At 45.7% G+C, this 72,089-nt stretch overlaps 2 protein-coding genes across 5 annotated transcripts; one reads left to right on the top strand and one right to left on the bottom strand.

The window, feature by feature from the left end:
* Positions 1-5,784: 5,784 nt before the first annotated feature.
* Positions 5,785-6,591, top strand: LOC132402439 (uncharacterized; the record flags this gene model as incomplete). Its single annotated transcript, XM_059985289.1, has 1 exon — positions 5,785-6,591. A coding segment is annotated over one exon (807 nt), but the record flags the coding sequence as incomplete, so codon positions are not given.
* An 11,798-nt stretch (positions 6,592-18,389) lies between these two features.
* Positions 18,390-53,998, bottom strand: LOC132402595 (uncharacterized). Of its 4 annotated transcripts, none has more exons than XM_059985493.1 (3): positions 53,666-53,998; positions 50,667-50,753; positions 18,390-25,052 (listed from the first exon to the last, which is right to left on the bottom strand). In XM_059985493.1, the coding sequence occupies exon 3, from the start codon at positions 25,032-25,034 to the stop codon at positions 22,929-22,931; it is 2,106 nt and encodes a 701-aa protein (XP_059841476.1). In that variant the 5' UTR covers positions 25,035-25,052; positions 50,667-50,753; positions 53,666-53,998; the 3' UTR covers positions 18,390-22,928. The 4 variants fall into 4 exon arrangements, 3 of the variants coding, with proteins under 3 accessions (XP_059841476.1, XP_059841477.1, XP_059841475.1); XM_059985494.1 differs by having other exon boundaries at positions 53,644-53,702; XR_009514970.1 differs by lacking the exon at positions 18,390-25,052 and adding an exon at positions 37,993-38,434.
* Positions 53,999-72,089: the final 18,091 nt, after the last annotated feature.

Genomic DNA, 72,089 nt, shown 5'->3' on the forward strand with positions numbered 1-72,089 from the left:
CCTCCGACACCCCGATCAGCAATTCCAACACCGCGATAAGCTCCTCCGACACCCCGATCAGCTCCTCCAACACCCCGATCAGCTCCTCCGACACCCCGATCAGCTCCTCCAACACCCCGATCACCCCTATCAGCTCCTCCAACACCTCTATCAGCTCCTCCAACAACCCGATCAGCTCCTCCAACACCCCTATCAGCTCCTCCAACACCCCTATCAGCTCCTCCAACACCCCGATCAGCTCCTCCAACACCCCGATCATCTCCTCCAACACCTCGATCAGCTCCTCCAACACCCCGATCATCTCCTCCAACACCCCGATCAGCTCCTCCAACACCCCGATCAGCTCCACCGACACCCTGATCACCCCGATCAGCTCCTCCAACACCCCGATCAGCTCCTCCGACACCCCGATCAGCTCCTCCAACACCCCGATCGCCCCTATCAGCTCCTCCAACACCTCTATCAGCTCCTCCAACACCCCGATCAGCTCCTCCAACACCCCTATCAGCTCCTCCAACACCCCGATCATCTCCTCCAACACCCCGATCAGCTCCACCGACACCATGATCAACCCGATCATCTCCTCCAACACCTCGATCAGCTCCTCCAACACCCCGATCATCTCCTCCAACACCCCGATCAGCTCCTCCAACACCCCGATCAGCTCCTCCAACACCCCGATCATCTCCTCCAACACCCCGATCAGCTCCACCGACACCCTGATCACCCCGATCAGCTCCTCCAACACCCCGATCAGCTCCTCCGACACCCCGATCAGCTCCTCCAACACCCCGATCGCCCCTATCAGCTCCTCCAACACCTCTATCAGCTCCTCCAACACCCCGATCAGCTCCTCCAACACCCCTATCAGCTCCTCCAACACCCCTATCAGCTCCTCCAACACCCCGATCAGCTCCTCCAACACCCCGATCATCTCCTCCAACACCTCGATCAGCTCCTCCAACACCCCGATCATCTCCTCCAACACCCCGATCAGCCTTATCAGCTCCTCCAAAACCTCTATCAGCTCCTCCAACACCCCGATCAGCTCCTCCAACACCCCTATCAGCTCCTCCAACACCCCGATCAGCTCCTCCAACACCCCGATCATCTCCTCCAACACCTCGATCAGCTCCTCCAACACCCCGATCAGCTCCTCCGACACCCCGATCAGCTCCTCCAACACCCCTATCAGCTCCTCCAACACCCCTATCATCCAACACCCCGATCAGCTCCTCCAACACCCCGATCATCTCCACCAACACCTCGATCAGCTCCTCCAACACCCCGATCAGCTCCTCCGACACCCCGAGCAGCTCCTCCAACACCCCTATCAGATCCTCCAACACCCCGATCAGCTCCTCCAACACCCCGATCAGCTCCTCCGACACCCCGATCAGCTCTTCCAACACCCCGATCAGCTCCTCCGACACCCCGATCAGCTCCTCCAACACCCCGATCAGCTCCTCCGACACCCCGATCAGCTCCTCCAACACCCCGATCACCCCTATCAGCTCCTCCAACACCTCTATCAGCTCCTCCAACACCCCGATCAGCTCCTCCAACACCCCTATCAGCTCCTCCAACACCCCTATCAGCTCCTCCAACACCCCGATCAGCTCCTCCAACACCCCGATCATCTCCTCCAACACCTCGATCAGCTCCTCCAACACCCCGATCATCTCCTCCAACACCCCGATCAGCTCCTCCAACACCCCGATCAGCTCCTCCAACAGCCCGATCATCTCCTCCAACACCCCGATCAGCTCCACCGACACCCTGATCACCCCGATCAGCTCCTCCAACACCCCGATCAGCTCCTCCGACAACCCGATCAGCTCCTCCAACACCCCGATCGCCCCTATCAGCTCCTCCAACACCTCTATCAGCTCCTCCAACACCCCGATCAGCTCCTCCAACACCCCTATCAGCTCCTCCAACACCCCTATCAGCTCCTCCAACACCCCGATCATCTCCTCCAACACCCCGATCAGCTCCACCGACACCCTGATCAACCCGATCATCTCCTCCAACACCTCGATCAGCTCCTCCAACACCCCGATCATCTCCTCCAACACCCCGATCAGCTCCTCCAACACCCCGATCAGCTCCTCCAACACCCCGATCATCTCCTCCAACACCCCGATCAGCTCCACCGACACCCTGATCACCCCGATCAGCTCCTCCAACACCCCGATCAGCTCCTCCGACACCCCGATCAGCTCCTCCAACACCCCGATCGCCCCTATCAGCTCCTCCCAACACCTCTATCAGCTCCTCCAACACCCCGATCAGCTCCTCCAACACCCCTATCAGCTCCTCCAACACCCCTATCAGCTCCTCCAACACCCCGATCAGCTCCTCCAACACCCCGATCATCTCCTCCAACACCTCGATCAGCTCCTCCAACACCCCGATCATCTCCTCCAACACCCCGATCAGCCTTATCAGCTCCTCCAAAACCTCTATCAGCTCCTCCAACACCCCGATCAGCTCCTCCAACACCCCTATCAGCTCCTCCAACACCCCGATCAGCTCCTCCAACACCCCGATCATCTCCTCCAACACCTCGATCAGCTCCTCCAACACCCCGATCAGCTCCTCCGACACCCCGATCAGCTCCTCCAACACCCCTATCAGCTCCTCCAACACCCCTATCAGCTCCTCCAACACCCCGATCAGCTCCTCCAACACCCCGATCATCTCCACCAACACCTCGATCAGCTCCTCCAACACCCCGATCAGCTCCTCCGACACCCCGATCAGCTCCTCCAACACCCCTATCAGATCCTCCAACACCCCGATCAGCTCCTCCAACACCCCGATCAGCTCCTCCGACACCCCGATCAGCTCTTCCAACACCCCGATCAGCTCCTCCGACACCCCGATCAGCTCCTCCAACACCCCGATCAGCTCCTCCGACACCCCGATCAGCTCCTCCAACACCCCGATCACCCCTATCAGCTCCTCCAACACCTCTATCAGCTCCTCCAACACCCCGATCAGCTCCTCCAACACCCCTATCAGCTCCTCCAACACCCCTATCAGCTCCTCCAACACCCCGATCAGCTCCTCCAACACCCCGATCATCTCCTCCAACACCTCGATCAGCTCCTCCAACACCCCGATCATCTCCTCCAACACCCCGATCAGCTCCTCCAACACCCCGATCATCTCCTCCAACACCCCGATCAGCTCCTCTGATACCCCGATCAGCTCCTCCAACACACCGATCATCTCCTCCAACACCTCGATCAGCTCCTCCAACACCCCGATCATCTCCACCAACAACCCGATCAGCTCCTCCGACACCCTGATCACCCCGATCAGCTCCTCCAACACCTCTATCAGCTCCTCCAACACCCCGATCAGCTCCTCCAACACCCCGATCAGCTCCTCCGACACCCCGATCAGCTCCTCCGACACCCCGATCAGCTCCTCCGACACTCCGATCACCCCTATCAGCTCCTCCAACACCCCGATCAGCTCCGACACCCTGATCACCCCGATCAGCTCCTCCAACACCTCTATCAGCTCCTCCAACACCTCAATCAGCTCCTCCAACACCCCGATCAGCTCCTCCGACACCCCGATCAGCTCCTCCGATCACCACGATCAGCTCCTCCGACACCCCGATCAACCCGATCATCTCCTCCAACACCTCGATCAGCTCCTCCAACACCCCGATCATCTCCTCCAACACCCCGATCAGCTCCTCCAACACCCCGATCAGCTCCTCCAACACCCCGATCATCTCCTCCAACACCCCGATCAGCTCCACCGACACCCTGATCAACCCGATCAGCTCCTCCAACACCCCGATCAGCTCCTCCGACACCCCGATCAGCTCCTCCAACACCCCGATCGCCCCTATCAGCTCCTCCAACACCTCTATCAGCTCCTCCAACACCCCGATCAGCTCCTCCAACACCCCTATCAGCTCCTCCAACACCCCTATCAGCTCCTCCAACACCCCGATCAGCTCCTCCAACACCCCGATCATCTCCTCCAACACCTCGATCAGCTCCTCCAACACCCCGATCATCTCCTCCAACACCCCGATCAGCCTTATCAGCTCCTCCAAAACCTCTATCAGCTCCTCCAACACCCCGATCAGCTCCTCCAACACCCCTATCAGCTCCTCCAACACCCCGATCAGCTCCTCCAACACCCCGATCATCTCCTCCAACACCTCGATCAGCTCCTCCAACACCCCGATCAGCTCCTCCGACACCCCGATCAGCTCCTCCGACACCCCTATCAGCTCCTCCCACACCCCTATCAGCTCCTCCAACACCCCGATCAGCTCCTCCAACACCCCGATCATCTCCACCAACACCTCGATCAGCTCCTCCAACACCCCGATCAGCTCCTCCGACACCCCGATCAGCTCCTCCAACACCCCTATCAGATCCTCCAACACCCCGATCAGCTCCTCCAACACCCCGATCAGCTCCTCCGACACCCCGATCAGCTCTTCCAACACCCCGATCAGCTCCTCCGACACCCCGATCAGCTCCTCCAACACCCCGATCAGCTCCTCCGACACCCCGATCAGCTCCTCCAACACCCCGATCACCCCTATCAGCTCCTCCAACACCTCTCAGCTCCTCCAACACCCCGATCAGCTCCTCCAACACCCCTATCAGCTCCTCCAACACCCCTATCAGCTCCTCCAACACCCCGATCAGCTCCTCCAACACCCCGATCATCTCCTCCAACACCTCGATCAGCTCCTCCAACACCCCGATCATCTCCTCCAACACCCCGATCAGCTCCTCCAACACCCCGATCAGCTCCTCCAACAGCCCGATCATCTCCTCCAACACCCCGATCAGCTCCACCGACACCCTGATCACCCCGATCAGCTCCTCCAACACCCCGATCAGCTCCTCCGACAACCCGATCAGCTCCTCCAACACCCCGATCGCCCCTATCAGCTCCTCCAACACCTCTATCAGCTCCTCCAACACCCCGATCAGCTCCTCCAACACCCCTATCAGCTCCTCCAACACCCCTATCAGCTCCTCCAACACCCCGATCATCTCCTCCAACACCCCGATCAGCTCCACCGACACCCTGATCAACCCGATCATCTCCTCCAACACCTCGATCAGCTCCTCCAACACCCCGATCATCTCCTCCAACACCCCGATCAGCTCCTCCAACACCCCAATCAGCTCCTCCAACACCCCGATCATCTCCTCCAACACCCCGATCAGCTCCTCCAACACCCCGATCAGCTCCTCCGACACCCCGATCAGCTCCTCCGACACCCCGATCAGCTCCTCCGACACCCCGATCAGCTCCACCAACACCCCGATCACCCCGATCAGCTCCTCCAACACCCCGATCATCTCCCCCAACACCCCGATCATCTCCTCCAACACCTCGATCAGCTCCTCCAACACCCCGATCAGCTCCTCCGACACCCCGATCAGCTCCTCCAACACCCCTATCAGCTCCTCCAACACCCCTATCAGCTCCTCCAACATCCCTATCAGCTCCTCCAACACCCCGATCATCTCCTCCAACACCTCGATCAGCTCCTCCAACACCCCGATCAGCTCCTCCGACACCCCGATCAGCTCCTCCAACACCCCTATCAGCTCCTCCAACACCCCGATCGCCCCTATCAGCTCCTCCCAACACCTCTATCAGCTCCTCCAACACCCCGATCAGCTCCTCCAACACCCCTATCAGCTCCTCCAACACCCCTATCAGCTCCTCCAACACCCCGATCGCCCCTATCAGCTCCTCCCAACACCTCTATCAGCTCCTCCAACACCCCGATCAGCTCCTCCAACACCCCTATCAGCTCCTCCAACACCCCTATCAGCTCCTCCAACACCCCGATCAGCTCCTCCGACACCCCGATCAGCTCCTCCAACACCGCTATCAGCTCCTCCAACACCCCTATCAGCTCCTCCAACACCCCGATCAGCTCCTCCAACACCCCTATCAGCTCCTCCAACACCCCGATCAGCTCCTCCAACACCCCGATCATCTCCTCCAACACCTCGATCAGCTCCTCCAACACCCCGATCAGCTCCTCCGACACCCCGATCAGCTCCTCCAACACCCCTATCAGCTCCTCCAACACCCCTATCAGCTCCTCCAACACCCCGATCAGCTCCTCCAACACCCCGATCATCTCCACCAACACCTCGATCAGCTCCTCCAACACCCCGATCAGCTCCTCCGACACCCCGATCAGCTCCTCCAACACCCCTATCAGATCCTCCAACACCCCGATCAGCTCCTCCAACACCCCGATCAGCTCCTCCGACACCCCGATCAGCTCTTCCAACACCCCGATCAGCTCCTCCGACACCCCGATCAGCTCCTCCGACACCCCGATCAGCTCCTCCGACACCCCGATCAGCTCCTCCAACACCCCGATCACCCCTATCAGCTCCTCCAACACCTCTATCAGCTCCTCCAACACCCCGATCAGCTCCTCCAACACCCCTATCAGCTCCTCCAACACCCCTATCAGCTCCTCCAACACCCCGATCAGCTCCTCCAACACCCCGATCATCTCCTCCAACACCTCGATCAGCTCCTCCAACACCCCGATCATCTCCTCCAACACCCCGATCAGCTCCTACAACACCCCGATCATCTCCTCCAACACCCCGATCAGCTCCTCTGATACCCCGATCAGCTCCTCCAACACACCGATCATCTCCTCCAACACCTCGATCAGCTCCTCCGACACCCCGATCAGCTCCTCCAACACCCCGATCAGCTCCTCCGACACCCCGATCAGCTCCTCCAACACCCCGATCACCCCGATCAGCTCCTCCAACACCCCGATCAGCACCCCCAACACCCCGATCAGCTCCTCCAACACCCCTATCAGCTCCTCCAACACCCCTATCAGCTCCTCCAACACCCCGATCAGCTCCTCCAACACCCCGATCATCTCCTCCAACACCTCGATCAGCTCCTCCAACACCCCGATCATCTCCTCCAACACCCCGATCAGCCCTATCAGCTCCTCCAACACCTCTATCAGCTCCTCCAACACCCCGATCAGCTCCTCCAACACGCCTATCAGCTCCTCCAACACCTCTATCAGCTCCTCCAACACCCCGATCAGCTCCTCCGACACCCCGATCAGCTCCTCCGACACCCCGATCACCCCGATCAGCTCCTCCGACACCACGATCAGCTCCTCTGACACCCCGATCAGCTCCTCCAACACCCCGATCAGCTCCCCCAACACCCCGATCAGCTCCTCCGACACCACGATCAGCTCCTCCGACACCCCGATCAGCTCCTCCGACACCCCGATCAGCTCCTCCGACACCCCGATCAGCTCCACCAACACCCCGATCACCCCGATCAGCTCCTCCAACACCCCGATCATCTCCCCCAACACCCCGATCATCTCCTCCAACACCTCGATCAGCTCCTCCAACACCCCGATCAGCTCCTCCGACACCCCGATCAGCTCCTCCAACACCCCTATCAGCTCCTCCAACACCCCTATCAGCTCCTCCAACAGCCCTATCAGCTCCTCCAACACCCCGATCATCTCCTCCAACACCTCGATCAGCTCCTCCAACACCCCGATCAGCTCCTCCGACACCCCGATCAGCTCCTCCAACACCCCTATCAGCTCCTCCAACACCCCGATCAGCTCCTCCAACACCCCGATCAGCTCCTCCGACACCCCGATCAGCTCCTCCAACACCGCTATCCGCTCCTCCAACACCCCTATCAGCTCCTCCAACACCCCGATCAGCTCCTCCAACACCCCTATCAGCTCCTCCAACACCCCGATCAGCTCCTCCAACACCCCGATCATCTCCTCCAACACCTCGATCAGCTCCTCCAACACCCCGATCAGCTCCTCCGACACCCCGATCAGCTCCTCCAACACCCCTATCAGCTCCTCCAACAACCCTATCAGCTCCTCCAACACCCCGATCAGCTCCTCCAACACCCCGATCATCTCCACCAACACCTCGATCAGCTCCTCCAACACCCCGATCAGCTCCTCCGACACCCCGATCAGCTCCTCCAACACCCCTATCAGATCCTCCAACACCCCGATCAGCTCCTCCAACACCCCGATCAGCTCCTCCGACACCCCGATCAGCTCTTCCAACACCCCGATCAGCTCCTCCGACACCCCGATCAGCTCCTCCGACACCCCGATCAGCTCCTCCGACACCCCGATCAGCTCCTCCAACACCCCGATCACCCCTATCAGCTCCTCCAACACCTCTATCAGCTCCTCCAACACCCCGATCAGCTCCTCCAACACCCCTATCAGCTCCTCCAACACCCCTATCAGCTCCTCCAACACCCCGATCAGCTCCTCCAACACCCCGATCATCTCCTCCAACACCTCGATCAGCTCCTCCAACACCCCGATCATCTCCTCCAACACCCCGATCAGCTCCTACAACACCCCGATCATCTCCTCCAACACCCCGATCAGCTCCTCTGATACCCCGATCAGCTCCTCCAACACACCGATCATCTCCTCCAACACCTCGATCAGCTCCTCCAACACCCCGATCATCTCCACCAACAACCCGATCAGCTCCTCCGACACCCTGATCACCCCGATCAGCTCCTCCAACACCTCTATCAGCTCCTCCAACACCCCGATCAGCTCCTCCAACACCCCGATCAGCTCCTCCGACACCCCGATCAGCTCCTCCAACACCTCAATCAGCTCCTCCAACACCCCGATCAGCTCCTCCGACACCCCGATCAGCTCCTCCGATCACCCCGATCAGCTCCTCCGACACCCCGATCAGCTCCTCCGACACCCCGATCAGCTCCTCCAACACCCCAATCAGCTCCTCCAACACCCCGATCAGCTACTCCGACATCCCTATCACCACGATCAGCTCCTCCGACACCCCGATCAGCTCCTCCGACATCCCTATCACCCCAATCAGCTCCTCTGACACCCCGATCAGCTCCTCCGACACCCCGATCAGCTCCTCCGAAACCCCGATCACCCCGATCAGCTCCTCCGACACCACGATCAGCTCCTCTGACACCCCGATCAGCTCCTCCGACACCCCGATCAGCTCCCCCAACACCCCGTACATCCAGTAGTCCCTAATGCCACTACGATTTTAAGCAGCATTCCACCGGACTCCCAAATTTTTACCATAGTAGATCCGCCGCATGTGTTTTTTGCAATTCCCCTTGCTCCTGAGTCACAGTACCTCTTTACATTTACCTTTCAAGATCAACAGTACACTTGGACTAGGTTACCCCAAGGTTTTGTGCACTCTCCTACTATTTTCTCGCAGATATTGCATAGGCAACTTAGAGATTAACAATTTCCCAGGGGGCTGTACAGTATGTGGATGACCTCCTACTGGCAAGCCCATTGGAGACGTCCAATGTACACAATACCAATACACTTCTGAATGCTCTGCACTCATGGGGGTACATAACCCCACCACAAAAGGTAAAAAGAACCCAATGGCAGGTGAGATTTCTGAGAACTGTTTTGAGTGTAACCGAAAGGCAGCTCACTCCTGAAAGGGTAACCCCGATTCTTGCGACACCCCTCCCCGCCCACTATGCCGAAAGCCATGCGTGCTTTCTTTGGTCTGGTAAACTTTTGTTGGCAGTGGATTCTGAATGTTGCCCTATATACACGGCATTTGAGCCCCCCTGGTGTCTAGTGCGCTTAAAGGGCCCCAAGAACTGACTGAGCAACAGAAAGAGGCCTTTGAGGAATTGAAGAAATCCCTCTCAAGGGCACCTGCTCCTGGCTGCCCACTCTATGACCACCCGTTTCAGCTTTTGGTGAATGTTTTAGGTGGTTGCGCCACTGCAGTCCTCACTCAGACTCATGGGGATAGGAGCAGGCCTGTTGCCTATTACTCCACTAAGTTGGATCCTGTAGCGCAGGTATTGCCCCCCACCCCCCGCCCACAGATGTTCCCGGCCATTTACTCCCAAGTTACAGCTGCTTCCAACATCACTCTCCAGCAGCCGGTTACTGTGTATTCGTCCCATACCATTGTGGCACTGCTGACCTCCCACCAGACCCAGCATCTTACACAGGCCAAACTAAGTCACTATGAAATTGCATTAATAAATAACCCACTCCTCAGCTGTGCATTACTGTATTGCCATCAACCCCACTACATTTTTAGAGATGGCCCCCATTGAGTTGACTGACCCTCCTCATGAATGTCTGCTCCGGAACCATTTTCTCACCTCACTTCACCCCGACCTCTCAGATGCAGCAATTCTAGGGGCACAACTTGCCCTTTACATGGATAGCAGTTCCACAGTCTCTGAGACAAACACGGGAAAGAGAGTAAAATGTGCCCAAGGTAAAACCCCCTTGCCAAGTGGTCCTTTTGAATGCATTCAGCTTGATTTTATTGAATTACTGCATGGACACTGTTATAAGTATTGTTTACTGGTTGTAGATGTGTTCAGTAGATGGATTGAAGCTTTTCCAACTACTAATATTAAAGCTTCCATGCTGGTAAGGGTGTTGCTTACAGAGATTATACCAAGAGTTGGGCTAACCAGACAGATAAGTTCAGACAATAGCTCTCAATTTGTGGGAAAAATAAATAAAGAGCTATGTGAGGAGCTGCACACTGAACAGCAGTTTCACTGTGCCTACTACCCAAAGGCTGCAGGAATAGGAATGGGCTAACGGCACCCTAAAAAAAAGCTAGCTAAGTTAGTGTCTGAAACGGGACTGAGCTGGCTGAAGGTCCTTCAGTTAGCTTTATACCATATGAAAATTACCCCACATTCCACTACAGCACTATCTACAGCTGAAATTGTTTGTGGACGTCCCGTTTGGACCCCATGGGATACCAACATGCAGCCTCCCACCCAAATTGACCTTAATGTCATGCAGGATGAATGCAGAAGCAGTTTTGCCAATTAACGTCCTCTCTAAAGCTTCTCCACTCCCAAGTAACATATACCCCTAAGGATTCTGGGGGGCAAGAAAGTGGCCAAATTTGAAAACTGGAGATTTGGTACTGATCAGGGATTGGGAGTGTCCCAAACGCAGACCCCAGTAGAAAGGACCATTCCAGATACTACTGCAAATGCTGACGGCAATTAAAGTACAAGGGCAGGAATGTTGGATATACCTCAGTGACTGTAAAAGATGGCTCCCTGGCTACAAGTAACCATTTGTGGACTCATTTCTTTATTGTGTGTTGCAATTGATTCCTTAGAGGACAAAATGTTTCATCAAGCACCACCAACAGCTGAATGGTAACCGTACTGCATGTTATCATTTGGTACAGTCGTTTGAAGCATGGTTTGTAGCTAACCCATCAGGGCTATTCTGGATAGAACATGACCTAATAGTGGAGGACAGATCAGGGGCAGAATGTAAAGGGATAGAGGGGAAGTTTCGTAGAGGGGCCAGTGGATATTGTATTGAGAGGATAGGCGTAGGTGGTGACTTCTATGCCGCAAACCCTGACAGTGTGGGGGCCCTCGAGTGGCATGTAACGGGGATGGGGAAGAGTGGGCACCCAGTATATGCTGTCAAAGCACCAGGGATTATCCCTTCTGTTTCACAGGAAAGGGATGAGGATGTGTTTTTGCCAGGGTACCCCGGAAAATACCTTGCCTGGAGAGACATTGTTTGGACTGCCAATATAGGTAGACAATGGAATATTCTCTTCTGAATATATCCAAGAACAATGCGTGCCCCCCTCCAAGGGAATTCAGTATGTATGTGGATATTGTAATGTGACTTATGTGTCAGATGGTTCAGGGACTTTTGAATACTCCTCCCTGTATCCTGAGGAGTACTTATGGTATGATACAATAGTACGTAAGAATTTTTCCTATTGGACCAAACACGGATACGTGTTCTTGTTTAACGGCACCTATACTACAGCCACCACCACTCTCCCTATCCTCTTTGCAGTAGGAACAATTGGACCACTCTCAGTTCCTTGCCCCCAGAATGCCCATGCTCGACAACAACTGATAGCTCGAGCCGTGAGTGAGGAATTCTGTGCTGACTGGAGGAATCTTGTTCGTCTGGGCTCTTCTCTTGGCTATGGGTTTCTGAGCACTCTCTCCCTATGGGGTTCGGCAGGAACCATAGCTGCAAAGAACCGTAACTACCTCATTTGTGGGCTAACGGCTTTGGGAAACAGTACAGTGGAAGGTCTGGAGGCTGTTAATGGAATTGATGGAGTTACGACTTTACGCACAGCAAACCAGGTATGCTGTGAATTATCAGCTGGCCCAGCAGGGAGGAGTCTGTGCCATAGTCAGAGACAAATGCATCACCCATGCTATTGATGTAACCCTTGCCATCCAGTCTATTAAGAAACAATTGGATGACTTCATGCAAGCTTCCAAGGAAGGAGAGGGCTGGATAGGATGGTTCCAGGAGGATCTTGGGGGGCTTATTTACTGCATGGGTTCATTGTTCTCATTGTAATAATTATTGTGTGTTGTGTGATAAAAACTTGCCTAAATGCTGGCTGCAGAATTTTTCCGAAAAAGCTGATGATGCCCTTCTTGACACACATTTAGATGGTTATCATAATATGATAAAAGAGGGTTATGATGGAGTATAGGGATAGGTAATTAGAGGTATTGATTAAAAGAGATTAAAAGACAATGATTAGCTAACGATCAATTACCTTATAGGTACCTTATCTTAGTTGCTGAACAGCCAGAAGGGAACCTTACCCAGCGACAAGTGATGTACTAGACATTGTTCCCTAATAATGTTAGATATAGTTCCAAGTAAGGAATTGTCTGGTCATACAAAGCATTTTGAGGTATAACATAACTAAATAGGGGAAGGATGGCATGGGGGGCGGGTAGAACGTTCGAGAGTAGGCGGAAGTGTCAACATGAGAAACTAAGGTTGCATCGAGGCTAGTTTTGGCAGAAAATATTTATAACTAACCAATGATGATTTTGCATCTAATTGTATATTAGCATTTGATCAAAACTATTTTAAAACTATATTAACTCACGTAATTATAATATTTCTAGTAATGGTCATGTTATAAATTGTGAGGAATTGTGTTCAGGGCAGGGCAGTGTCTGACTGGTTCTTTGGGAGATCAGTCTGTAAGTTCCCCCATTGCATGCTATGAATAAAAAGTAAAGGTTTTATCATTTGTTTAATGGTCTTATTGCATCCTCAGTACTTGCGCCTTTGCATTGGGTCAATCCGTTTTTGACAGCAGTGTTCTATGTTCTGTGACTCAATTCCCTTCAAAACTGCTTTCCCTTATCTACAGTTCTTGCTTTTGAATCTCTACCATCTGAAAAGTGTCTTGACTGTCTTCTGCTCCTCATAATCCTATATACCTCTGACAGATCACCTCCCACCTCCTTCACTCCAGGGAAAAGAAGCTGCTCCTATTCAATCTCTGCCCATCATTGAGTTGTCTGATCCTGATGACCGGCCAGAGAACCTCCTCTGGTTTATTATCATTAATATCACTTTTACTGAGATCCAGTGAGAAACTTTTGTTTGCTTCCCATCAGGACAGTTGGATCAAATCATATCTAAAATAAGCCAGCTAGAAGAGAGGCTGTACTTGACCTGGTTTTGGGAAATGGATCAGGTCAGGTGTCAGATCTCTTGGTGCGAGAGCATTTTGAAGGTAGTGATCACAATTCTATCTCCTTTACCATAGAACTGGAGAGGGATAGGAGCAGATAATTTGGGAAAACAATTAATTGGGGTAGGGGGAAATTATTTTGTAGAAACTTGGGAGCATAAATTGGGAGCTGATGTTTCCAGGGAAATACACAGCAGAAATATAGCAAATATTCAGGAAACATTATCATGGACTTCTGCATAGGTATGTGACATTGAGGTAGAGAAAGGATGGTAGGGTTAAAGAACCATGGTGTAGAAAGTACGTAGAAATCTAGTTAAGAAGAAAAGAAACGCTTACAGAAGGTTCAAGAAAGTAGGAACTGTTGGAGCTCTAGAAAATTACAAGGTTGCTAGGAAGGAGCTTAAGAATGGAATTAGGAGAGCCAGAAGGAGCAATGAGAAGGCCTTGGTGAGCAGGATTAAGGAAAACCCCAAGGAATTCTACAAGTATGTGAAGAGTAAGAGGATAAGCCATGTGAGAATAGGACCAATCAGGTGTGATAGTGGAAATGTGTGCATGGTGTCGGAGGAGGTAGCGGAGGTACATAATAAATACTTTGCTTCAGTATTCACCAGGGAAAAAGACCTTTGCAATTGTGGGGATGGTTTACAGTAGACTGAAACGCTTCAGTACATAGACATTAAGAAAGAGGATGTTCTGGAGCTTTTGAAAAGGATTAAGTTAGGTAAGTCAGCAGGACTGGATGAGATATATCCCAGGCTACTGTGGGAAGTGATGGTGGAGACTGCTGAGCCTCTTGTGCTGATCGTTACATCAATAGAGACAGCAGAAGTACCGGATAATTAGAGGGTTGCAAATGTTGTTCCCTTGTTCAACAATAAGGGAGTACAGCTAACCCGGGAAAATATAGACCAGTGAGTCTGAACAGTGGCGGGCAAGTTGTTGGAGAAGATCCTGATAGGCAGGATTTATGAGCATTTGGAAAGACATAATCTGATTAGGGATAGTCGGCATAGCTGTGTCAAGGGCAGGTCATGACTTATGAGCCTGAACAAATACTTTGAGGATGTAACAATGCATATTAATGAAGGTAGAGTGGTAGAGCTAGTAATTCAGTAAGGAATTTGTTAAGATTCCCCATGCAAGGATCATTCAGAAAGTAAGGAGGCATGGGATCCAAGGAGACCTTGCTTAGTGGATATAGAAATGGCTTGCCACAGAAGGCAAAGGGTGGTTGTAAATGATTCGTATTCTGCATGGAAGTCCGTGACCAGTGGTGTTCTGCAGGGATCTGTTCTGGGACCCCTCCTCTTTGTGATTTTTATAAATGACCTGGATGAAGAAGTAGAAGGGTGGGTTAGTAAGTTGCTGATGACACAAAGGTTGGGGGTGTTGTGGATAGTCTGGAGGGTTGTCAGTGGTTACAGCAGGACATCGGTAGGATGCAGGACTGGGCTGAGAATTCGCAGACAGACTTCAACCCAGATAAGTGTGAAGTGGTTCATTTTGGTAGGTCCAATCTGAAGACAGAATATAATAATGGTAAGACACTTGACAGTGTGGAGGATCTGAAAGATCTTGGGGTCCGTGTCCAAAGGACACTCAAAGCTGCTGTGCAGGTTGACAGTGTTGTTAAGGATGCGTATGCTGTCTTGGACTTCAAAAACCGTGGGATTCAGTTCAAGAGCAAGAGTTAATGTTACACCTATATAGGAACCTGGTCAGACCCCACTATGAGTACTCTGTTCAGTTCTTGTCACCTCATTGCAGGAAGGATGTGGATACGATAGAGACTGTGCAGAGGAGAGATACAAGGATATTGACAGGATTGGAGAATGTATCCTATAGGAATAGTTTTAGTGAACTTGGCCTTTTCTCCTTGGAGTGATGGAGAATGAGAGTTGACCTGCTAGAGGTATATAAGATGATGAGGGGCATTGATCATGTGGATAGCCAGAGACTTTTTCCCAGGGCAGAAATGGCTAACACAAGGGGACATAGTTTTAAGGTGCTTGGAAGTAGGAACCGATGGGATGTCAGGGATAAATTTTTCACACAGAGAGTGGTGGGTGCATGGAATGCAATGCAAGTGGTGGAAGCAGATACGATAGGGTTTTGTAAGAGTCTCATAGATGGGTACATGGAGCTTAGGAAGATAGAAGGCTATGCCCTAGGGAAATCTAGGCAGATTATAGAATAGGTTACATTGTCTTCACAACATTGTGTGCTGAAGGTCCTGTAATATGCAGTAATTTTTTATGTTCTATGTTCTAATGTGATAGACTGAGATAAAAAACTTATCCTTAGTGTATGATAGGCCCCTGAGAAAAGAGAATATCCAGGGTGGGTGTGGACTTTGACTATATTGGTTGTTTTACGAGTCATTGGGAAGCAAACATTGACTCAGCGATCATCCTCTGTCTGAGTAGTGCAAGTGGAGCCAATGAAATATTAAGCAAAATAGTCTTTGAAAACCACAATCTGCAGGTCTATACAGAACTTCTGGTCAATAGAGCTGTCATCCTTCCTACACTACACCTTAAGGTCCTGGATCAATACCATCAAAAATCCTTACGAAAGATTTTGACAATTCACAGGAAGGGCAGACACACCCACACCAAACACAGTAACACCACATACTGGAGGGAGCCAACATGAACATCATCTCCACCATGGTAAAGCAACACCAACTCCAATAGATAGGTCATGTCATCTGGATGCCAAACTCACGTTTCCCCAAACAAATCATTCACTCCCAGTTGAAGGAAGGTCAACAAGTCCATTGTGGGCAAAGGAAACACTTGAAAGATAATATTAAAATCACCCTGCAGAAACTGCATCTAAAAAATGGGAAGAGGGAGCTTCACTACATGGGAACGACCACTGCTGTGTCAGAGAACAACTGACAGCTGGAAAGGGAGAGAATGAACAATCCAAAGATCCAATCAGGAGAAACAAGCCTTATTCCAATGGTCCAATCAGCTGCAGGATCAGGCCACAGTGACAAGGTTTCTTGTGGGTCGGTGCCGCTTGTTTACAAGTACAGAAGGGACAGGCAGGGTGGCCATTGTTGGGAGTTGGCCAGTGGTGAGACTGGGAGTGTCAGGCTTTGGTTCAAAGGAGGCTTTCGCTGGAACGAGGCACTGGCTCTGGGTAAGCTTCTGTTAAGATTCCACTTTTTTCTCTCCTACTGTACCTAGTGTAGTAAATGGCTGTTGTGTGTTCTTCATGTCAGATGTTTGAGTCCTGAGAGAGGCACTTGTAAGGCTTCACCTTGAATATTGTGAACAGTTCTGGGCTCCTCATCCCTGTTATTATTATTACTTATCTTATCTCGGCTCAGGCTGGTAAAACCTGAGGTGCAGATACCGCCAAACACACTCATTTCCCAATCGCAATGAGCTTTTGGACAATTCTAGTCATGTTCAGTATTGTGGCTTCCTGAAGAGAAATATCTGCAAAGGCATATTTGTTTAAAGCTCTTGTGTCATGACTTTGGGGTGATATCAGTTGTAGATACTACTATTGGGGCAGTGCATACCTTGTTCGTGTTCCATAGTCTTCCAATTTCCTTTTTTAATTCAACATATTTCTGTTGTTTTTCACTTATCGATTTTGGTTTGTTATCTGTTTGGAATATTATTATTAAAATAATTATTAATATTGATCTTCAGCCCACGTCAGTATGATCCTCTCTACAATGAGCTCTCATTTTCCACAGTAAGCTTTCGTTAGGCATCTTAGTAAATGTGTCTGAGTACCATGTTTTCATCGGACCCACTCTATCCACAGCACATCACTTCAAAATTCCAATACATTGCTCTATCATCACTTCCCTTTCAGAAAATCATTTTAAACTTCTCTCATAATTTCAAATTTTCCACAGTGCCCCAGCAAGATTTCTTTTATCATTACTGCTAAAACATGTTCCTGGAACTGACATTAAATGAAGTGGTCAGTAATTTCCTGGTGTTTGGAGGTGCCAGAGATTGGTCAGAATATAAACAATATTGACAAATAAATAAAAGAAGGATGTCACCTACGTTTTCACATATCATCCACAAATCTGCTTGTATGAGAATGATTAACAAGTGGATTCTGACTCTGACATGTGAGAAGTAGAAAAATAATTTGAACCATAATTCTTCTTATATATCTTACTTTAAATGCTGCAAGAATAGTATTTATGCCCCAAGAGGACCACAACCTTGTTGATGGATTTGGAGGACAGTGGCCCTCAATGACCCAGAGAGCTCAGTTGGCTGGAGTCAGGGCTTCCAGCTTTGGCTCCTAATTGGATCACCTATACCAATCAGATCAAAGAGTAGAGACCAGACTAAGAGTGGTCCATAGGTCTGCCCAGTTCAGGTATTGAGCTCAGGGCTAACAACTCTGACTGGCAAAACAAAATTGTTACAGAAACAGCAATAAAGAATCCTTCTACATCAGAATGCAATGATATCCCTGAGTCTCCATTCAGGACTTGTGTGACTGACAGTAGTGAGATCTGAGAAGAAGCTACAGACAAGAAGGAAGCACTGAACACTGCCAGAGATTGAGGAATTTCATTGCTGCCCTCAATGCCAGTGGCGTAATGGACAGTAGGTAGGTAATAATATTTCTGGGGACTTCAACGTCTTCTGAATGCTTTGTGGTTCATAATCTGTTGTCCTCAGATTTGTAAATGGTTCCAAAATCAAAACAAAAAAAGTATCAAAATTCTCATTGCCTGAGAATATTCAACTATGAGGTCAAACACATGATCACATTTAAAATGAGAATAGTTTATCGAAAAGCAGATGCATTATATTCAATATTTGCTGTATTATTTTAAATGAAATACAATAAAGCTTCATCCAAGACAAGGGTGCCCATTGGGTGACATGGTCTCAATTAAAGCAATCATGCAAGATCAGTTCCCATTCCACTGAGGTTGTGTGAGACTTGAACTAGAGGTCGTAGAGTAAGGTTGAAAGGTGAAATATTTGAGTGGGAACTTCTTCACTGAGTAGTGCAAGTATGGAATGGGACATCAGTGGAAGTGATCGCTGTGGGTTTGTATCATAAGCAGTTATGGACGTTCGACCTTAGACTCCAATATCCAAATGGTTGATAATCAGTAACATTAATTACTAATGGTTCTCCCACCTCTGACCCAGGGATACACAACCACCAGATCCAGCCAGATCAATAAGCATTTTCCCCTTCTCTTTGTCCAGGATCTGATCCAGTAAAACATTCCCAAGCCACCTTGGTGACCCTCCCAGTGGGGATATTCATCCTTGTCTTGTATCTTATCAAAACAGTAAGTACTGATGTTAATGGGGACAGTTACATCAAGAATTGAATTTCTCACTGGAGGCTGAGTCTCTAGGAGGTACAGCAGTGTGCCATGGAGATTACAGTTTGGCTCACCCTTGTTTAATGAAGATTTCAACAACATGCATACATTGAAGGTAATTTCAGCTGTTTCTCTTCAACTCAGACTGCAAACATAAATATTCAAAATAGTAATCAAGAAGAATGAATCAAAGTATTTTGGTGTGTGACTTATTTAAAAAGCTATTAATTTTTAACATAGAAATGAATAAAACTTAACCAGAGAAATTCTGCAGGTGCTGGAAGTTCAAACCTAATGCACAGCAACACTGAATGTTGGAGGAACTGAGAAGGTCAGGGAGCATCTATGGAAATGAATGAACTGTCGACTGTTTAGTCTGAGACCTCTCTTCAGGACTGGAAAGGAAGGGGGCAGACACTAGAATAAAAAGGTGGAGGAAAAGGATGGAGCATAGTTTGAAGGTGACAGGTTAAGCCAGGTGGGTAGGAAAGGAGAGAAGAGTGGACTATAGGAGAATAAAAGGAAGGAAGAGGGGGCCCATAAGGAGAGGTACAAGGCCAGAAGAAGAGTGAAGAAGGGATGGAAGTTTTTTTAAACCAAACAATTCTTTCTCTCCCCCTTCTATTCCCCACTCTGGCCTATCACCTCCTCCTTCCCATTCTCCTATGGACCTCTCTCCTCTCCTGTCACATTCCAGTACCCAAACAGCATACCCACAATGCTTGGCAGAGCAACACAGAACACAGCAATTGATGAAGTAACAACAGGACAAGACCCTTTCCTCTCTCCCACCTGTCCACCACCTCCACACACATACACAGCCTCCAGTGCATTCACAGACACTGGACCATCAACTCTTCAGTGGACTATCACAGAGTCACAGACTCAGGCCTCCATCGGAGGATACATGATGATAATGATCAGTTGATAAAAAGGGGCAGAACAATGACTGATGGAACATAATCCCAACGGGTGTGATGTGCGGAGGAGAACGAATAGGAGCGGGACAACAAATGAGCGGTACATTTTAAGAGATACTGGCGATGGACAATTAAATGCTGGCACCTGTAAAGTCCACAAGCCTTGAATATATATGAATATTAAAAATAGTTTGTTCCAGAGTGAATGTTGATGCCTGATCCTGGTAAACTACAGTGTCAATGGACACCATTAACCAGTGCAGAGAAGCTGCTGGGCATGTCCAACAGTGTACAAACATTCCCAGATGATCTGAACAATGCACACAAGTCCAGGAGAATCAGATTGCTGCAGATCCTCCTAATGGAGGAGTCTAAGATCAGACAAACAACCTCAGAATAGAAGGATGTCCCACTTAGAAAAGAGATGAGGAGGAACATATTCAGCCAGAGGGTGGTGAATCTGGAATTAATTGTCACAGATGGCTGTGGAGGCCTAATCACTGTGAATATTTAAAATGGAGATTGATAGGTTCTTACCCCTTAGTAAGGGGTCAAAACTCTCAGGGACAAGTCATGAGAATGGGGTTGAGAGGAATAATCAATAAATTAGCCATGATGGAATGGTGGAGAAGACTTGATGGGCTGAATGGCCTAACTCTGTTCCTACGTCTTATGGTCTTTTGTGGTTAAAAGGAAGCAGGTCTGAGTGGAGTCTTGCACAATGTTTCAATGTCATTTAAAGTTTCCCACTCACACTAAAGCCGAGGGACCCAATTACATCCAGTCCATTGTCTATTCAATGACCTGGAAGCAGATGATCCCTATCATTATATTATTATTCTGTCAATCAGGTATGACATCACGGTGAGGAAGAGAAACAGAGTTCTTTCTATCTATATAGTCTATCATCACTGAATGCACCATCTTCTCCCCTTAATGGCTGCCATGTCACATGATAAAATAGGCCGTAATCAGCATGGTTTCCTCAAGGGAAAATGTAGCCTGACAAATCTTGGATTTCTTTGTAGAAATAAGCTGCAGGATAGACATAGGAGAATCAGTTGATGTTGTGTACTTGGATTTTCAGAAGGCATTTAACAAGGTGCCACACATAAAGTTGCTGAACAAGCTACAAGCCCATGGTATTACAGGAAAGATTCTAGCATGGAACAAGCAGTGGCTGACAGTCAGGAGGCAAATAATGGGAAGAAAATTAGTATTTTCTGACTGACTACCAGTAAGTAGTGGTGTTCCACAAGGTCTATGTTGTGACTGATTCTTATATGTCAATGAGTTACATGATGGAATTGATGGCTTTCTTGCAAATTTTGCAGGCAATATGAACATAGGTGCAGGGGCAGGTAGTTTTGAGGAAATAGGGAGACCACAAAAGGACTTAGATTAAGAGAATGGGCAACGAAGTGGCAGATGGAATACAGTGTTGGGAAGTGCCCGGTCAAGGACTTTGTAAAAGAAATGAAATGGTTAACTGTTTTCTAAATGGAGGGAAAATACAAAAGTATGATGCTGAAAGAGATTTGGGAGTCCCTGTTGTTGAGGAGGATGGACATAAGGGATACTCTGTTCTGGCTCCTTAAGCCCTTTCCTCTTCTTGACTGTCACCCAGCTGCCTGTGTCCTGCACCTTGAGTGTAACTACCTCTCTATGTGATTTCCCTATCACCCCTTCAGCCTCCCAAATGTTGAGAGTTTATAAAGCACTGGTGAGGCTTTACCTGGAGTATTGTGTGTAGTCTTGGGCATCTTATCTTTGAAAGGATGTGCTGACACTGGACAGAGTTCAAAGGAGTTTCACAAAATGATTCCAGGATTGATCGGTTTGTCATATGAAGAGTGTTTTCCGACTCTGGGTAATGAAGGGAAATGAGGTGGAATTTCTTCAGCCAGAGAGTGTGAATCTGTATAATTCATTGCACACAATGTGTATTTAAGGCAAAGGTTGAGAGATTCTTGATTGATCAGGGCATGAAGGGATACGGGAGAAAGGCAAGAAAAGTGGGGCTGAGAGGAAAAATGGATCAGCCATGATGAAATGGCAGAGCGGACTCGATGGGCCAAATGGCTAATATTTGTTCCTATATCTTCTGGCCTTCACCTACCAGACACTGCCAAGCAGATCTTGCCATTATCCATCATCAGCTGCAGCACAATCAACCCTCCAGGGCCCCTCCCAATCCTGCCTCTGACTTTACCGAGACAGTCTAAACAGCTCACTTCCTCCACAGTCCCACGCCAGGAAATGAGCAAGGAAGGCACTTGGTCACTAGCCCATCTCCCTAGCTTTGAGGACAGGGTAATATCGGGGGCCATTTAAAGAGATTTACTTGGGGAATGGTTTGGATGTCCATATTTGGGAGATTGGGAAGAAAAGGAGCACTCACTGTTTTCTTACGACACTAGATCTACTCAATCTAATGACAGCAGACCAGAACAAACAGTACAGTTTTGGTAAATATTCCACAGTCATTGACAGACATAGTCTGAGGGAGAAATGCACTTTAGAGCTGATGTCAGGCAACTTCCTCACAGGCTGCTGAGGACTGAGAAGGGAACTTCAAACAAGTGGGTCATTACTCCCGAAGAGTGAGTACATGGGATGGGCATAACCATATAACAATTACAGCACAGAAACAGGCCATCTCAGCCCTTCTAGTCCGTGCCGTACGCTTACTCTCACCTAGTCCCACCTAACTGCACTTGGCCCATAACCCTCCATTCCTTTCCTGTCTATATACCTATCCAATTTTGTTTTAAATGACGAAAATCAATCCTGCCTCTACCCCTTCTACTGGAAGTTCGTTCCACTCTCTGAGCTACCACTCTCTGAGTAAAGAAATTCCCCCTCATGTTACCCCTAAACTTTTGCCCCATAACTATCAACTCAAAGGGACTCAGAAAGATTCAGAAGGGAACATCAAACAAGTGGATCATTACTGCCCAGAGGTGAGTACATGAGATGGGCGGGGGGTCAAAGTAACAGAGACAAAAGCCAATCAAGGTACCATCAATAAATGACAATGATCTCTGGGAAACGCTGGAAAGTCGGTGTGTGTGAGGAAAGGGATTGTTAGGCAAACTGATCCAAGTCTTCCTTTGACTTTTCCTCAATTGCTGCTTGTGTGCCTGCTTGCACAGCATCTTCAATTTCTTTAATTTCTTCTGCTGTGGCAGGGGGTAGCAAAGGCATCACAGTGTTCTTGATTCTGTCTATTCTCGCTTGCACTCGCTCTTTATAATGCTCTTTATTCTTCTTTACAAGATCTTCAATGGCTTCTGATGCTGCCTTACAGTCTGATCCAAACTTCGTACGCTCCTTCTCAAATTTAATTCTGTCCCGATTTGGATCGAGGCCCATTAATTTCCCCAAGCTGTTGACCCTGTCCATCAGATGTTGGGTGGAGACCTGCACGTATGTTTCAGCGATCATGTGGACAAGGCTTGAAATATTAGTGGCTTGAGAGATCTCTGTGTACAACATGTCCTGGATCAGTTGGTTCTGTGAATAGCCGGAGGAAGTCTTTTCACTGTACTGTATGAATTTGTGAAGCGATGGGTTCAGGGAGCATTCGATCAGGTTTGATATCATGGTGAAGAAGAGAACCATCTTTCCCCATTGTTCTTTCACACGGCCCAATGCGTCCAATCCCTTCAGAAGCATCTTCACAGTTTTATCAAAATCTATTTCCTGAACATTACAGCTCTTCAGAGTCTCCAGGACCTCTTGCAGTTCTTCATTATTCTTCTGTATATTCTCAAAGCTTCTCTCATACATCTCCTGTGCAGCCTGTAGCTGTTTTGAGGACTGTTCCACTTTGATTCTGGCATTGAGACTGGCTGTCTGTAAACCACTGAGTTCCTCTGCTGGCTCAGTTTGAGACATGTGTGGTGGGGTGGCTGTTACACCCATGATCCCTGCCTTTGCCTTGCAGCAAGAGGTGAATGTCATTGTATCCCGCATCACTTGTCTGATCTTCACTGCTAGATCAGCCATTACTTCAGCATCTGGTTTAGATGTCTGCAAGTTTTCCAGACCCACACATATTCCAATTGCTGTTTCACAGATCTTTAGGGCTGCAACCTTCTCAGGGCAATCACCTCCATTTCTTGCCTCCTCCTGAAACTTCACCAACTGTTGTTTACACCAGTGTAACTTTTTAATTTCATCCTCACTGTTCAGTTTCTTCAAGTCAATTTTCAGATCCTCAATCTGGAAGGGATAAAGTATTTGTATAAAACTCCCTAGGGTCTCTGCTTTATTAATGATGTTATTCTCAGCTTCTCCAACATTGTTTGGATCGCTTTTCCATAACTTATCTGCAAGAGAGACTGCAGCCTTACCTACAGCCTTGCATCCTTCAACAGCCAGTACTTTGAGAACTCCTCCAGTGATGAATAAACTGACAGCTTTGGTCGTTGTTTCTGCCATCGACATTGCCACAGCATTCCAGCCAACTGGCATAGAATCCATATTGGCTTTGTAATCTTCCTGTGCCTGCTTCAGTTGTGATTCCAGTTTCTTGTGATGCTCTTCCACCATGGCTTTTGCCTCTCTTGCTGCTTTCTCCTTCATTTCAGTCAGTTCCTTTTTGATTTTTATTTCATGTAATTCTTGCTCATACACTCCTTTTGAGCTTGTACAGGCCTCCAATAGTTCATTGATGAGACAGATGACCCCAGTGAACTTATCCTCCACAGCTGAGGACAGCTTCAAGCATTTATCCGCAGTGGATTTGATGCTGTTCAGAGGAATTGGTAGGAAAGCTTCAGTGACCTTTGGATCTTTCTGCATGAGGAACTTCACAACATCTCTCATGTCAGTGGGGATATTTACAGTCAGAAGCCGGATCTGATCCATGTTCTTGTGGGCTTCCTGAAAAGCCTCCCAGCCCTCGTTGCTCACTTGCACTAAAGAGGCACGGAATGATTTGGGATATTTCATGTACTGAAACCCTCCGTTGGGCACCATCTTGTCAATTGTAAAGTCCTCTCCTGCAGAAAGGAATATAATTTCCCCTAAGATGGCAATAGAGAGTGGGCCAGGCATCAGAAACTGTTCCCAGTTACTGTATGGCTGCAACATCAAAGCATTGTCCTCCCTGACATCAGATGCTTTGGTGATACTCCTCTCAGCCTTCTTTATGGTAGCAACAATTTTGCATTCCTGAGTCGCCATGGTGATCCTCCTCTTCTCCTGCAAGGGAAATAGTTGTAGTAAACACAGGATGTTATGGGGGTCAGTTATGTGGCATCTTTCGCCCCCCCCCATCCAATGACAGAGTGACTCACAGACAGGAGTAATCTACATCCTCCTGATCTCCACTGGAAGGGTGTTGGGATGTCCTGGTGACTGGGGATCTCACTGAATTACCTAATGGCTCAATCTGTGGGTTCGACTGTTTACAGAGGCGAAGGAGAGAGGTGAAATAGGAGATGTAACAGCTCACTAGCATTTTTCACTTCTTTTTAATATTAAGCTCATCCACAGCAACCTGCTGGATTGTTGACATCTTGGTGATGATGGTTTTCTATCCAAAATTTAGCATTGGGTTTTGCAATTACAGTTTAAGTTAGGTTCGTACTATTATTCTCCTTGATATTTTAATCTCTCTCTCTCCCAGTGTAGAGTGTCCTCCTGCTTCAAAACATCAACCATTGTCCCTGTACCTAAGACCAAGGTAACATTTCTGAACAACTGGTGTCCTGTCCCACTCTCCTCAGTGATAAGTAAATACTTTGAAAGGCTGGTCAAGGACTACATCTGCAGCACGCTACCACCCAAACTGGACACCCTATAATATGCCTACTGACACAACCAATTGACAGATGACACAATAGCCACAGCTCTTAACATCGTCCATATACATCTGGAGAAGAAGGATGCTTATGTGAGAATGCTATTAGACCATAAGGTATAGGAGCAGAAGTAGGCCATTTGGCCCATCAAGTCTGCTCTGCCATTCAATCATGGGCGGATCCAATTCTTCCAGTCATTCCTACTCCCCTGTTTTCACCCCACACCCTTTGATGCCCTGGCTAATCAAGAACCTATCTAATATTCCCAATGACTTGGCCTCCACAGCCACTCATGGCAACTATTTCCACAGATTTGCCACCATCTGGTTGAAGTAATTTCTCCATGTGTCTGTTCTAAAAGGACGTCTTTCCATCCTGAAGTGGTGCCCTCTTGTCCTAGAATCCACTACCATGGGAAATAACTTTGTCATATCTAATATGTTCAGGCCTTTTAACATTCAGAATGCTTCTATACAATTCCACCTCATTCTCCTGAAATCCAGGGAATACAGCCCAAGAGCTGTCATATGTTCCTCATACGGTAAGCCTTTCATTCCTGGAAGCATTCTCATGAATCTTCGCTGAACCCTTTCCACGGTCAGTATATCCTTTCTAAAATAAGGAGCCCAAAATTGCACACAATACTCCAAGTGTGGTCTTACAAGCACCTTATAAAGCCTCAACATCACATCCCACTCTTATACTGTATTCTATACCTCTAGAAAATGAATGCCAACATTGCATTTGCCTTCTTCACAACCAACTCAACTTTCGGAGGTTAACCTTTAGTGTATCTTGCACAAGGACTCCCAAGTCTCTTTGCATCTCTGCACTTTGAATTCTCTCCCCATCTAAATAATAGTCTGCCCATTTATTTCTTCCACCAAAGTGCATGACCATACACTTTCCAACATTGTATTTCATATGCCACTTCTTTGCCCATTTCCCTAAACTATCTGATTCTCTCTGCAGGCTGTCTGTTTCCTCAAAACTACCTGCTCCTCCACCTATCTTTGTATCACTGGCAAATCTAGCCACAAAGCCATTAATACCGTAGTCCAAATCACTGCCGTACATTGTAAAAAGCAGCAGCCCAACACCAACCCCTGTGGAACTCCACTGGTAACTGGCAGCCAGCCAGAATAGGATCCTTTTATTCCTACTCTGTTTTCTGCCAATGCTCCACCCACACTGGTAACTTCTCTGTAATTCCATGGGCTCTTATCTTGCTAAGCAGCCTCATGTGCAGAACCTTGTCAAAGGCCTTCTGAAAATCCAAGTACACCATGTCTACTGCATCTCCTTTGTCTACTCTGCTTGTAACTTCCTCAAAAACTTGCAGTAGGTTTGTCAGGCAGGATTTTCCTTTCAGGAAACCATGCTGGCTTTGGCCTATCTTGTCATGTGCCTCCAGGTACTCCGCAATCTCATCCCCAACAACCGATTCCAACAACGTCCCAACCACTGATGCCAGGCTAACGGGTCTACGGTTTCCCTTCTGCTGCCCCCCACCTTCCTTAAATACCGGAGTAACATTTTCAATTTTTTAGTCATCCACTACAATGCCAAAATCTATTGATTCTTGAACGATCAGCATTAATGCCTCCGCAATCTCTCCAGCTACTTCCTTCAGAAGCAGCGGGTGCATTCCATCAGTTCCTGGAGATTTATCCACCCTCAGACCATGACATCCTGAGCAATTTCTCATTTGTAAATTTTTTTTTAGATTTTTTAAGATTATGAGGACACTCACTCCTCGTTTATTGTCATTTAGAAATGCATATGCATTAAAAAATGATAAAATGTTCCTCCAGAGTGATATCACAAAATTTAAAAAAGGACAAACTAAGACCCACACTGACAAAACCACATAATTATAACATTATTTACAGCAGTACAAAGCAATACTGTAATTTGATAGACGCAGACAATGGACGCGGTTTTAAAAAAGTCTCAAAGTCCCCGATTGACACCAATAATCCGATCGTCAGGCAGCGAGCTTCCAGGCACTGACAATTAATGCCTCAGAAGTACCCGACGACAGCAATCTCTGAGTCCGTCCGAAAACTTCGAGCCTCTAACCAGCCCCTCCGATACAGCCTCCTGAGCTCCATTCTCTGCCGAGCGCCTTCAACCTCATCCCGGCCACCGAAACAGGCAAAGCCGAGGTCTCAGAAGTCTTCTCCTCCAGAGATTCCGGACCGCACAGTAGCAGTGGCAGCGAAGCGGGCATTTCAGAAGTTTCTCCAGATGTTCCTCCATGCTGTCACGTCTGCCTCCATCAAATCAGGATTGTGCACAGATCCCTACTTACACAAAACAGATATCAAATCTCTAGAGAGGCTGCACGCGCTGTGTTGCACCGCCATCATCTTCTCCTCACTGCACAAACTTCACTTCCCTGACACTCTTGTATTGAATGTCCGGTATACAGCAGACGTCTTCCACTATGAAGACTGATACAAAATACATATTCAGGTCCTCTGTCATCTCTGCATCTCTCATTGCAATATCTCCAACATAATTTTGTATTGGTCCTATATCCACCCTCCACTCTCTTTTACCCTTTATATACTTAAAAAGCTGTTCTTGGACTACAGTTCAGCATTCAACACCCTAATTCCCTCCAGGCTCAACAAGAAGCTCAGAGACCTCTGCCTTCATCCTGCCTTGTGTAGCTTGTCATCTCAGGCAATAATAAGGCAGCCTACAGAGAAGAAGCCATCACATTGACGCAAAAATAAACTTGTTTCTTGTTTCTCTTGGTTCTAATGTTTCCTTTTCTGAAAAAACCTGTGTGTAATTCTTGTTAATTTTTTGCTTTTCTTGTGAATAATGCTGATGTGGTGCTGTATTCCTGTGATGCTGCTACAAGTAAGATTTCAATGAGCACCAGTGCACTTGAATATTAACTCAAATTTGACTTTGATTTTGATTTCCTGTGTGTTCTTGGAGATACTCAGTGACATGGTGTCTTGATAACAACCATCCCCTCAGTCCAAAACTAAAGAGCTGGGTGTAGTGGACAGTGAGGAATCCTATCAAAGCTTAGTGGGATCTCAACCAACTGTTAAATGGGCCCCACATGAGGCTGCTAAACATGAGAAAAGTTCATGGAGTGACAGGAAAGATACCAGCATTGATAGAAGCCTCGCTGACTGTAACAAGGCAGACAGCAGAAGTGAAGCAATTCTTTCCTGGTCGAGTGCCAGTGACTACTGGTGTTCTGCGTGGGTCAGTGTTGGGTCTGATTTGTTTCATGTTATATGTCAATGATTTGTTTGATTAAATTGGTTGCTTTGTGGTCAAGTTTGCAGATGATGCAAACATAGATGGAGGGGCAGTTAATGTTATGGAACCAGCGAGTCTGCAGAAGGACTTGACAGATTAGTAGGATAGACATAGAAGTGCCTGATAGAATATAGTCTGGGGAAGTGATCCTCATGCACTTAGGTAGTGGGAATAAAGGCATCGACTATTTTCTAAACAGGGTGAAATTTCAAACCTCAGATGTGCAAAGAGTCTTGAGAGTCCTTGTGCAGGATTCCTTAAAGGTTAACTTGCAGATTGATTTGGTGGGAAGGAAGGGAAATGCGATGTTGGCATTCAATTTGAGAAGACTAGAATGTAAAAGCAATGATGGAATGCTGAATGTTTATAAGGTTTGGTCAGACCACACTTGGAGCACTCTATGTATTATTTCAATAAACAAGAAGGCTATATAGATATATATACACACACATACAGTGGCATGCAAAAGTTGGGCACCCCGGTCAAAATTTCTGTTACTGTGAATAGCTAAGCAAGTAAAAGACTACCTGATTTCGAAAAGGCATAAAGTTAAAGATGACACATTTCTTTAATATTTTAAGCAAGATTACTTTTTTATTTCCATCTCTTACAGTTTCAAAATAACAAAAAAGGAAAAGGGCCCGAAGCAAAAGGTTGGCCACCCTGCATGGTCAGTACTTAGTAACACCCCCTTTGGCAAGTATCACAGCTTCTAAATGCTTTCTGTAGCCAGCTAAGAAACTTTCAATTTTTGTTTGGGGGATTTTTGCCCATTCTTCCTTGCAAAAGGATTCAAGTTCTGTGAGATTCTTGGGCTGTCTTGCATGCACTACTCTTTTGAGGTCTATCCACAGATTTTCGATGATGTTTAGGTCAGGGGACTGTGAAGGTCATGGCAGAACCTTCAGCTTGTGCCTCTTGAGGTAGCCCATTGTGGATTTTGAGGTGTGTTTAGGATCATTATCCTGTTGTGGAAGTCATCTTCAGCTTTTTTTTTTTACAGATGGTGTGATGTTTGCTTCCAGAATTTGCTGGTATTTAATTGAATTCATTCTTCCCTCTACCAGTGAAATGTTCCCCGTGCCACTGGCTGCAACACAAGCCCAAAGCATGATCGATCTACCCCTGTGCTTAACAGTTGGAGAGGTGTTCTTTTCTCGAAATTCTGCACCCTTTTTCTCCAAACATACCTTTGCTCGTTGTGGCCAAAAAGTTCTATTTTAACTTCCATCAGTCCACAGGACTTCTTTCCAAAATGCATCAATCTTATTTAGATGTTCCTTTGCAAAATTCTGTCGCTGAATTTTGTGGTGTGGGCTCAGGAAAGGTTTTCTTCTGATGACTCTTCCATGAAGGTCATACTTGTGCAGGTGTTGTTGCACAGTAGAACAGTGCACCACCACTCCAGAGTCTGCGAAGTCTTCCTGAAGGTCTTTTGCAGTCAAACGGGTGTTTTAATTTGCCTTTCTAGCAATCGTATGAGCAGTTCTCTCGGAAAGTTTTATTGGTGTTCTAGACTTCAACTTGACCTCCACCGTTCCTGTTAACTGCCTTTTCTTAATTACATTACGAACTGAGGAAACGACTACCTGAAAATGCTTTGCTATCTTCTTATAGCCTTCTCCTGCTTTGTGGGCATCATTTATTTTAATTTTCAGAGTGCTAGGCAGCTGCTTTGAGGATCCCATGGGTGCTGATAGTTGGGACATCATTTGAGAAGTCAGGGTATTTATAAAGCTTTGAAATTTGCATCATCTGGCCTTTCCTAACACTGACTGTGAACAAGCCATAGCCTAACAAGCTAATTAAGGTCTAAGACCTTGGTAAAAGTTATCTGAGAGCTCAAATCTCTTAGGGTGCCCAAACTTTTGCATGGTGCTCCTTGCCTTTTTTCACCCTAAAATTGTACAAAACAAGAATAATACACTATCAATGATACAATAATAATCTTGCTTAAACTGTTGAAAAGAATGTTTCATTTTTAACTTTATGACTTTTGGAGATCAGTTCATCTTCTGCTAACTTAACTATTCACAGTAACAGAAATTTTGACCAGGGGTGCCCAAATGTTTGCATGCCACTGTATAAATTTCCAATGACCAGTTTTGTTTATTGTTCTTGTGTTAAAATGCTTTTGTGGGATTATGGTGGGAAGTTCCAGTTCATTTATTGTTACATATTAGCTTGAGTTATACAGTTACTGTATTTGCTTGTGTATTTGTGGATCACCCTGACTGTAATCAGGGTGTGTGATGATCACCTCCCCCATCTGTATGAGACTGGTTGGGTTCACACTCTGGGTCATGGTGGGTGGTCTGTTTGTGTATCACAATAAAACTGTTGTTGAGTTAAAAGCTTTCTCATCTATCATTATGAACCAAGTGCTTGCCACACTATTTATGTTGATTAAGCTACCTTGTTTATTGAATTAATTTACCATGGGTTATACGTATAAATACGTGAATTGCCTACATGGTCATGTTACCTCATGATACGCGAGTACCTTGTTTAAATTAAAACTTGAAGTTAGACCCACATTTTAGACATGCATGTCTTCTTTTGAATTAGTTTAATGTTCCAAAGTTACAAAACATAACAATGGTGGCAAAGTATTTTTAAAAGGAACTTGACATGGTTATATGACCTGTTAATGTGCAGTGAGACATTCAAACTTAAAAAAAATGCAGCAAGGAACTTAGAGTAAAATACACAGCCCAGCATGTGCAGACTGTCAAGTTAACAAATAGCAATGCAGCATATATTCTTCAGAAGGGAAGACATGACTGAGTTCTTAAAAAAAGTCAGAAAACAGAAGAATTCATCAGTTCATTATGGGAAAGGAAGGATTCACAGGCACATAAAGAGTGAGTACCAGGTGATAATCATAAATAAAACAAAAATGGCTGGCTACATCAGAAAGATTGGCATGTTTGATTACACAACAGATTTCTGAGTGTCATATACTGAACAAATTCAACAATATTTTGTAGTAAATTAAGTAACCAAGAAGAAACAAGAACCAATTTTGCTAAGTACATTGAGATTCCGGGCATATAGTTTGCTTTGAAGTTTGACTGCTCCAACCAAAGCAGCACATACTGCAAATATTGCATAATCTCATCTAATCTAATCTATTGTAGAAGTGATGCAGGAACAACGAAAACCAAAGGCAAACACTTCAGGTTTTAAAAGTGGAAACCAAAGTAAGGGAAATACATTTCAGCTAATGTGGCTGAATTGAAGAGATTGCCCAAGCATTGTTAGCCCAATTATGGGCTCAATGATGCAATTAAGAGATTGTTTAGATCATGGAATCTTACAAGAAGGCATTCAAAAATAACTTCTAAATGTAAGTTGTGCCTCAGTTAGAAGAGCAGTTGAAATATCTGTTTCAATGGAAACCTCAGGCAGAGACAAACTGAGGCTATGTCCACACTTGACCAGATAAATCCGCAACCAAAGTTTTTTCTCTTTGTTTTGACACTCCATCCACAGGGAAATGGCAATTTTCCTCCCCCAAAAACAAAACTTTTCTAAAATGCCCTCCAGAGTATGTAAATTTGAAAAGGCCGATTGGGCAGAGCAGTGTGGACAGGGTAAACGGAGATTTCTAAAAATGCTGTCTTGACATGCCGGAACAGATTGTGGTGGTAGCGTGGCATTTCATTGTTTTCTTGAATGCGACCCACCACACAACCTAACAATTTCAGAGCAGACGGCAACAAGACTGAAGCCAGAAGAGTTAGAAATGTATTCACCAAATACTTGACCCATAACTTACTGAATAAATGAGTGTACTCACTTTGCCCTGTTTTCTGTCCTTGATTGTGTGAACGTGCTTTACCAATTTATGCAAGTACTTCTCTGACAATAGAGGTGTAACAGCCTAATGTAACATTGTATGGAAATACAAGATAACACGGATGCAGACATGTTTTATACATTTAACAAGGTGCTTTATTAATGCAACAGAGTTAGTCAGTTTTTCAATCTTTGTCATTAGCTGGGTCATGCTGTCCGTGAACTCCCTGTCGGTTGCCTCCATACTCTCCAGTATTTTGCTTTTTTTTTTATTTTTAAGTCCTACTGCACGAGAGCCAACAGCTGTCCATCATTTGGCAATTTCCTTTTAAGTTTTTCTACACTGTAACTGCACAAATGCACAATTTCACAGCGAGATTTGACATCAAACCATAGAACCATAGAACATTACAGCACAGAAACAGGCCTTTTGGCTCTTCTTGGCTGTGCCAAACTATTTTTCTGCCTAGTCCCACTGACCTGCACCTGGCCCATATCCCTCCAAACACCTCTCATCCATGTACCTGTCCAAATTTTTCTTAAATGTCAAAAGTGAAACACATTTACCACTTCATCTGGCAACTCATTCCACACTGCCACCAATCTGTGTAAAGAAACCACCCCCCCCCAATAAAGTTCTCTTTAAACTTTTCCCCCTTCACCCTTAACCCATGTCCTCTGTTTTTTTTCTCCCCTAGCCTCAGTGGAAAAAGCCTACTTGCATTCACTTTGTCTATACCCATCATAATTTTATATACCTCAATCAAGTCTCCCCTCATTCTTCTACACTCCAGGGAATAAAGACCTAAACTATTCAACCCTTCCCTGTAACTCAGTTTCTCAAATCCTGGCAACATCCTTGTAAACCTTCTCTGCACCCTTTCAACATTATTAATATCCTTCCTGTAATTTGGTGACCAGAACTGCACACAATACTCCAAATTCGGCCTCACCAATGGCTTATACAACTTCACCATAACATTCCAACTCTTGTACTCAATACTTTGATTTATAAAGCCCAATGTACCAAAAGCTCTCCTTACTAGCCTATCTACCCGTGACACCACCTTTAAGGAATTCTGTACCTGTATTCCTAGATCCCTCTGTTCTACTGCACTCCATAGTGTCCTACCATTTACATTCTATTGTTCGACCTTGGTTTTTCCTTCCAAAGTGCAATACCTCACACTTGTCTGTATTAAACTCCATCTGCCATTTTTCAGCCCATTTTTCCAGCTGGTCCAGATCCCTCTGCAAGCTTTGAAAACCTTCCTCACTGTCCACTACACCTCCAATCTTTGTATCATCAGCAAATTTGCTGATCCAATTTGCCACATCATCATCCAGATCATTGATATGGATGACAAATAACAATGGACCCAGCACTGATCCCTGTTGCACACCACTAGTCACAGGCCCCCACTCAGAGTAGCAATCCTCCACTACCACTCTCTGGATTCTTCCATTGAGCCAATGTCTAATCCAATTTACTACCTCACCGTGTATACCTAGCGACTGAATCTTCTTAACTAACCACCCATGCGGGACCTTGTCAAAGGCTTTACTGAAGTCCACGTAGACAACATCCACTGCCTTCCCTTCATCCACTTTCCTGGTAATCTCCTCGAAAAACTCTAATAGATTTGTTAAACATGACCTACCACGCAGAAAGCCATGTTGATTCTCCCTAATAAGTCCCTGTCTATCCAAATACTTGTAGATCCTATCTCTTAGTACTCCTACCAAAAATTTACCTATTACAGATGTCAAACTTACCAGCCTATAATTTCCTGCATTACTTTTTGAGCCTTTTTTAAACAACGGAACAACATGAGCTATCCTGCAATCCTCTGGCACCTCACCCGCAGATACTGACATTTTAAATATATCTGCCAGGGGCCCTGCAATTTCAACACTAGTCTCCTTCAAGGTCCAAGGGAATACCCTGTCAGGTCCTGGGGATTTATCTACTCTGATTTGCCTCAAGATAGCAAGCACCTCCTCCTCTTCAATCTGTATAGGTTCCATGACCTCACTACTTGTTTGCTTCATTTCCATTGACTCCATGCCAGTTTCCTTAGTAAATACAGATGCATAAAACACATTTAAGATCTCTCCCATTTCTTTTGGTTCCATACATAGCTGACCATCCTGATCTTCAAGAGGACCAATTTTATCCCTTACTGTCCTTTTTCTTTTAATATAGCTGTAGAAGCTCTTTGGATTTTCCTTCACCATGACTGTCAAAGCTACCTCACGTCTTCTTTTAGCCCTCCTGATTTCTTTCTTAAGTAGTTTTTTGCACTTTTTATACTCTTCGAGTACCCTATTTGCTCTCTGTTTCCTATACATGTCATACCTCTCTCTCTTCTTCTTTATCAATGTTCTAATATCCCCAGAGAACCAAGGTTCCTTATTCTTACCCACTTTGACTTTAATTCTGACAGGAACATACAAAATCTACACTCTCAAAATTTCTCCTTTAAAGGTCTCTCATTTACCAACAACAGAGAAAAACCTGTCCCAATCCCTGCTTTTTAGATCCTTTCTCATTTCTTCAAATTTGGCCTTTTTCCAGTTTAGAACCTTAACCTGAGGACCAGATCTATCTTTATCCATGATTAAGTTGAAACTAATGGTGTTATGATCACTGGAACGGAAGTGTTACCCTACACACACTTCCATCACCTGTCCTAACTCATTTTCTAATAGGAGATCTAATATTGCATTCTCTCTATTCGGTATCTCTATATATTGATTTAAAAAACTTTCCTGAACACATTTTACAAACTCTACCTTATCTAGACCTTTAACAGTATGGGAGTCCCAATCAATGTGGAAAATTAAAATCCCCTGCTTTCACAACTTTATATCAATAGATAATAGGTGCAGAAGTAGACCATTCGGCCCTCCGAGCCTGCACCACAATTTTGAGATCATGGCTGATCAATTACTATCAATACCCAGTTCCTGCCTTGTCCCCATATCCCTTGATTCCCCTATCCATAAGATACCTATCTAGCTCCTTCTTGAAAGCATCCGGAGAATTGGCCTCCACTACCTTCCGAGGCAGTGCATTCCAGATCCCCCACAACTCTCTGGGAGAAGAAGTTTTTCCTTAACTCTGTCCTAAATGACCTACCCCTTATCCTCAAACCATGCCCTCTGGTACTGGACTCTCCCAGCATCTGGAACATATTTCCTGCCTCTATCTTGTCCAATCCCTTAATAATCTTATATGTTTCAATCAGATCCCCTTTCAGTCTCCTTAGTTCCAGCGTGTACAAGCCCAGTCTCTCTAACCTCTCTGCGTAAGACAGTCCAGACATCCCAGGAATTAACCTCGTGAATCTACGCTGCACTTCCTCTACAGCCAGGATGTCCTTCCTTAACCCTGGAGACCAAAACAGTACACAATACTCCAGGTGTGGTCTCACCAGGGCTCTGTACAAATACCAGAGGATTTCCTTGCTCTTGTACTCAATTCTCTTTGTAATAAAGGCCAACATTCCATTACCCTTCTTCACTGCCTGCTGCACTTGCTCATTCACCTTCAGTGATTGATGAACAAGGACTCGGAGATCTCTTTGTATTTTTCCCTTACCCAACTCTAAATCGTTCAGATAATCATCTGCCTTCCTGTTCTTACTCCCAAAGTGGATAACCTCACACTTATTCACATTAAACGCCATCTGCCAAGTATCTGCCCACTCAACCAGCCTATCCAAGTCACCCTGAATTCTCCTAACATCCTCATCACATCTCCTGCAGTTGTCTGCTATCTCTGCAGATATGCTCCTCCAATTCTTACTGACTATTGGGTGGTCTATAATACAACCCCATTAACGTGGTCATACCTTTCCTGTTTCTTATCACCACCCATATGGCCTTGGTAGACAAGCCGTCTAATCTGTCCTACTGAGCACTGCTGTAACATTTTCCCTGACATTCCCCCCCCCCCCCACCCTTCATCCCTCTTGCCTCTATCATATTTGAAAAATCAGAACACTGGAACATTAAGCTGCCAGTCCTGCCCCTTCTGTAGCCAAGTTTCACTAATGGCTACAATGTCATAATTCCATATGTTAAACCAAGGCCTCACGCTCGTTAGCCTTCCCCACGGTACTCCTCGCATTGAAATAGATACATCTCAGAAGATTATTACGACCACACACAACCCATCAATTTGTGACTTTCAATGAAACTTTAATATAATTCATTTTCATCTCCACACCACTATCTCTGTCACTCTGGTTCCCATCCCCCTGCAAATCTAACTTAAACAACCCCCCCAATAGCACTAACAATCCTCACTGCAAGGATGTTGGTGGCTTGTTTTCTGTAGATGTGTCCTGCGCATGCCCAGTAGGAGGAGATTCACCCAAATACTGTTTTAATGTGGATGGAGGTATTTTTAAAAATGCTTGGTGTGGACGCCTATCGTTTTTACGTGAAACTGCCGTTTTCAAAACTATACGTTCTAGTATTGACGGAACCTCAGTTACAGTGGGGAATAAAAGGGAGCATGAACAAAACTGCAACATCTAAACAGAAACTGGCCTGGCCAAACAAAATGAATTTACCATTGTAGTAGGGGCTCACATACTCCAGACCAATGCAGATACAAGGGCAAAACTTTCAGAAAATGCAACAAAGTAGGATACATTCCAAAGAGAATGTTGGACAGACAAAAATAAATCAACTACGCAGGGAAGAGAAAAAACTAAAAACTCAAGTTGCAGTTTCAAAAAGAGCACTAATTTACATACTGTTAATGAAGGATCTGATTATGATGAGAGTGAAACAGAACTGGGTACCCTTGAGATTTACAATGTGAAAATTAATTATGGACAAACAATATGGCTTACAACAGAAGTAAACAGCAAAGTAATTAAAATGGAATTTGACACTTGTTCAGCTGTTTCAGTCATTCCACAAAATGAGCTTGAAAGGCATTTCAGAGATACTGAACTGAAGCATGCAGATATTTAACTGAGAACTTACAAGGAGATTTATAAACTGAGAGTCGAGCTTCAAATGGAATTTAATTTATTATTTTCATCTTTGATTGCAAACCAATTAACAAAAACCAGAAGTGACTTTTACATACATTGTGATAAATTGGATAAATTATTAGCTAATCAACTGAAAACTGCCTCAATTAAATGCCAAATTATTAAGATTCGTAAACAAGCTGGCAATTTGACAGTTAATCATGATAAAAACAGATATTTTCAAGATTCTTATACCACTTTATATAATTCTGATTTTCCTAATGATTCTAATATTATGCATGATTTCTTAAGGAAATTGAATTTCTGAAATTATCACTTGATGAACATCTAATATTAGAAACAAACTCCCACTACAGATGAAGAAATAAAAGGCGCCATTCATTCAATGAATTCTGGTAAAGCACCAGGTCCAGACGGTTATACAGTAGAATTTTTTTTAAATGCTTTTCTTCTTCTCTCTCTCCTTGGTTAGGTAGAGTTTTTAAAGAAGGAATTAAATTGGGTAAATTACCATAATCTTTTTATAGGGCTTCTGTTTCTTTAATATTAAAAAAGAATAAAGAACCCACCAAATGTGCATCATATCGACCGATATCTTTGTTGAACGTAGATTCCAAGATTTTTTCTAAGATATTGGTGACTAGGTTAGAGGAGGTATTACCTTGAATGATTTCTGTGGATCAAACTGGATTTATTAAAAACCGGTACTCTTAACATTAGGAGATTAATAAATATTGTTTCCACTCCTTCATGTAGTATTCCAGAATGTGTCATTTCATTAGATGCTGAGAAAGCATTTGACAGTTGAATAGCCATATTTATTTACTGTATTTGAGAAATTTAATTTTAGTTTGACATTTATATCTTGGGTTAAATTTATATATCATACCCCAGTAGCTTTGTTCATCACGAGTAATCAAAGATCTCCCTTTTTTTGTTTATTTCGGGGTTCCAGGTACGTTTGTCCTTTTAGTCCATTGCTATTTGATATTGCTCTGGAAACTTTAGCAATTTCTATTTGGGAATCATCTAATACTTTTGGTATTACCCATAGGAATGAGATACATAAACTATCATTATATGCAGACAATTTATTATTGTGTTATCTCTAATCCTGAGAAATCTATTCCTGCAGTTCTATCTTTGTTGGCTCAGTTTAGTAACTTTTCAGGTTACAAACTGAACCTTAATAAGAGCGAATTATTTCCTCAAAATACAAACGTCCCAATATATGGATGTTTACCTTTCAAATTGGTTCAAATTGACCATTTTATATATTTAAGAGTCAAAATTACCAAAAAACAGATTTATTTAAGGTTAACTTTTTATCTTTCATTGATGAGATTAAACAGTTATTCACTAAGTGGTCCCCAATTTCTTTGTCATTGATAGGCCGGATTAATGCTTAATGGTTTCATTGAATTTTTTGAAGAAGTTACAAGGAATGTTGACGAGGGTAAGGCAGTGGATGTAGTCTATATGGAACTTCAGCAAAGCCTTTGACAAAGTTCCACATGGAAGGTTAGTTAAGAGGGTTCAGTCGTTAGGTAGTAATGCTGGAGTAATAAAATGGATTCAACAGCAGCTAGATGGGAGATGCCAGAGAGTAGTGGTGGATAACTGTTTATCGGGATGGAGGCCGGTGACTAGCGGGGTGCCTCAGGGATCTGTTTTGGGCCCAATGTTGTTTGTAATATACATAAATGATCTGGATGATGGGGTGGTAAATTGGATTAGTAAGTATGCCGATGATAGTAAGGTAGGAGGTGTTGTGGATAATGAGGTGGGTTTTCAAAGCTTGCAGGGAGATTTATGCCGGTTAGAAGAATGGGCTGAACGTTGGCAGATGGAGTTTAATGCTGAGAAGTGTGAGGTTCTACATTTTGGCAGGAATAATCCAAATAGAACATACAGGATAAATGGTAGGGCATTGAGGAATGCAGAGGAACAGAGATCTAGGAATAACAGTGCATAGTTCCCTGAAGGTGGAGTCTCATGTAGATTAGGTGGTGAAGAAGGCTTTTGGAATGCTGGCCTTTATAAATCAAAGCGTTGAATACAGAAGTTGGAATGTAATGTTAAAATTGTACAAGGCATTGGTAAGGCCAAATTTAGAATATGGTGTGCAGTTCTGGTCACCGAATTATAGGAAAGATATCAATAAATTAGAGAGAGTGCAGAGACAATTTACTAGGATGTTACCTGGGTTTCAGCACTTAAGTTACAGAAAAAGGTTGAACAAGTTAGGTCTCTATTCATTGGAGCGTAGAAGGTTGAGGGGGGATTTGATCGAGGTATTTAAAATTTTGAGAGGGATAGATAGAGTTGACATGAATAGGCTGTTTCCATTAAGAGTAGGGGAGATTCAAACAAGAGGACATGATTTGAGAGTTAGGGGGCAGAAGTTTAAGGGAAACATTTCTTTATTCAGAGAGTGATAGCTGTGTGGAATGAGCTTCCTGTAGAAGTAGTAGAGGCCAGTTCAGTTGTGTCATTTAAGGTAAAATTGGATAGGTATATGGACAGAAAAGGAGTGGAGGGTTATGGGCTGAGTGCGGGTAGGTGGGACTAGGTGAGATTAAGAGTTCGGCATGGACTAGGAGGGCTGAGATGGCCTGTTTCCATGCTGTGATTGTTATATGGTTATATGGTACCAAATTTTATTCCGAAATCTTTGATCGACAGTGTTGATTCTAAAATCGCTTCTTATATTTGGCAGAATAGAAATCCAAGGATAGGCAAAAAATACTTACATAAGTCTAAAAAGGAGGGTGGTCTGGCATTGCCAAATTTTAGATTTTTATTGGGCTATTAATATTTGCTATTTGAAATTTTGGTTATGGGACTCGGATACAACTTTAAGCCCTCATTGGTAAATCTTGAATATAATAGTACAAGGGTTTTCAGTGGGTTCTATTCTAGGGACTTTGCTTCCCTTTGCTCTTTCTAAATTGTATAAACAATTAGATAATCCAATAGTTAAATATTCCTTATGAATATGGTTTCAATTTCAGAAAGTTTTTGGGCTGAATCAATTTCTTCTAGCAAGTCCTATTATATTTGACTATTTTTTCTATCCATCTACTATAGGGCAAGCCTATAGGATTTGGAAAACTAAAGGTATTTTATGGTTTTATGATTTATTTTTGGATAATTTTTCATGTCACTTGAGCAATTGTCTAACAAATATAATTTACCTAGATCTCTTTTTTTGGTATTTACAGATTAGAAACTTTTAAAATACTATCCTTCCTACTTTCCTGAACTCATATGCTACAGATAGTCTGGAAAAAATCTTAGATTTAAATCCTTCTCAGAAAGGTGCAACATCAGCTATCGACAACATAATTACAAAAATTCGTTCAGATGCATCTAATAACATTAAAAATGATTGGGGAAGGGAACTTAAGCTTGCCTTACCTATCGAAAAATGGGAAAAAATTTCCAATTAGTTAATTCGTCTTCTATATGTGCTAAACATTCCTTGATACAGTTCAAAGTAGTTCATAGGGCCCACATGTCCAAGGATAAATTAGCCCATTATTATTCTCATACAAGTCCAGTTTGTGATAGATGTATTTCAACGGTTTTGAATATTGATTTACAATCTCATCCTATTATGGCAATTTTTGGTTTACCGATGATAGAACCACACCATTTAACCTCTTCAACGTATCGGATGATTCAATTTCTCACATTAGTGGCCAAAAGATCGATTTTGTTGAATTGGAAGGAAATTAATACTCCCACTACATTTCATGGGTTCTCTCAAACTATATTATGTTTAAACTTAGAAAAAATTAGAAGTGTTATATATGACCCTTCTATTAAATTTGATCAGACTTGGAGACCTTTTATTCAACACTTCCATATACTTATATTAGAGTAAAGGCAAATCCTGTGAGAATGACATTCGTAACAGTGAAACACAACAGCTACAGGCAAATTGAGTTACTATTTGGGATAAACAGGAGGACCAGCATTGTGGGGAATGTGATTGGCAGAGACAACTACAACTTGATTGCAGATCCAGCCACCATTTTCATGCCACATCACCTACAATAAAGTCAACTGGCAGGAATTATGGAAGGTACTGGATGTCTCCATGCCAAACTCTATGAACAACAGAGGGCAAAAAGGCCAACCTCTGCCTCTAGTTGGAAAGCATATTGGTCCAAGGAAGGAGCATACCGCTCAGAGGAACCATGAAAGTGATGAAAGCAGTGGCCGAACTACAACAATTTCTAGAGGTAACAACTGAGAAATCTTCTGGTATATTAAACAGGCAGTTACTTGAGAAATAAGGTTTTAAGCTGGAAGAGATTTGAAGGAGCTTCAGGAAAGTTACAAGCATTTGGCTTTTCTGAGTATAAAGATTGCATGAAGATTATAACATGAAGTTCAACTGGAAAAGGAAAGCTTCTTGCAAAAGTAGATGCAAAGACCAAATCCCAGCTGGATGAATGGTAAGACAAAATGAAAAGAGTCAATGGAGAGATGAGCACAGAGGATTTAATGACTTGATGTTGTAGATGAGGAAACAAAGTGGAGAGATCAGATCGAGATGGATTAATACCAGAATACTTCAGTGAACTAAGTGCACTTTCCCAAGGTCAAGATGCAGAAACTAGAAGACAGCCACCACAGAGAAAGAACCAGCACCTGAGATTGTTTCACAGCCACAAGTCTCACCTGCCAAGTGATTCTCCTTCTCACAGGATGGTATCCCACAGGAGTAAAAAGTCATCCAGAGCAATTAAATCTTTAGGTCCGAATAGGACAATTTAAAATGCACTATGCTGTGGATGTTTGTATGGTAGTTGTATTATATAGAGTGTGTATCTAGTTGAGATGCATTCTCTATTCAATTGGATTTTATAGCCATGCAAGGAGGAGTGTTGTGTATTTAATATCAAGTCAACTGTTATTGTCATTTTGACTTTCACTGCTGGTACAGTGCATAGTAAAAATGAGAATGTTTTTGAGGACCATGGTTTACATGACACAGTACAAAAAACTAGACCGAACTACGTAATTAAAAAAAAAACAGAAAACTATCCTACAAACCTACACTGGACTGCATAAAGTGCACAAAAACAGTGCAGGCATTACAATAAATAATAAACAGGACAGTAGGGCAAGGTGTCAGTCTAGGCTTCGGATATTGAGGAGTCTGATAACTTGAGGGAAGAAACTATTATATAGTCTGGTCAACAGAGCCCAAATGCTTCTGAGCCTTTTGCCAGATGGCAGGAGGGAGAAGCGATTGTATGTGGGGTGCATGGGGTCCTTCATAATGCTGTTTCCTTCGCGGATACAGTGTGTAGTGTAAATGTCCTTGATGGTGGGAAGAGAGACCCCAATGATCTTCTCAGCTGACCTCACTATCCACTGCAGGGTCTTGCGATCTGAGATGGTGCAATTTCCAAACCAGGCAGTGATGCAGCTGCTCAGGATGCTCTCAATAAAACCCCTGTAGAATGTGATGAGGATGGCGGGTGGGAGATGGACTTCCCTCAGCCTTCGCAAAAAGTAGATACTTAATATTTAATAAAATAATAAATAAAATTAATAAAATAAAATATTTCATAAAATAATTTAAAATACTTAACATTTAAGTAATCTTGTATATGTATTGATTGATTGAGCAATCCTGTTCATTTAAATAATTAATTATGGGTGATAATGTAAAATCCATGAAATGCATACATCATCACGCTACCACGTGATACATGAGTGCCTCACTTAAAATAATACTCGAATCTAGACCCACATTTCAGACTCCTGTGTCTTCCTTTGAATTAGTTTAATGTTTTGAAGCTACAAAACATGACAGAGGTTTCTGAGAGTGATTCTGGGTATGAAAAGCATTTGATGGCTCTGGGCCTGCACTCACTGGAGCTGAGAAGGATGAAGGTCGGATCTCATTGAAAGCTTTGAATATTGAAAGGTCTAAATAAAGTAGATGTGGAGAGGTGTATGTGTGTCCATTAACCTCCGTACCCAATACATCATTCTCCACAACTTCTGCCATCTCCAACAAAGCTGCTTTCTCTCTCCCACCCCACCCCTCTCCACTTTCCAGACAGAACTCTCTGTGGGTGACAGCAGAACAGCAACGGCTGTATTTTCTGGAAAATTTGGAAGGTGCAGGATAGATACATCTCAAATATGACTGGGAACTTGAAAGAGAGGATGAATCTGAGGCTGACAGAGAAGTCAAAGACAGCATAAAAGCAAAGTAGAGGGCATATAATATAGCAAATATTGTTGGGAATTTAGACAATTGGGAAAATGTTAAAAAACCAACACAAGGCAACTAAAACAACAATAAGGAGAGAAGAGATGAAATATGGAGGTAAACTCGCCAGTAATATAAAAGAGGATACCAAATGTTATTTCAGATATATGAAGAGTAAAAGCGAGTTGAGAGTGAATATCAGACCATTGTAAAATTATGCTGACGGAGTTATTGGGGACAAAGAAAGAGCGGATGAATGTAATTAGTATTTTGATTGAGTCTTCACAATGGAAGTCACCAGCAATATGATAGAAATTCAAGAGGGTCAGGGGGCAGAAGTGATTGCAGTTACTAAGGTGGTGCTTGGAAAGCTGAAAGGTCTGAAAGTAGATAATCACATGAATCTGATGAACAACATCCCAAGTTTCTGAAAGAGGTGGCGGAAGAGATTGTTGAGGCATTAGTAAAGATCTTTCAAGAAACATTAGACAATGGAATGTTCCTAGAAGATTGTAAAATTGCAAATGTCACTCCATTTTGCAAAAGTGAGTGAAGCAAAAGTCATGAAATAATTGTCCAGATAGCCTGACTTCAGTGTTTGGGAAGATGCCAGGGTCCAAAATGAAGGATGAGCTTTCAAGATACTTACAGGCACAGAATAAAATAGGGTAAAAATTAATATTTCTTTTGGGGAAATCTTGCCTGACAAATCTGCTGGAATTTTTTAAGAAAATGACAGGCAGGACAGACAGAGGAGAGTCAGTAGATGTTGTTTGTTTAGAAGTCAGAAAGCCTTTGACATGGTTCCACATATGAGGCTGCTAAACACGACAAGAGCCCATGGTATTACAATTTCTTAGGCAGTTTAACGGGGCACGACTGCGCAAGCGCGTGTAAATTGGACCGTGAGGCAGCAGGAGTATTTAAAAGAGAGCAGTTTGAAGGAGCGGGTGACAGAGTAGGAAGGCTTTGTCTCCAGGGGCTTCGGTGAGCAGAGGCTGAGGATGAGCTTCACTCAAAGTGAGGTAAGGCTGGGTAAGTTCCTTTAAAAGGAGAACGTTTCAAAAGTTGAGGCAACATATTGGGTAGGTCATGACAGCTGAGATCGGCCCTGTGGTTTGTTCATCCTGCAGCATGTGGGAAAACAGGGATACTTCCAGTGTCCCTGACAACTATGTGTGCAGGAAGTGTGTCCAGCTGCAGATTTTGGCAGACCGCATTGAGCAGCTGGAGCTGCAATTGGATTAATTCTGTAGTATCCGTGATGCTGAGAAAGTTGTGAATAGCACATTCAGTGAGTTGGCCACACTGCAGGTAAAGGCTACACAGGCAGAAAGGGAAGGGGTGGCCACTAGACAGCATAGCAGTAGGCAGGTAGTGCAGGAGTCCCCTGAGGTCATCTCCTTTCTAAACAGATATACAGTTTTGGATACTGTTGGGGGAGATGTCTCATCAGGGGAAGGCAGCAGCAGCCGAGTTCATGGCACCATGGGTGGCTCTGCAGCACAGGAGGGAAGGAAAAGGAGTGGGAGAGCTATAGTGATAGGGGATTCGATTGTAAGGGGAATAGATAGGTGTTTCTGCAGCCACAAATGAGACTCCAGGATGGTATGTTGCCTCCCTGGTGCAAGGGTCAAGGATGTCTCTGAGCAGCTGCAGGACATTCTGGAATGGGAGGGTGAACAGCCAGCGGTCGTGGTGCACATGGGTACCAACGACATAGGTAAAAAATGGGATGAGGTCCTACAGGGTGAATTTAGGGAGTTAGGAGATAAACTAAAAAGTAGGACTACAAAGGTAATCATCTCTGGATCACTACCACAGCCACATGCTAGTCAGAGTAGAAATAGGAGAATATTTCAGATGAATATGTGGCTTGAAAAATGGTGCAAGTGGGAGGGGTTCAAATTTCTGGGGCATTGGAACCAGTTCTGGGGGAGGTGGGACCAGTATAAACAGGACGGTCTGCAACTGGGCTGGACTGGAACCAATGTCCTAGGGGGAGCGTTTGCTACTGCTGTTCAGGAGGATTTAAACTAATGTGACAGGGGGATGGGAACAAGTGCAGAGAGACAGAGGGTTGTAAAATGAGGGTAGAAGCAAAAAGTAGTAAGGTGAAAAGTAAAAGTGGCAGGCAGGCAAATCCAGGGTAAAAATCAAAAAGGGCTACTTTTCAACATAATTGTATAGGGTCAAAGGAGTGTTGTTAAAACAAGCCTGAAGGCTTTGTGTGTCAATGTGAGGAGCATTCGTAACAAGGTGTATGAATTGAATGTGCAGATAGTTAGTAATGAATATGATCTAGTTGGGATCACAGAGACATGGCTCCAGGGTGACCAATGATGGGAGCTCAACATCTAGGGATATTCAATATTCAGGAGGGATAGACAGGAAAGAAAAGGAGGTGGGGTAGCGTTGCTGGTTAGAGAGGAGATTAACGCAATAGAAAGGAAGGACATTAGCTTGGACAATGTGGAATTGATATGGGTAGAGCTGCATAAAACAAAGGGACAGAAAACACTGGTGGGAGTTGTTTACAGGCCACCGAACTGCAGTAGTGAGGTTGGGGATGGCATTAAACAGAAAATTAGAAATGCGTGCAATAAAGGAACAGCAGTTATAATGGGTGACTTCAATCTACATATAGATTGGGTGAACCGAATTGGTAAGGATGCTGAGGAAGAGGATTTCTTGGAATGTATGCGGGATGGTTTTCTGAACCAACATGTCGAGGAACCAACTAGAGAGCAGGCCATTCTAGATTGGGTATTGAGCAATGAGGAAGGGTTAGTTATCAATACTGTGGTGCGAGGCCCCTTGGGTAAGAGTGACCATAATATGGTGGAATTCTTCATTAAGACGGAGAGTGACATAGTTAATTCAGAAACAAAGGTTCTGAACTCAAAGAAGGGTAATTTTGAAGGTATGAGATGTGAATTAGCTAAGATTTACTGGCAAATGATACTTAAAGGGTTGACATTGGATATGCAATGGCAAGCATTTAAAGATTGCATGGATGAACTACAACAATTGTTCACCCCAGTTTGGCAAAAGAACAAACCAGGAAGGTAGTGCACCCATGGCTGACAAGGGAAATTAGGGATAGTATCAATTCCAAATAAGAAACATACAAATTAGCTAGAAAAAACAGCACAGCCGAGGACTGGGAAAAATTCAGAGTTTAGCCCAGGAGGACAAAGGGCTTAATTAGGAAAGGGAAAAAGGATTATGAGAGAAAGCTGGCAGAGAACATAGAAACTGATTGTAAAAGCTTTTATAGATATGTGGAAAGAAAAGATTGGTTAAGACAAATGTAGGTCCTTTACAGTCAGAAACAGGTGAATTGATCATAGGGAACAAAGACATGGCAGACCAATTGAATAACTACTTTGGTTCTGTCTTCACTAAGGAGGACATAAATAATCTTCCAGAAATAGAAGGGTCTGAGGGTCTAGTGAGATGGAGAAATTGAGAGAAATACATGTTAGTAGGGAAGTGGTGTTAGGTAAATTGAAGAGATTAAAGGCAGATAAATCCCCAGGGCCAGATAGTCTGCATCCCAGAGTGCTTAAGGAAGTCACCGAAGAAATAGTGGATGCATTAGTGATAATTTTTCAAAACTCTTTAGATTCTGGATTAGTTCCTGAGGATTGGAGGGTGGCTAATGTAACCCCACTTTCTAAAAAAGGAGGGAGAGAGAAACTGGGGAATTATAGACCAGTTAGTCTGACATTGGTGATGGGGAAAATGCTAGAGTCAGTTGTCAAAGATGTGATAACAGCACATTTGGAAAGCGGTGAAATCATCGGACAAAGTCAGCATGGATTTGTGAAAGGAAAGTCACATTTGACGAATCTTATTGAATTTTTGAGGATGTAACTAGTAAAGTGGATAGGGAAGAACCAATGAATGTGGTATATTTGGATTTTCAAAATGCTTTTGACAAGGTCTCACACAGGAGATTATTTTGCAAACTTAAAGCACACAGTACTGGGGGTATGGTATTGATGTGGATAGAGAATTTGTTGGCAAACAGGAAGCAAAGAGTGGGAGTAAATGGGACCTCTTCAGAATGGCAGGCAGTGTCTAATGGGGTACCGCAAGGCTCAGTGCTGGGACCCCAGTTGTTTACAATATATATTAATGATTTTGACGAGGGAATTAAATGCAGCATCTCCAAGTTTGCGGATGACATGAAGCTGGGCGGCGGTGTTAGCTGTGAGGAGGATGCTAAGAGGATGCAGGGTGACTTGGATAGGTTAGGTGAGTGGACAAATTCATGGCAGATGCAATTTAATGTGATAAGTGTGAGGTTATCCACTTTGGTGACAAAAACAGAAAAACAGATAATTATCTGAACGGTGGCCGATTAGGAAAAGGGGAGGTGCAATGAGACCTGGGTGTCATTGTACACCGGTCATTGAAAGTGGGCATACAGGTACAGTAGGCAGTGAAAAAGGCAAATGGTATGTTGGCATTCATAGCAAGAAGATTCAAGTACAGGAGCAGGTAGGTTCTACTGCAGTTGTACAAGGCCTTGTTGAGACCACACCTGGAGTATTGTGTGCAGTTTTGGTCCCCTAATCTGAGGAAAGACATTCTTGCCATAAAGGGAGTACAAATAGGGTTCACCAGATTGATTCCTGGGATGGCAGGACCTTCATATGAAGAAAGACTGGATCGACTAGGCTTATACTCACTGAAATTTAGAAGATTGAGGGGGGATCTTATTGACACGTATAAAATTCTAAAGGGATTGGACAGGCTAGATCAGGCATGGGCAAACTACAGCCCGCAGGCCATATGCGGCCCGCTAAGCTTTTTAATCCGGCCCGCAGAACTTGATGAAATTATATTAATAAACCTTGTTTACATTTTTTCCCTGCAATTCTGGCATTTTCCCAATAGATGACGCACTCTAAATACATTGACCTTTGTTGAGGTGCAGCATATTACTCCACATTTGCGCTTTACTCTTTGTTCGGCTCGACCTATTTGTGTGAACAGGCATTCAGCGTCATGAACATCAACAAAGCCAGCCACAGATCCAAGTTAACTGACCAACACCTCAGATCCATCCTGAGAATCGCCACAACAAAACTAAATCCAGACTTTGATGAGCTGGCTAAAAAGGGAGACCAACAACACTGTTCCCACTGAAATTAAAAATAAGTTTCTTCGTTGTGTTATGTAAAAAATGCATTTGAAAATATTTTTTTCAATAAGCCTTACATGTTACGTGTCATCTCTGTTAAGTGATGGACATGAGTATTGCACAGGTGCATGTACGTTCTGAAAATAAAAAATGTGCTCCAGATCAAATAACGCGCTCCGCATACTGGCGCGCTGTCAGGGTTCTGTCTTTGTGCTGGTCATTTTTGGCACAGGGGACAATTGAATAAGAAGGACAAGTAGACCTGCATCTCCTACCGTTTTTGAAATAAAGACAGTCAGGAGGAGAGTGATGATGATAATATCTTGAAGGATAACAGAATTTTCAGTGTTTTAAAATAATAACTGTTACTATTAAAAAAAGCTGTATTTTATTCATTTAACTTTCAGTGTTTTAAAAGTCATTTCAATAAATAGCTAAATACCATGGGACTTCAAAGACAGATATTTTGTTGTAATGCATTTGTTCATTTTCAATTGAAATTAACGCACATGTTTTCTACATATCCCATGATATTTTATTTTCTCTTATGAGGTGTATTACCAAAACACTCCGTCCATCTGCTCCTGGTCTGGCCCCCCTGTCAAATTTTAGAACCCTTTGTGGCCCACATGTCAAAAAGTTTGCCCACCCCTGGGCTAGATGCAGGAAGATTGTTCCCGATGTTGGGGATGTCCAGAACGAGGGGTCACAGTTTAAGGATAAAGGGGAAGCCTTTTAGGACCGAGATGAGGAAAAACTTATTCACATAGAGAGTGGTGAATCTGTGGAATCTGTGGAATCTGCCACAGGAAACAGTTAAGGCCAGTTAATTGGCTATATTCAAGAGGGAGTTAGACATGGCCCTTGTGGCTAATGGAATCAGGGGGTATGGAGAGAAAGCAGGTACAGGGTTCTGAGGTGGATGACCAGCCATGATCATACTGAATGGCGGTGCAGGCTCAAAGGGCCAAATGGTCTATTCCTGCAACTGTTTTCTATGTTTCTATAAGAAAGACCCCAGCATGGACTGAAGATCGGCTGACTGACAGGAGACAAAAATGGAAATTCAATGGGCCTGTTCGGGTTGATTAGTGGTGTTCCACAGGGGTAAGTGTTGGGACACCTCTATTCTATTCATATTACATGTCAATGATGTGGCTGATGGAATTGATGGCTTTGTGGTCAAATTTGTGGATGATATGAAGATAGGTGGAAGAGCAGGAAGTGTTGTGGAAGTAGGGAGCCTGTAGCAGCACTTCCCACCTTTCTCTTCCCACACTAAACAATGAAGACTAGCATACCTTATCCCTTCTTTGCCAAATTACAGGCATTACCACATTGAGGCTTGTACCCATGACCTCCCTCCTCCTGTACATTAATGCACCTCAGGGTCATATCAGTTACAGTGTGATTTCTTCTGACTTTTGACCTCCCAAAGTGCAACAGCTCACCAACACCTACCCAGATTAACCTTCATCTGCCATTTCCCTGCCCACATTTCCTACTCACCTCAATCTTGATCTGTCCTTTGTCGTCTTCACTCTCCACAGCTCCACCAAATTTCACCTGAAATGCTTCCTTCTTCAGTCAGCCCACCTTCATTTCAAACATAGGAGTTGAATTAGGCTACTCTGTCTAATCAAGTCTACTCTGGCATTTGATCATGACAGATTTATCTTAACTCTCAACCCAATTCTCCTGTCAACCTGTCACATGTTGACACCCTGAATAATCAAGAACCTATCAAGCTCTGCTTTAAATTACTCTCTGATTTGGCCTCCACTGCCATCTGTGGCAGTGAATTCCACACATTCCCCACCCTCTGCCTGAAGAATTTCCTCCCATATGTTCTAAGAGAATATGCTGATAATCTGACCCTCTGTCCTCTGGTCCTAGACCCTACCACCCACTACAGGAAATATCCTTTCCACATCCAGTATCCTGGCCTTAAAATATACCATAGCTCTCAATCAGATCCACCCCCTCCATTCTGCTAAACTCCAGGGAGTACTGGCCCAGAGCCATCAAACATGCCAACATGCCACACATGTTAACTCATTTATTCCTGCAGTCATTCTTGTGAAACTTCTCTGGACCCTTTCCAATGCCAGAAATCTTCAGCCCTGAATATTTCAGTCCTGGGAAAAAGCCTCTGACTATCCACAAGTTCAATGCCTCTCATCATCACCTTATACACCTCTGTCTGGTCACCTCTCACCCTCTGTTGCTCCAAGGAGAAAAGGCCGAGTTCACTCAAGCGGTTCTCATAAGGCATGCTCCCCAATCCAGGCAACATCCTTGTAAATCTCCTCTGCACCCTTTCTATGGTTTCCACGTACTTCCTGTAGTGAGGTGACCAGAACTGAGCACAGTACTCCGAGTGGGGTCTGATCAGGTTCCTATATAGCTGTAACATTAACTCTCAACTCTTAAACTGAATCCCATGGTTGATGAAGGCCAATGGACTGCCTGCCTTCTTAACCACAGAGAACCAAGCTACGTGCAGCTGGTTGACAATATGTTTCAAGCAAACAAACCTATGAAGTGCATCATGTCACTAAAGATTCATTTTCTGCATTCACATTTAGAATTCTTCCCTGCAATTCTTGGTGCTGTCAGTAAGAAGCACAGTGAAATGTTTCACTAGGACGTTTCAGTCATGGAGAAACGGTATCAGGGCAAGTGGAATCCATCAATGCTGGCTGATCATTGTTGAACACTTAAACAAGAAGCCTAAGACACTGAGTACCAATGAAAAGCATTAACAAAATATTTTTAGCTGAGTGAACTATTGCAAAGCATTAGCACCATTTTGCAATTAAATAATTTATATTCAATAAAAGTTGATTTATTGTATTTCCTAATTCCTAAGTAGTCTGAAGTTATATTTCCGTTCAGCCTCATGCAGTCTATCACAAAAAAATTTCTGAGGAAACGATATAGAAACAGAAGCACAGAAAACCTGCAGCACAATGCAGGCCCTTCGGCCCACAAAGCTCTGCCGAACATGTATCAAACCATCGGTCTGAGTGTCTCCCTTCTCTAGCACCGGCCTATTCTCCCTTTCACACTGTCTCCAAGTTTTCACTATTGCCTCCCTTCTAACACATATCTGGTTTACCTCACAGGGTGGTTGATGAATTGTAATATAAGTGTATCTTGGATTATCTGACATGTTATGGAAGTGTGTGGGCCTTCGTCTTGAAGTAGTGTGGGGGTATGGCTGTGAAATGTCTGTATTTGTATTTGTGAAATGTTGTATTGTAACTATATTGACTGCCATGGTATGTTCGGGGAGGGCAGGTGAGGGGAGGTTTGTATAGGGGCAATATATAAAAGCAAAATGGAGGAAAATATAATCCATTATGTATTCTGTATTGTGTCATTCCTTTCATAAAAATATTTTTTTAAGAAGTTTTCTCTTTCTGTGAGCCACTGCTGCTTCCTCCCTCTCTTCAGTTCGGTTCCCACCCCCGCAGCAATTCTAGTTTAAATCATATAAGCAAATAACAATTAAAGAATAGACACAGGCCATCTCGGCCCTTCTAGTTCATGACGAATGCTTACTCTTACTTAGTCCCACAGACCTGCACTCAGCCCATAACCCTCCATTCCTTTCCTGTCCATATACCTATTCAATTTTGCTTTCAATGACAATACCAAACCTGCCTCTACCACTTCTACTGGAAGCTTGTTCCACACAGCTACCACTCTGAGTACAGAAATTCCCCCTCATGTTACCTTTACACTTTTGTCCCCTAAGTCTCAACTCATGTCCTCTTGTTTGAATCTCCCCTACTCGGATATTCCTCCCACTAGGATATTGGTCTCTCTTGAATTGATGTGCAACCTGTCCTTTTTGTACAGGTCACACCTGCCCCAAAAGAGGTCCCAATGATCCAAAAATCTGAATCCCAGCCCCCTGCTCCAATCCCTCAGCTACTCATTTTTCCTCCACCTTCCTCTATTCCTATAGTCACTACTATGTGGAACAGGTAATAATCCTGACATTACTACCTTTGGGGTCCTGCTTTTCAACTTCCTTACTAACTGCCTGTAGTCTGTTTTCAGGACCTCTTCCCTTTTCCTACCCATGTCGTTGGTACGAATATGTACCATGACCTCTGGCTGTTCTCCTTCTCACTTCGGGATAACCTGGACACAATGAAAAATATCCCAGACACTGGCACCTGGGAGGCAAACTACCATCCGAGTTTATTTCCTGCATCCACAGAATCACGTCTTTGAACTCCTATTACTTCTACCTTCTTCCTTTTCCTACCCTTCTGAGCCACAGGTCGAGACACTGTTGCTTCCCCAGGTAGGCCATCCCTCCCAACATGTTGCTTTTAAAGCCCAACTCCTTTCTGTACCATCTTCCCATTGCCAAAGTTTGCAAGGCACAGCAAGAGCATTATCATTTGTAAAACTTGTGGTAATTAATTTAATCAATTGAGTTACTATGATAAATTCCAAACAAACATACCTCTCTGATTTCTCTTACTTACCAAACTCTCCTTGGATAAAGAACTCTGGCAATTCAAGAGTAAACAGCTGGTGCAGTCAGGGAGCCCTGGATTTATATGTGTCAGTTGCATTCCTTTGGGGTCATGTGACTTCAGTTAGCCAATAGCAGATGGCCACTTTCATTACTGCTGCAAAGAAGACGAAAGAGAAACTAGAGCTGCTGTTTTCCTGTAAAGCACACAAAAGCTTCAAGGTATCGTTGAAAACACAAAATGCTGGCAGAACTCAGCAGGCAAGACAGCATCTACCTCCTGGGAGGAGGGAGTGACGACGTTTCGGGTCGAAACCCTTCATCAGGAGTGAAGTAACATGGGATGGTCAAGGGGTGGGGGGAGGGATGAAGTAGAGAGATGGGAAATGATAGGCTGGAGGGAAGTGGGCTAGGGGTAAGGTGGAGAATTCTGGGAAATAAAAGAGAAAGAAAGGTAGTGCGGGGGGGGGGGGGATGATTGTAGTGACGCAGGAAAAAGAGAAAGAGAACCAGACTAAAATATTAGATAGGGATGGGGTAAGTGGGGTATCAACGGAAGTCTATGAGTTGAATGTTCATGCTGGCAGGCAGGAGGCTACCTAGGCTGGAGATAAGGTATTGCTCCATCGACCTGTGTGTGGCCTCATCTTGACAGTAGAAGAGGCCATGGACAGACATATCGGAGTGGGAGAAGTCTGTGGAATTGAGTGTGTCCACAGGGAGATCCCGCCACTGCTGGAGGACCGAGCGCCGGTGTTCGGCGAAACGGTCTCCCAGTCTGTGGCTGGTCTCCCCAATGTATAAATGGCCACATCGGGAGCACCAGATACAGTATATCACCCCAGTTGACTTGCAGGTGAAGTGGTGCCTCACCTGAAAGGACTGTCTGGGGCTCTGGATGGTTGTGAGGGAAGAGTTATGGGGGCAGGTGTAGCACTTCTTCCGTTTGCAGGGATAAGTGCCTGGAGGGAGGTCGGTGGGGAGGGATGGGGGTGATGAATGGACAAGGGAGGCTCGTAGGAAATGATCCCTGCGGAAAGCCAAGAGTGGGGGTGAGGGGAAGATGTGGTTGGTGGTGGGATCCCGTAGGAGATGGCAGAAGTTACGGAGGATTATGCGTTGGATCTGTAGGGTGATAGGTGAGGATCAGGGGGACTCTATCCCTGGTGGCCTGGTGGGGGGATAGGGTTAGGGCAGAGGTGCGTGAAATACGGGAGATGCGATGGAGGACAGAGTTAATAGTGAATGAAGGGAAGCCCCTTTCTTTAAAAAAGAAAGACATCTCCTTTGTCCTAGAATGAAAGGCCTCATCCTGAGAGCAGATGCGGCAGAGGAATTGAAAGGGATAGCATTTTTGCAGGAGACGGTGAGAGGAGGAATAGTCTAGGTAGCTGTGGGAGTCTGTAGGTTTGTAGTAGACATCGGTGGATAGGCTGTCTCCAAAGGTAGAAACATAGAAAGGGGAGGGAGGTGTCGGAAATAGACCCCAGGTGAATTTGAGGGCAGGGTGAAAGTTGCAGGCGAAGTTAATGAAGTTGATGAGCTCAGCATGTGTGCAGGAAGCAGCGCTGATTCAGTCATTGATATAACGTAAGAAAAGAGGAGGACAGATACCGGTGTAGGCTTGGAACATAGATTGCTCCACATGGCCGACAAAAAGGCAGGTATAGCTAGGACCCATGCGGGTGCCCAAGGCTACACCTTTAGTTTGGATCTTTGATCTGATTTTTAAAGTTCAAGGTAAGATAATTATCAAAGTACATATATGATACCATAAACACAAAAGATATTTTGCTGGTGTTGGAAATCCTTTATCAGCATCACAGAAAATGCTGGAGAAACACAACAGGTCAACAGCATCGATAGAAATGAATGAACAGTCGTTACCATACAGTGTCCTGAGGTACGTTTTCTTGCAGGCAATTACAGTTAAATACAATAGTCAGTGAAAAACTACACCCAAACAAAGACTGACAAACATTAATACAAAAGAAGGCAAGCTGTGCAGATACAAAGAAATTAGTTTGAGAGATAGATCGTTAACATTGGGATACGAATCCTCTTGTCCTCACCTACCACCCACTAGCCTCCATGTCCAGTGCATAATACTCCATAACTTCCACCATCTCAAAGGGATCCCATTACCAAACACGACTTTTCCTCCACCCTATATTCCACTTTCCACAGGGATTGCTCCCTACCTGACTCCCTTGTCCATTTGCCCCCTCCCCATTGATCTCTCTCCTTGCACTTACCCTTGCAAACAAAACAAATACCATACCTGTCCCCACACTTCCTCCCTCACTAACACTCAGGGTCCCAAACAGTCATTCCAGGTGAGGCAACACTTCTCCTGTGAGCCTGTTGGGGTCATATACAGTGTCTAGTGCTCCTGGTGTGGTATCCTGTATATCAGGGAGACCTGATGTAGATTGGGAGACCGCTTTGCTGAGCACTCATACTCTGTCCACCACAAAAAGCAGGAACTCCCGCTGGCCACCCATTTCAATTCCCATTCTGATATGTCATTCCATGGTCTTTGATATTGCTGCAATAGGCCACACTCAGGTTGGAGGAGTAACACCTTATATTCCATCTGGAATCTAATAGCATAAATATCGACTTCCTGAACTTCCAGCCCACTCCTCTGCTTCACAATTCCCCATTCCTGTTAACCTCTCTCGCCTTCCCTCCTTACCTGCCTATCCTAATAAGACCCCTGTAGGATTTTGGAGCAAAATTAGGCCATTTGTCTCTGATCTGCCATTTAACCACGTCTAATCCAAATTTCCTCTGAGCACCAATCTCCTGCCTTCACCCATATTCCTTCATGCTCTGACCAATCAAGAATCTATCAATGTTGGCCTTAAATATACAGAACACCTTGGCTTCTACAGCTGCCTATGGCAAAGAATTTTGCAGATTCAATACCATATGGCTGAAGAAATTGCACTGCATCTCCATTCTAAAAGGAAGCTCCTCTGTATGATGACAGAATATAATATTAATGGTAAGACTCTCGGCAGTGTGGAGGATCAGAGGGATTTTGGGGTCTGAGTCCACAGGACGCTCAAAGCTGCTACTCAGATTGACTCTATGGTTAAGAAGGCTTATGGTGCATTGGCTTTCATCAATGGTGGAATTGAATTCAAGAGCCGAGAGGTAATGTTGCTGCTATATAGGACCCTGGTCAGACCCCAGTTGGAGAACCGTGCTCAATTCTGGTCGCCTCACTATAGCAAAGACATAGAAACCATAGAAGGGTTGCAGCAGAGATTTACAAGGATGTTGCCTGGATTGGGGATCATGCCTTATGAGAATAGGTTGAGTGAACTTGGCCCTTACTCCTTGGAGAAACGGAGGATGAGAGGTGACCTGATAGAGGTGCACAAGATAATGGGAGGCATTGATTGTGTGGATAGTCAGAGGCTTTTTACCAGGGATGAAATGATTAGTATGAGAGGGCATAGTTTTAAGGTGCTTGGAAATTGGTACAGAGGAGATGTCAGAGCTAAATGTTTTACACAGAGTGCTGAGTGCATGGAATGGGCTGCTGGCGGTGATGGTGGCAGAGGAACCGATAGGGTCTTTTAAGAGACTCCTGGATAGGTGCATGAAGCTTAGAAAAATAGAGAGCTACTGGTAAATCCTAGGTAGTTCAAATGTAGGGACATGTTCGGCACAGCTTTGTGGGCTGAAGGGCCTGTATTGCGCTGTATGTTTTCAATGTTTCTATTTCTGAGACTGTGCCCTCTGATTAGAGACTCTCTCACCACACCAAACATCCTCTCCACATCCACTCTTTCAAGGCCTTTCACCATTTGATAAGATTCAATGAGGTCACCCCTCATTCTTCTGAATTCTAATGAATAACAACCAGAGCCTTTGGATTCTATTCATATGACAAACCACACAATCCTGGAATCACTTTCATGAGTGTTTATGTTTGTTTTTAATCATTGCAGTTCCTTAGCTCTTTCCACAGTGATTCAATACTTTCTTGCCCTATGTAAACTCTTTCTAATGATCTGATTTCATATTCTACCAGTAGAGCAATGCTACCCTTCTATCTACTTGTCATTAATCTGCCTACTCCCAATAACCTGCACCAGGGAAATAGTTATCCATATCTCAGCTATCCATACACCTATCTAAACTTCTCTTAAACATTGAAATCAAGCTCACAGCAACCTCTTGTTCTGGCAGCTCATTCAACTCTTCAAGACCTTTAGAGTAAAGAAGTTTCCCCTCATGTTCTCCCTAAACATTGACCTTTCACCCTTAAGCCATGGCTTCTGGTTGTATCTCACTGAACCTCAGTGGAAAAAGCCTGATTGCATTTTCCTATCTATACACCCCATGATTTTCTGCACCACTATCAAACATCCTCTCAATCTCCTACTTTCTGAGGAATACAGTCATAAACTATTCAATCTTATCGTATAACTCAGGTCTCCAGACCCAGCAACATTATTGTAAATTTTCTCTGTACTCTTTCAAACTTGTTTACATCTTTCCTGTAGGTAGCTGACCAAAGCTGCAAACAATCCTCGTAGTTAGGCCTCAGCAATGTCTGATACATCTTCGGTATCTCATCCCATCTTCTGCACTCAAAACATTGTTCATGAAGGTCAATGTGCCATAAGTTTTCTTTTCGACCCTATCTACTGTTATGCCACTTTCAGTGAATTATGTCATTGTATTCCGAGATCACTTTGTTCTACCACACTCCTCAGTACCCGGCCATTTACTATGTCAGACCTACCCTGGTTGGGGCTACCAAAGTGCAAAACCTTGCACTTGGCTGCGTTAATTCCATCTGCCGTTTTGCAGCCCATTTTTCCAGCTGATGCAGATCTCTCTGCAAGCCATGGTAACCTACGTTGCTGTCCACTACACCGCCAATCTTGGAGTCACCTGCAAATTTCCTGATCCACTTAAGCACATTATCATCCAGATCATTGATATGAATGACGAACAACAAAGTCCCAGCACTAATCCCTGCTACTCACCACTAGTCACAGAACTCCAGTCAGAAAAACAATCCTCTACTACCACTCTCTGGCTTCTCCAACGAAGCCAACATCTGATGCTATTTGTTACCTCATTCTGAATTCTGAGCAACTGAACTTTCTTGACCAGCCTCCCACACGGGATCTTGTCAAATGCCTAACTAAAGTCCATGGAAACAACATTTGCTGTTTAGCCTTCATTTTGCTTTCCTAATAACATCGGCGTTATTCAGTTTTCTGTGCACTGCCTCTGTTCCCCTGACCAGGGAATCTCTTATAAACACTGTAGTCCTCTTCACTTCTTTGCTCTTCTGAGCCGCACACCAAACTCAGTGCCAGGGACCCGGTCACTGTGCCTCCCCCTGGCAACTTGTTCTACTTAATAGTAGTGAAAGTTATATACTTATGATCGAGGGCAATGACACAGGTATACTCTGCACAGGCTGTGTTTCCCATCCTCCTCCTGATAGTCTCCTGTCTCCTGCAATCTAGGGGTGGCTATCTCCCTGTGGCTTCTGTCAATAATCTCTTCATTCTTCCATTTGCATTGAAGGTCATTAAGCTGCAGAATACACATTCTGTCAGGAACCATAGCTCGATGCACCTGGTGCAGGTGTGTTTCTCTGGGAGACTGGAGATCTCCCAGTCTTCCCGCATCCATCACACAATACAAAACACTGCCCCCAGAGCCAACTTCACTACACTACCATGTCCTAACAGATGAGTAATATACAAATAAGAACAGAAACTTACCAAATACATAATCACGCCTGGACCATAACCGCCCTCTGGTGCTCCTTCCACTTCCCTTTCTTCCATGGTCTTCTGTGCTGTCCTATCAGATTCCCCTGTCTCCAGCCCTTTATCTATTTCAACAATCAATTCCCAGCTCTTTACTGCACCACCTCCCCCTTTCCCGTCTTCACCTATGACCAACAACCTTCTACTTCTTCCTCCCTCTCTCCCCAACTTCTGAGTCTGACTTCTTCACTTGCTTTCTTAGAACAGAAGCTGGAGAGGGCTCAGAGGGCACTCACGAGAAAATGATTCCAGGATTGAATGGCTCGTCATATGAAGAGCATTTGTTAGCTCAGCGCATCTGTTTAGTAGAATTCAGAAGAATGAGGGGTGACCTCATTGAAACCTATTGAATCGTTAAAGGCCTTGATCGAGTGGCTGTGGAGAGGATGTTTCGTATGGTGGGAGAGTCAAAGAGCAGAGAACACAGCCTTAGAATAGAGGGATGTCCTGTTAGAACAGAGATGAGGAGGAATTTCTTTAACCAGAGTGTGGTGACACTGCAATTCCCTGCCACAGGCAGTTGCGAAGACCAAGTCTTTATGTATATTTAAGGTAGAGGTTGATAGATTCTTGATTGGTCAGAGCAGAAATAGATACAGAGAGAAGGCAGGCAATGGGCCAAATGGCCTAATTCTGCTCCTGTTCCTTAGGATCTTCTGTCCTTACCAGTTCTTTTGAAGGGTCTCAGCTCAAATGTTGAATGGTTACTCTTACCCATTTTTGCTGCCTGGCCCATTGATTTCTTTCAGCATTTTGTGTGTGTTACTTTGTATTTCCAGCATCTTTAGATTTTTTCATGTTTATGCATTTACATTTCCATCCAGGTCATTTGTATACATCACAAACAGGAGAGGTTCTAGCACAGATCCCTGCACAATATCATTAATTACAGATCTCCAGCTTGAATAATTCCCTTCAACGACTGTCCTGTCTTCCATGCAGAATGCAGTTCTGAATCCAGAAGCCAATTTGCTGTGGATCCATGTGAAACTCCCTTTTACCGGGCATCTCTTCAACAGCCTCCGGATTCTGCAGCAGAAAACCCACCTTCCTCAGGCTTTGTAGAAGTAAGGTGTAAACAACTTTGGTCCTGCCAACTCCGTGACTTGTCTTGTGCACACAAGTGGTTACCACATAACACATCCGAATCTCGGTAGGGATTAACAACAGTGGTCGCCACAGGATACTCCATCAAAAATCCATGTATAGATTATACAAACCGACAGTCACACATCCAGTGTGCACTGTGTGCCATTACTCAAAGCAATCCTTTAGGCATGGGAAAGTATGAGACTTTACCCATTTTACAGCAAGCCCCTGCCAGCAGCCTGTGGTCCAAAGTTTGTTCATTCATGATTTCTCTCTCTCTCTCTTTCTCTCTCTCCCCCTCCCTCCATCCCCCTCTCCCTCTCTCTTGCTCCCCACCTCCCTCCCTGTCTTCTCTAAAAATCCCGGGGTCTGTCTCAGCTTGTTATACTGATGTCATAGTCCTGCCTCATCCAGGCATTTTAAAGTGAAACCCCAAGTAAACCACGTAACATGTTGAACTTGTCTGCAACTCACGCACTAGACCCTCGGTCCATGTGAAAACACACACCACCTTCCGAAGGTCGCTTGAAAACCATCTCGAACAAACGGGTCTCCCGTGGGAATATCGGTCCTTCCTCTCGAAGCCATTCATCTGTTGAAAGCACCTTGTGCAACAGGGACGGTATCCTCAGCCATCTTCCTTCCTACTTCTACCATCCTGATTGGCTGATACCAAATTACTAAATTGAACAACAAGCCTCTTATCTCAACTTAAAGCAAACAAGCTAAAGGGAGAACAGACTGCTCTTGCAGAACTGTTAAAACAGAACCCCTACAGCATAGCAGTAAAAATCTTAACCAGGGTGTTACATGTTCATCTTAATCTTCTGGATTGGCCTCCATGAATGACTTTGTCAAATGCCTTACTTAAATCATTGTAGACAACATCCACTTCGGTACCTTTACCAATCTCTCTCATCACCTTGCCAAAAAATCACCTTGTCAATCACGTCGGTAAGGCACAACCTGCCCTGTACAAAGCCATGCTGGTTCTCCTGAATTTGGTCATGGGTCTCCAATTACTCACACTGTATAAGCTATGCCTAAAAGTTTTCTCCGGCAATTTCCCTATGGCTGACATGAGACTCAGCGGTCCACATTTCCCATTATTTTCCCTTGTTCTCTTCTTAAATAGAAGTACATTAGCCACTCTCTAGTCCTTCAGGACATCAGCTGTGGCTGGAGAGAACATAATAATATTGGGTAACCATTCAGCAATCTCATCTCTTGCCTCCTCCAAGAACCTGAGATAAATCCCATCAGGCCCTGGGAACCTAACCCCTTTAATGCACATTAGGATACCCAACACTTCCTCTTCCTTGACTTCTAAACACCCTATCATATTTATACACTCAGCACTGACCTATTGGTCCTCCATACCAATTTCCTTGGTAAATACTAAAACAAAGTACTCATTAAGTACCTCACTTACATTCTCCACATCCAAGCAAATGTTCCCCATTTTATCCTCGAGTGGTCCTACCCTCTTCGCAGTTATCCTCTTGCTCCTGATGTATGTATCGAATGCTTCGGGATTCACCCTAATCCTACCTTCCATGGCCCCTCTGGGCTTTCCTAATTCCCTTCCTTTGCTCTTTTCTGGCTTCTTTATACTCCTCATGTGCTCTGTTTGATTGTAATTTCTGAAGCTTTACATACCTTTCCTCTCTCTTCTTGATTAAATTCATCATCTCTCTGGACATCCAAGGGTCTCTTAACTTTCCAGCTCTGTCCTTCCTTCCAGCAGGAACATAACCTTCCTGTACTCTGTGCAGCTGACCTTTGAAAACCCTCCACATGTCTGATGTGGACTTGCCAGAGCAAAAGTGTTCCCAATGAACTCTTCTTTGTTCCTGCCTAATGCTCTTGTAATTTTCCCTACACTAATTTAAACCTCTCCTGCAAGTCAATATGTTTCAATAGGCACATTTCTTGTCAAGAAAAGTGTATAATATATTTCTGAAATTCTTTTTTTTCATCTAAAGATATCATTATTTATAGCTATCCTGAAAGTTAAGGAGTTGTGGTTACCGTTCATTAATTCCTCACCACTGAAAGGTCAGTCACCTGGCCAGACTCATTACCCAACACCCAGTCCCTCCTCTCAATGAACCATCTACATACTGATTTTAGAAACCCTCCTGGATACACTTAACAAATTCTGCCCCATGTATTATATTTCCACATTTCCCCAACCTGTTTACATATAATGGCTACTGGGGGGCGGGGGAGGAGGTAAAATCCCATCCATGAGATTGCACTCTTCCCATTCCTGATTTCTACCCAAACGGGTAGCATTATGGCTCCCCTGAGTTCAGCAGTGATATTATCCCTCATTAACAGTGCAACTCCCCAACCCCCCCCCCCCTTTTACCTCCTCTGTATCATTTCTGCAAACTTTGAGAACCTGGTACATAAATCACCCATTCCTGCCCTTCTCTCAACCAGGTTTCAGAAATGGACTGTCTGGAGTCCAGAGTGGAGGTGACGGGAGAGGTGACTGGGCAGGTATAGCACTTAGGCTGCTTGCAGGGTTAAGTGCCAGGAGGGACGAGTGGATAAGGGGGTCATGGAGAGAGTAATCACTGTGGAGAGTAGGGGGAGGAGGTAAAGGTATTTTTGGTGGTAGTCCCTTTGGAGGTGGCATAAGTTGTTGAGGATGATGTGTTGGATGCGGAGGCTCAGGTGAGGTAAATAAGGACAAGTGGACTCTGTCATGGTGAAGGTGGCAGGAAGGTGGCTGAATGCAGATATTTGGTGAATGGAGGAGATGCAGGTGAGGGCAGCATTAATGATGGAAGAACGGAAACCCCATCCTTTGAAAAAGGAAGACATCTCTAATGTCCTGGAATGGAAAGCCACATCCTGGGAACTGATGTGCCAGGGACAAAGGAAATGAGAAAAGAAAACTGCATTTTTACAGGAGTCAGAATGGGAAGAGAGCACACGTACAACACGCTGGAGGAACTCAGCTGGTGGGGCAGCATCTGTGGAAGCGAACAGTCAACATTTTGGGCTGAGATCCTTTGTCAGGACTGAAGAGAGAGGGGGCAGGGCCCTACAAAGAAGGTGTGGGGGTGGGTGGGAACGAGAAGGCTGGTAGGAGCCAGTTAGGGAGAAGATCAAGGGGTGGGGGAGGGGAAGCAGGGAGGGCATAGGCAGGAGAAGTTAAGAAGGATTGTAAGGGAAAAGCACTATGGGTAGTAGAAGAAGGCAGAATCATGAGAGAGATGATAGGCAGCTGGAAGAGGAGGCAGAGTGAAAGTGGGATGGGGGAAGGGAGAGGGAGGAAATTACCGGTTGGAGAATTCTCAACATCATCCTCAACAACTTCCGCCACCTCCAAAAGGACTACCACCAAAAATATCTTTACCCCGACCCCCCAACACACTCCACAGTGATTACTTTTTTTATATGTTTTCCTGTCATGAGATGGCTGTGTAAATATGCTGTACTATATCTGCTCTGGTATATGCTGTGCTGCTTTGTAAAATAAGAATAAATAATAATAAAAATTTGAATCACAAAAAAAAGAAATGAAAGATGTAGTGAGGTAGTGTTCATTCAGAAATGAGATGGCAGAGGGGAAGAAGCTGTTCCTGAATCATTCAGTGTCTGCCTTCAGGCTCTTCCTGATGGTAACAATGAGAATAATGATCTGGGTGATGATAGGTCCTTGAAGATGGACGCTGCCTTTTTGAGGCATCGCTCTTTGATGAAGTCAAGGGTATTACAGAGGCTTGTGCTCATGATGGAACTGACTTAACTTTTCAACTTTTTGCATCTTGTTTGGATCCTACGCAGTAGCTTCCCCCTTCACCTCCCCCCAAACATTTGAGATGGTGATTGCAAGTGTTTGTGTGTGTGTGTGTGTGCGTGCTTGTATCTAAGAGACTCTCAAATGTCCGTAATGCATCTGAATATATCCCCGTCCCTGGCAGTACATTTCATGCACCCACCACTCAGAGTAAAAAAAAACTTATCCCTGATGTCCCTCCAATCTCCTGAAAGTTATGTCCTCTTGCATTACCCATTTCTGCCCTGGGAAAATGCCTCTGGCTGAACATTCTTCCTATAATGAGATGATCAGGACTAAACAAAAGAGTAAGAGTCTTGTTTTCCTGTAAATGTGGTTAAAACCGTCTGCTGTTGTTTCCCGGAAAGGCAGCTCCACATTCTGTTTCACTTTTGATATCATTAGTTTCCAGCTGCAAAAATACAAAAACAACATGTCTTCATTTATAAAAACCTTTGAACATAGAACAGCAGAGTACAGTACAGTAAGAAGTACTTCTTCCTCCATATTGTACCAACTTAAACAAATGCAAAAACAAATCCCCTCTGCCTGTGCAATGCCACATCCTTTGATTTCAAGTACATTCACATACTTATCTAAAAGCCTCTTCAATGCCCCTTTCTTCAGTATTTACTGAGGCAGCATATTCCAGTCACCCATAGCTCTTTGTAAAAAAACCTTTCCCCACACATCTCTTTTCAACTTGTGTCCTCTCATGTCAGATGCTTGCCCTCTGGTACCAGACATTTCAAGCAAGGTGCTTTTCCCTTTCCCTTTCTTCCATGGTCTTATGTCCTCCCCTATCTGATTTCCCCTTCTGCAGCCCCTTATCTCTTCCACCAATCGACTTCCAACACCTCTCTTTCTACCAGTTTCACCTATCACCTACCATGTTGTAGGTCTTCCTTCCATTCCCCTGACTTCTTACGCTGACTTCACCTTGTCATTCCCAGTCCTCAGTAAGGGCCTTGACTCAAAACATCAACTGTTTACTCTTTTCCGTCGATGCTGCCTGGCGTGCTGAGTTCCTCCTGCAGTTTGTGTGTGTTGCCCTGGATAATGACTGGTGTGTGTGTTCTTTCTATTTCCGTTGCTGAATCCTATGTAATCCCATTGTTATCTTAACTATAGAAACATAGAAAATAGCTGCAGGAGTAGGCCATTCAGCCCCTCGAGCCTGCACAGCCATTCAGTATGATCATGGCTGATCATCCAACTCAGAACCCTGTACCTGCCTTATCTCCATACCCCCGATCCCTTTAGCCACAAGGGCCATATCTAACTCCCTCTTAAATATAGCCAATCAACCGGCCTCAAATATTTCCTGTGGCAGAGCATTCCACAGACTCACCACTCACTGTGTGAACAAGTTTTTCCTCATCTCGGTCCTAAAAGGCTTCCCCTTTATCGTTAAACTGTGACCCCTCGTTCTGGATTTCCCCAACATTGGAAACAATCTTCCTGCATCCAGCCTGTCCAATCCCTTTAGAATTTTATATGTTTCTATAAGATCCCCCCTCAATCTTCTAAATTCCAGTGAGTTTAAGCCTAGTCGATCCAATCTTTCTTCGTATGAAAGTCCTGCCATCCCAGGAATCAATCTGGTGAACCTTCTTTGTACTCCCTCTATGGAAAGAATGTCTTTCCTCAGATTAAGGGACCAAAACTGCACACAACATTCTAGGTGCGGTCTCACCAAGGCCTTGTACAACTGCAATAGAACCTTCCTGCTCCTGTACTCAAATCCTTTTGCTATGAATGCCAACATACCATTTGCATTTTTCACTGCCTGCTGTACCTGCATGCCCACCTTCAATGACTGGTGTACAATGACACCCAGGTCTTGTTGCATCTCCCCTTTTCCTAATCGGCCACAGTTCAGATAATAATCTGTTTTCCTGTTCTTGCAACCAAAGTGGATAACATCACATTTACCCACATTAAATTGCATCTGCCATGAATTTGCCCATTCACCTGACCTATCCAAGTCACCCTGCATCCTCTTAGCATCCTCCTCACAGCTAACACCACCACCCAGCTTCATGTCATCCGGAAACTTGGAGATGCTGCATTTAATTCCCTCGTCTAAATCATTAATATATGTTGTAATCAACTGGGGTCCCAGCACCGAGCCTTGCGGTACCCTACTAGTCACTGCCTGCCATTCTGAAAAGGTCCCGTTTACTCCCACTCTTTGCTTCCTGTCTGCCAACCAATTCTCTATTCACATCAATACCATACACCCAATACTGTGTGCTTTAAGTTTGCACACTAATCTCCTGTGTGGTACCTTGTCAAAGGCCTTTTGAAAATCTAAATATACCACATCCACTTACTCTCCCCTATCCACTCTACTAGTTACATCTTCAAAAAATTCTATAAGATTCGTCAGACTTGATTTTCCTTTCACAAATCCATGCTGACTTTGTCCGATGATTTCACCTCTTTCCAACTCTGCTATTATCACATCTTTGATAACCGACTCTAGTATTTTCCCCACCACAGATGTCAGACTAACCAGTCTATAATTCCCCGGTTTTTCTCTCCCTCCTTTTTTAAAAAGTGAGGTTACATTAGCCACCCTCCAATCCTCAGGAACTAATCCAGAATCTAAGGAGTTTTGAAAACTTATCACTAATGCATCCACTATTTCTTGGACTACTTCCTTAAGCACTCTGGGATGCAGACCATCTGGCCCTAGGGATTTATCTGCCTTTAATTCAATCAATTTACCTCACACCACTTCCCTACTAACATGTATTTCTCTCAGTTCCTCCATCTCACTGGACCCTCGGTCCCTTACTATTTCCGGAAGATTATTTATGTCCTCCTTAGTGAAGACAGAACCAAAGTAATTATTCAATTGGTCTGCCATGTCCTTGTTCCTTATGATCAATTCACCTGTTTCTGACTGTAAAGGACCTACATTTGTCTTGACCAATCTTTTTCTTTTCACGTATCTATAAAAGCTTTTACAGTCAGTTTTTATGTTCCCTGCCAGCTTTCTCTCATAATCTTTTTTCCCTTTCCTAATTAAGCCCTTTGTCCTCCTCTGCTGGACTTTGAATTTCTCCCAGTCCTCAGGTGTGCCACTTTTTCTGGCTAATTTATATATTTCTTCTTTGGATTTGATACTATCCCTAATTTCCCTTGTCATCCATGGGTGCACTACCTTCCCTGGTTTATTCTTTTGCCAAACTGGGATGAACAATTGTTGTAGTTCATCCATGCGATCTTTAAATGCTTGTCATTGCATATCCAGTGTCAACCCTTTAAGTATCATTTGCCAGTCTATCTTAGCTAATTCACATCTCATACCCTCAAAGTTACCCTTCTTTAAGTTCAGAACCTTTGTTTCTGAATTAACTATGTCACTCTCCATCTTAATGAAGAATTCCACCATATTATGGTCACTCTTACCCACGGGGCCTCGCATGACAAGATTGCTAACTAACCCTTCCTCATTGCTCAATACCCAACCTAGAATGGCCTGCTCTCTAGTTGGTTCCTCGACATGTTGGTTCAGAAAACCATTCCACATACATTCCAAGAAATCCTCTTCCTCAGCACTGTTACCAATTTGGTTCACCCAATCTATATGTAGATTGAAGTCACTCATTATAACTACTGTTCCTTTATTGCACGCATTTCTAATTTCCTGTTTAATGCCATCCCCAACCTCACTACTACTGTTAGGTGGCCTGTACACAACTCCCACCAACATTTTCTGCCCCTTTGTGTTATGCAGCTCCACCCATATCGATTCCACATCCTCCAGGCTAATGTCCTTCCTTTCTACAAACTGACCTCGGATCGGAGCAGAAGACGGTGACATTGTCCATGTACAAAGGGAGGTTTTGACTTGTGTCCCTCCGCTGCCTGGCAGCGTCACCCCTCTTATGCCCCCTTCCCTCCTGATGGCTTCGGCAAAGGGTTCTATGCAGCACACGAACAAGACTGGGGAGAGAGGGCAGCCCTGCCTGACTCCAGACCTGATGGGGAAGCTGTCTGTTTCCCACCCGTTGACCTGGACTGCGCTACAGATGTCCGTGTAGAGCAGTTTGATCCAATTCCGGATTCCCTCCCCAAATCCCATTTTGGAGAGTACATCCGCCATGTACGTGTGCGATATCCTGTCGAAGGCTTTCTCCTGGTCCACGCTGACCAGGCAGGCGTCCACCCCCCTGTCCTGCAGGTAGGCGACGGTGTCCCTCAGCAGCGCGAGGCTGTCTGAGATCTTCCTGCCCGGTACAGCACAGGTTTGGTCCAGATGGATCACATGCTCCAGTGCAGACTTGACCCTGTTGGTGATAGCCTTGGACAGGATCTTGTAGTCCACATTCAGGAGTGAGATGGGCCTCCAATTTCTAACATCTTCCCTCTCCCCCCTTCTGCTTGTGGATGAGGGTGATGATGCCCTTCCTCATGGATTCGGACATGCTGCCCGCCAGGAGCGTAGCGTTGTCCACTTCCAGCAGGTCGGGGCCCATCCGGTTCCACAGAGCCGAATACAACCCGACCGGTAAGCCATCGCTTCCGGGAGTCCGACCCGACTCAAAGGAACGGACGGAGCCAGTCAGCTCGTCCAGGGCCAGTCGGCTCGTCCAGGGTCAGTCGGCTCGTCCAGGGCCAGTCAGCTCGTCCAGGGTCAGTCAGCTCGTCCAGGGTCAGTCAGCTCGTCCAGGGCCAGTCGGCTCGTCCAGGATCAGTGACTCGTCCAGGGCCAGTCAGCTCGTCCAGGGTCAGCGGCTCGTCCAGGGCCAGTCGGCTCGTCCAGGATCAGTGGCTCGTCCAGGGCCAGTCAGCTCGTCCAGGGCCAGTCGGCTCGTCCAGGGCCAGTCGGCTCGTCCAGGATCAGTGGCTCGTCCAGGGCCAGTCAGCTCGTCCAGGGCCAGTCAGCTCGTCCAGGGTCGGCGGCTCGTCCAGGGCCAGTCGGCTCGTCCAGGATCAGTGGCTCGTCCAGGGTCAGTCAGCTCGTCCAGGATCAGTCAGCTCGTCCAGGGTCAGTCGGCTCGTCCAGGGTCAGCCGGCTCGTCCAGGGTCAGTCAGCTCGTCCAGGGTCAGTGACTCGTCCAGGGTCAGTCAGCTCGTCCAGGGCCAGTCGGCTCGTCCAGGGTCAGTCGGCTCGTCCAGGGTCAGTGACTCGTCCAGGGTCAGTCGGCTCGTCCAGGGTCAGTCGGCTCGTCCAGGGTCAGTGACTCGTCCAGGGTCAGTCGGCTCGTCCAGGGTCAGTGGCTCGTCCAGGGTCAGTCAGCTCGTCCAGGGTCAGTCAGCTCGTCCAGGGTCAGTCAGCTTGTCCAGGGTCAGTGACTCGTCCAGGGTCAGTCGGCTCGTCCAGGGTCAGTGGCTCGACCAGGGTCAGTGACTCGTCCAGGGTCAGTCGGCTCGTCCAGGGTCAGTGGCTCGTCCAGGGTCAGTGACTCGTCCAGGGTCAGTCAGCTCGTCCAGGGTCAGCGGCTCGTCCAGGGTCAGTGGCTCGTCCAGGGTCAGTGGCTCGTCCAGGGCCAGTCAGCTCGTCCAGGGTCAGTGACTCGTCCAGAGTCAGTGGCTCGTCCAGGGTCAGTGGCTCGTCCAGGGTCAGCGGGCTCGTCCAGGGCCAGTCGGCTCGTCCAGGGCCAGTCAGCTCGTCCAGGGTCAGTGGGTCGTCCAGGGCCAGTCAGCTCGTCCAGGGCCAGTCGGCTCGTCCAGGGTCAGTCGGCTCGTCCAGGGCCAGTCAGCTCGTCCAGGGTCAGCGGCTCGTCCAGGGCCAGTCGGCTCGTCCAGGGTCAGCGGCTCGTCCAGGGTCAGTCAGCTCGTCCAGGGTCAGTCAGCTCGTCCAGGGTCAGTCGGCTCGTCCAGGGCCAGTCAGCTCGTCCAGGGTCAGCGGCTCGTCCAGGGCCAGTCGGCTCGTCCAGGGTCAGTCGGCTCGTCCAGGGTCAGTCAGCTCGTCCAGGGTCAGTCAGCTCGTCCAGGGTCAGTGGCTCGTCCAGGATCAGTCAGCTCGTCCAGGGTCAGTCGGCTCGTCCAGGGTCAGTCAGCTCGTCCAGGGCCAGTCAGCTCGTCCAGGGTCAGTGGCTCGTCCAGGGTCAGTCGGCTCGTCCAGGGTCAGTCAGCTCGTCCAGGGCCAGTCAGCTCGTCCAGGGTCAGTGGCTCGTCCAGGGTCAGTCGGCTCGTCCAGGGTCAGTCAGCTTGTCCAGGGTCAGTCAGCTCGTCCAGGGTCAGTGGCTCGTCCAGGGTCAGTCGGCTCGTCCAGGGTCAGTGGCTTGTCCAGGGTCAGTGGCTTGTCCAGGGTCAGTCGGCTCGTCCAGGGTCAGTGACTCGTCCAGGGTCAGTGGCTTGTCCAGGGTCAGTCGGCTCGTCCAGGGTCAGTGGCTCGTCCAGGGTCAGTGGCTCGTCCAGGGTCAGCGGCTCGTCCAGGGTCAGTGGCTCGTCCAGGGTCAGTCAGCTCGTCCAGGGTCAGCGGCTCGTCCAGGGTCAGTGGCTCGTCCAGGGTCAGTGGCTTGTCCAGGGTCAGTGGCTGCTCCAGACTCTCCCTCTTGCCGTCGTCTAAGACCTGCGTGATAGACGACAGGAAGTTGCGGGAGGCTGTGGAGTCTGTGGCCTTTTCTCCGTACAGACCGGCATAGAAGGACCTGCAGATCCTCAGTATATCTGTCTGCGAGGATGTGACTGAGCCGTCCTCTTCCTTAAGGTTGTGGATCACAGAGCTCACCCTGTGCACCTTTTGGAAGAAGAATCGTGAGCACGTCTAGTCCTGGTCCACGGTTCGGACCCTCGATCGGAAGATGATCTTGGAGGACTCGACGGCAAAGTGCTGGGTTTGCCGGCCCTTCACCTCCCGCAGTTCCTCCCTGACATCCACCCCCCTCGACTGCAGAAGGAGGAGTTGCTGCTACTCTGTCTGGAGTTTACGCAGTTCCCTCTGCCCCTGCCTTGCTTTCTGGATGCCCTTGCGGATGAAGAACCTCTTGATGTTCTCCTTGGTGGCTTCCCACCAGTGAACCGGGGAATCAAAGACGGCTTTCAGAGTTCTCCAACCTGTGTACTCCTCCTCCAGTTCCTCGATGTTCTCTGGAGTCAGCAGCTTAACATTCGGCTTCCACGTCCCCCTCCCTGCCTTCCGGACCTCCCGCAGGTGGCTGGTGGCTCGCAGGAGGCAGTGGTCAGAGAAGAACACCGGCGTGACATCGGTGGATCTGACCGTGAGGGACTCTGACAGGAAGAGGAGGTCGATCCGGGATCGGGCTGAGCCGTCCCATCGTGTCCAGGTGGCTTGCGGCTGAGCTGCACCTGTGGGGGCGCCGAAGGTGTCGCGCAGCTTGGCTGTCTTCACCGTATCCATCAGGAGTCTGGAGGTACCGTCCAGCCTGCCGTCGGCACCGCCGGATCGTCCCGCCGCAGCAATGGTGCAGTTGCAGTCTCCGGCCAGAACGACCGGCCGGGCCGTCACCAGCAGCGGTGGGAACCGCTCGCTCCGCACGGGGGAGTTGTACACATTGATCAGTCGGAGCGGAGTGCCCCGGAATTTGACGTCTGCTACCAGGAGGCGCCCCGCAACCACCTCTTTGACTTGGGTGAATGCGAAGTTGCCTCCCCGTAGCAGAATCCCCGGGCCGGAAGCGCAACAGTCGTTGCCCCCCGACCACACCGACAACCCCCTGGTCCATCAACGTGACCACCTCCGGTAGTTGCGGAGGTGTGGCAGTCCGCACTCCTGCAGGAAGGTCACGTCGGCCTTTACCGAGTCCAAGTACTGG

The sequence above is a fragment of the Hypanus sabinus genome, chromosome 12, assembly GCF_030144855.1.
Source record: "Hypanus sabinus isolate sHypSab1 chromosome 12, sHypSab1.hap1, whole genome shotgun sequence".
Lineage (NCBI taxonomy): Eukaryota > Metazoa > Chordata > Chondrichthyes > Myliobatiformes > Dasyatidae > Hypanus > Hypanus sabinus.

What these genes read in the sequence shown, in the direction of transcription:
- LOC132402595 (XM_059985492.1), bottom strand. Translation starts at nt 53,755, where the DNA reads ATGCAACTGACACATATAAATCCAGGGCTCCCTGACTGCACCAGCTGT. An exon ending in CTTTATCCAAGGAGAGTTTG is followed by an intron (nt 25,053 to 53,665) that starts GTAAGTAAGAGA and finishes TTTCCCTTGCAG; the next exon opens with GAGAAGAGGAGGATCACCAT.